The sequence below is a fragment of the Sinohyriopsis cumingii genome, chromosome 1, assembly GCF_028554795.1.
Source record: "Sinohyriopsis cumingii isolate HCF-2022 chromosome 1, ASM2855479v2, whole genome shotgun sequence".
Taxonomy (NCBI): domain Eukaryota; kingdom Metazoa; phylum Mollusca; class Bivalvia; order Unionida; family Unionidae; genus Sinohyriopsis; species Sinohyriopsis cumingii.
The window spans coordinates 45199899-45271987 of record NC_142961.1 but is presented as its reverse complement, the minus strand read 5'-3'; positions in this window follow the sequence as shown (position 1 = coordinate 45271987).

The window sequence follows — 72089 nt, the reverse complement described above, 5'->3', positions numbered from 1 at the left end:
ATTAAAGCTACCAACAATTAGAGATTGTGAAGAAACAAAGTCATATCAGTGATTCAAAAGCCATGGAAAATTACTTTCCCACTGAAATATCAGATAGTATTATGAAAAAGAACCCTAGGAAACTCTGGGAAACCTTCAGAGATTTAAACGGCAAATCTGTCAGTAGCCAGCCATTTAGATGTATTAGTGATGGAAATAGTAACCTTTAGATGTGTTAGTGATGAAAATGGTGATATTCAGACAAACCCTCTTGAAATTGCAAATGCACTCAACGATTATTAATAGAATATAAACAAAAACTTGTGGATCTATCAGCTCATAAAAGATTGTTCAGTGCTGAATTAATTGAGCATATTTCCACAAAACATGGCAAAGAAAAGTACTTCAAAATACCTAAAATTAGTCTTTAATTCATTTTAAATGAATTGCATAAGCATGTTATCAAAACAGCTATGGGTCTAGATGATATAAATGCTAAATTTCTAAACCTCTTATCTTGAGTGATTGCGTCTTCACTTATATCTTCAAAGTATTTCCACAGGTATTTTCCAAAACTGGCAAAAGTAATTCTTGTAATGAATTTAGAAACTACATGCTTTTGAATCTTTTAATTTACTACATTCACACCAGTCAGGCTTTCATGAAGGACATTCATGCCGGACTACACAAACTAGAATGATGCATACTTGGTTAGCTGCAGTTAAGATCACAGTAACCTGGTAGGTAGTGCTTCTTGATGTTACAAAGGCTTTTGACATTGTTAATCACAGTATTCTACTGGAAAAAAAAACATATACACAGCAAGTTTCCATTTTAAATAAACTTTCAAATAAGAAACTCATAAAAACAGGTGTTCCACAAGGATCTGTTCTTGGACCATTACTCTTTCTGTTTTACGTCAGTGATTTACCACATCACATTGAGCTTTTCACCTTGAACATGTTTGCAGATATCAACATTATATAGCATTGGGTCAACAGGTCATGAGGTTAGCACTAAATGAAATAAAAATTTGGTAAAACTAAACAACTGGTGTGAGCACAGTGGTATGAAGATAAATGCAGCCAAATCAAAAGCAATGATCATAGTTAGTCAAGCAAGAGTAAAAGCTGAGAAAAACGATTTCAAATTAATGATAAATGGATATACAACAGTCTGACAATGAAAAACTACTTGGCATCATGACAATACCTTGTGCTGGAAAATGCAATTTTATAGGTCATTACAAAGTAAATTCACTGCTTTATCTCTTAAACAGAATAGAATCTTATCTCCCTCAGAAATATAGATAGGTACTTACAATGTCTATTATCATGCCAAACCTAAAATATTGCAGTTTTTTCTGGGGTAATATTGATACAGATAATCAAGAAAGATTACTGAAATTTCAAAAAAGCTGGAGTTAATCTTGATGATGATTTAGATATTTCATCAATAATTCTTTTAGTGGCATCCATTTCAATAGAGAACTAAGATTTAGAATTCAAGAGTTCTCTTTCAGTGAGTAACTCGTGGATATGGAATTGGTACTAAATGCAGTCGTCATGAAAATCGTGAAGTCATTCAGAATCAGATATGAGTTATTTTTGTTAATGTTGAGCTTAATTCAAAATTGATCAACATTTTAATTTTCTTTGTAACACCATTAACTTTATTTTAGTTGCTCCATCCAAGCCACTGATTATTGAAATCACTGGTTCTGCTGTACTGGGGTCTGACTACGGCCTAAATTGTTTGTCTGTGTCCAACAGTGTACCTCGTGACCATGGCCTGACTATGATGTCAGATTGGAAGGTAAATGACCAGCTTATTGCAACAGGAATGCGATATATTGTCCAGGGAACTGAACTGACCATCACCAGTCTTACAAGACAAGACACCAGTATCAAGCTAACATGTGTTGCATATGAGGATTCACTAATGAAGTCAGTTCCAAGCAATGAACATGTTATTGATGTAAAGTGTAAGTATCAAACATTTGTTTTAGTAATTTTTAAAGATAATACAATTGTAAAATATGATATACTGCTGGTCAGAACTATTGTTTGCATAAGTCTTTCTGACTTGAGTTTATTCATTGGTCTTTACCATATCTGCAGACTAAGAGAAATATGATGTTTTGCAATCATAAAGGCAAGAAAGAAAGGATATGTATGCTTCCCATTGCACTAGTTTTAAAATTAGGGTATTTTTTATTTTTACTCCCAGCAAAGTGCCATGGGGCACTAAGAGCTAGATGAGACATATAGTATGTCTTGGTCATCCACTGCACTCAACTCCATCTCTGGCCATCTTGACTTTGTCATGCTTCTGGACTCTTCTCAACTCTTCATCACTTTAAACAATGTCACCATGCAAAGTCACTCTTGTCATCCATCCATCCCATTTCATCACCCACTAAAGTCTTATGGGGTCAGGCAAGCAACGAAGTGGCAGGTGTGGGTACACTGGTAGCCATAGCCACAAACCTGCACTCAGGCGGCTCCGGCCATTAGGGTTGTTCACCACTGACATGGAGCAGCAGTTGAGTCTGGCAGCCCCTTGAGTTACTGAGCAGCCCTCTTCAGGAATGTTCTGCTCACCTCTTTGGCATGAGGAAGGGGCTAGAAAAGGTGCCCTAAACATTGCCTGCTCTAAACCTCCCTAGTCAGCTTACCTCAGCTAGCAGGAACCCTACTCCAGTGGTCGAAATACAAAGAAGAAAATGAGGATTGTTCCTCTCATACTTGGCACATGAAATGTGCACACCATACTGGACAGAGACGACACAGAAATACCCCATAAGAGAACTGCCCAAATAAGAAAGGAACTCGCCTGATGCAGCTGTTTTCAGCGAGACCCAGCTTGCAGGAGAAGGTGAACTCTGTGAAAGGTTCTCTAGATACACTTTCTATTGGAGTGGCTGAGGAAGTGAAGAGCACTGTGAGGCTGGTGTCGGTTTTGCAGTAAAGACAGCACTGATTGTCAAATTGGCCTGACCTCCCAAGGGAGTAAACGACAGAATCATGACCATGAAACTCCCCCTTTTGTCTGGAAGAAAGCATCTTACCATCATCAGTTGCTATGCTCCAGCCATGACCAACCTTGATGAAGTGAAGGTCAAGTTCTGTGAGGATCTTCACTCCATCATTGTTGATGTTCCAATGGCAGATAAGCTCGTCATTCTTGGTGACTTCAATTCAAGAGTAGGCTGTGTTCACGTTGCCTGGGATGGGGTGCTATGAAATCATGGAGTGGGTCACTGTAAAGGCAATGGTCTCCTTTTCCTCTAGACTTGTGCCAGGCATGAACTGCAGATCACCAATACAGTCTTCTGCCTCCCTACCCATGACATCACCATCAACAGCCAAAAACTAAACAGTGATTCACCTACCTTGGCAGCACACTGTCACAGAGCATCACTAGCAATGATGAGATGAACCTTTCCACAGACTGTATGCCAGTGTCTGGAAAATATTAGAGCAGGCATCAGCATCCAGACCCAACTAATGGTCTACAGGGCAGTTGTGCTCCCCACATTACTTTACACATGCAAAACATGACGGTGTACCAATGCCATGCCAGGAAGCTGAACCACTTTCACACCACAACTCTCAGGAATATCCTCAACATCAAGTGGCAGGACAAGGTTCCAGCCACTGAGGTACTCACCCAAGCAGGTCTCCCCAGCATCCACACAATCCTGATGCAGTCCCAGCTACATTGGGTGGGACATATTGTATGCATGCAAGACCACCGGCTGCCTAAGAGACTCTTTTGTGCCAAACTACAGCAAGGACAGCGATCCCACAGAGGTCACAAGAAACACTTCTGAAAACTGAAAGCTGCATTGAAAGCATTCAACATAAACCCTGATTCCTTTGAGCAAACAGCAGGCAATGGAGTTACTTGGCATTCCTCTCTGCACAAAGGCTCCAAGTTGTGTGAATCTAGCAGGACAGCAGATGCAGAGCTGAAGAGGCAAACCAGAAAAGCGCGTGCCATCAACTCTCTTGGAGATGTCCCTTATGCAAACAAACATTCCCTGCATGGATTGGCCTCATCAGCCACCTGCGCACACATAGAACAGAACCAGCCCCTCCAACCATTGGATGAATAGAGTGGTCCTCGTTGACTCGATGGATGAACAACGTATCTAAATGTACCTAGTGAGACTCTTGACGCTAACTATTCAATGACACTATTGCAGATGCAAAAGTTAATGGATTTTCAGGGGTTTTATGTGACTTTGAAGACGCTAATATATAAGAACTTTTAAATATAGAAATATGATGTAAGAATGATAAAAGTAGTATGGAGACAATCTTAGAGTGTTGCATTATGACATACATATAATTCATATGAAACCAAATACAAAAGGTTTTAACATAGGTCACTTAAATGTACATGGTATAGTGGGAAAAACAGAGTAGATTAAGTTAATGTTGTCTTCCAAGGAAATTAATATACATGTTTTAGGACTCACTGAAACCAAATTAAATGCTAACGACAATGATGATCTTTTTCACTGTCAAGGCTACAATAAACCATTACGTAGGGACAGAGAGACAGCGGGGCGGTCTTGTTGTATACATTAGGGAAGATGTAAATACAGAAAGGTAACTTGACTTGGAGTCACATGAAATTGAGAGTATCTGGGTGGAAATTTGTCAAAATAATGCAAAATCATTCCTAGTTAGTTTCATTTATAGGCCACCTTCCGCCAAAGCAATTTGGAATGATAACTTTTTGAAACAAATGGAAAATGTTCTTGCACAGGAGAAAGAAACATATATACTCGGAGATAGAAATAAGGACCTTCTCAGTACTCAAATAAGGAACAACTGGATGGAATTTATTGTATCATTAGGTCTAGACCAGCAGATAAATGAGCCTACAAGGGTAACAGAAAAATCGAGCACTCTTATTGATCACATTTATACTAACCTACCAGACAATGTGGCTTGTGTTAATGTACCGATTGTTGGTCTTAGTGACCACTATCCTACTTTTTTGACAAGAAAGGTTAAATGCAAGAAAAATAAGAAAAATACACACAAAACGATCACTTACAGATCATTCAAAATTTTTAATGAAGAACAATTTCTCAATGACCTATATAAAGTTCCATGGAATATGATCCAAAATTTGGATGACATAGATGAAATTTTGAGGGTGTGGACTAACTTATTCATGAATGTAGTCTCTAAGCATGCACCACTGAAATTGCATAGAGTAATGACTGAAATTCAACCTAATTGGCTTACTAGTGAAATCCTAGATGCTATGAAAACACGAGATCTATTCAAGGCTATGGGAAACCATGCACAGTATAAAGTATGGAGAAATAAAATAACAAGCATAATTAAAAAATCTAAAAAAAAAACTTCTTATCAATCACTGTTTGAAAACAAAAAGAGCAACACAAACTCCGTTTGGAAAGTATTTAATGAACTCAATGGAGGAACACAAAGATCAGACAATTAAAATTCACTCACTTCTGGTAAATGACACCAATGTCACTGATGACAGTGACATTGCAAAATGTTTTCAGTGATTTTATTCACCAACTTTACCACAAAATTAAAAGAACCAGTGATAGAAAACAACTTTAATGAACTAAAAATGTTATGCAGCAGGAGGTATGTTTCTCTATCCCACCAGTATCAAACTACGTTGTTAAAAAATATCTAAGTGAACTTGATGCCAAGAAAGCTATAGGACTTGATCAGATTGGTCCACAACTCATTAAATCATCTGCCTCTGCTATTTTTGATAGCATAACATTCATAATCATTTTAAGTATTGCAACCTCATCTGTCCCCATAATATGGAAAACTACAAAAGTAACTCCTATTCACAAATCTGGTTCTAAGGATGATGCTGATAACTAACGACCAAGTACTACCAAACTTGTCAAAATTGATTGAAAAACATGTCTTGATTGAAAAACTTGTCCATGATTCATTCATGTCATATTTAACCAAACACTTGCTGTTACACCCTAATCAATCAGACTTTAGACAGAAACATTCATGTGAGACTGCCTTGATCTCCCTAACTGATAAATAGCTTCAAGCACTTGACCAAGGTAGGATAATAGGATCTGTATTTGTAGATTTCAGGAAAGCTTTTGATATGGTGGATCATGAAATCCTTTTGAAGAAACTGAAAATCTACTAGTATGATGAAAGCACAGTTAGATGGTTTACGTCATACTTAAGTGAGAGAACACAACATGTTTATATAAATAATGTTCTGTCTGAACCTGGAACAATTAGATATGGAGTACCACAAGGGTCAATTCTAGGTCCATTACTGTTTATTCTATTTTTGTAATGACCTACCAATTTTACTAAGTGACTCAATATCATCTACAGATCTCTATGCAGATGACACAACATTGTCAGACTGTCGCATAATGAAAACCGAGTGGGTTTTGGACTAAATGAATAAGACAAATACAATGTGTGAAAGATGGAAATTTATGAAATGAATTAATAAAGAAAAATATATGGTATATAAATACAATGATTCTCTCACGTTCTCAACATACGATTGACTTAATCACTCTAAACAAACTTTCACACATTGAAAATAAACCAAAAATATGAATTCAATATGAAATATGGATCCAAGAAACCTCAAGGACTGCAGATACGTTCAAATAATATTTTACACTACAAGAGAGATTCACATAATCTCAAGTATGGACTCGAGTAAGATTCAAAATAATTGTAAGGTATTTAAATGTGTTTCAGATAATGTTATAAACTATAAGAGAGATTCACATCATCTCTTGGAACACAACTAAGATTCAAAATAACCTTATGAACATAAAAATTAACCCAATTGAAAAACCAATTGGACCAAACATATGCTTCAAGACCCTTGTACAGTTGTATGATTCCTTGGGTTGGCCCACACTCTTATCGGCTGTTCGCACCCTTCATGGATTCACCACATGTACAGTAATGTGTATACACATGTACAGACAGCATACAGCACCCTCTAATTAGCAAGGTCTACATCCGTGGCCCCACCACATGTACAGATATACGTACATACATCCATACGTATTTACAGCATGCAGCCCTAAATACTCTGGAAACTCCAGACTGTTCTAAGCAGCTCTAATCAGCTCTAGTCATAGTCACAGTCAGCTACAATAAAACCAAACTGGTCATAATAATAGTTTCTGTAAAATCTCTGTGTGTGATGTGATTTTGATTTTTAACGTAGCTTTAACAATTTTTCAGTCATATCGCTACGATGTCTGCAATGTGGCAGTTTATAGTGATGTCTAGCACTGGAGCATCATGCCGCAGACATTTAGCATGATGACCACCCATTCACATTATCCTGACACCAGGCCGACCAGTCCTAACACTAACCTCTTAATGCTGAACGCCAAGCGAGGCAGCTGTTAGTACCATTTTTGTAAGTCTTTGGTATGACTCGGCCGGGGATCGAACCCACTATCTCCCGCATCCGAGGTGGACACTCTAACCACTAGGCCACCAGAGCAGTTGTAAAATCTCTAGATATATGCTAATACATCAACCTGTAATAGTGACTTGTAATTCAAAGTTCAAATCTGCGTTGTAATAAATGCATTATTACACAATAAGACATTACAAACCGAATAAGCTTCGCATATCCAATGAAATACAAATTTAACACTTACCCCTGTGGCTGGAGAACAATGGAGAGCGTACACTCCTTGACGAGATCCAAACCTACCAGCGTGTCTGTTATAAATTGATCTTCCTTAAATCCATTGGATAGTGAGTAATAGTAAGGGTAAAATACTTGTGCATATCATGCTTTTAATGTGTCTCGTCGCAAGTAATTTCCAGCTTGGTACATGTTAGGACAGTCGCTTACCTGGAAAAACACTTATTCACCCTAGATAACGTTGTACACCTGTACAACAAAAAAAATATTGAAATAGTTCTAAGGCAAAACCAAGGTTGTTTTTTTTGCCTAATTCTGTGACACAGACATCAAAAACACAAAGCATGAATTCGAAATGTCTTTACGGATGCTGTAAACAAACTGAAAAACTGTTGTACATGCAATGGCATGGTGGTAAATACTGGTAAAACTAAGATATTACTTATCTCAACATGGCAACAAAGGACAAATCTTGATACTGGTGGACTCTGTCTGATATGGCAGGATAAAAATTTGCAAATGGTCTGTCATGATAGACTACTTAGTGTTTTGGTAGATAATAACCTATCATGGACTGAACATATCAAACATATCAGTAAAAATGTCAATTCAGGTTTATGGCTTCTCAGTAGGATAAGACATTTTCTCCCTGAAAGGCACAGAAAACTATTTTATAACAGTTACATACGACCCTATTTAGACTACTGTAATACAGTATGGGGTAAATCAAATGATAAAAACATAGCAAGCTGACACATCTTCAAAAAAGAGCATTAGAGCTAATATCAATGCAGAAAGAAAGCAAGGAAAATTTAGCTGTTAAGTTAAAATTATTACTTATTAAAGACCAAATCCGTTTGAGAAAAGCCAAATGAATGTACAGGATATCCAATAATAGTGCTCCTGAATATTTACAATCACTATTCCAATATAGGCTACCTGGCAATATACTCCCCACCTGCGATCTATGTCTACCAAACAGTATAAAATTTCTAAACCAAATAAGGAATTATTTTAAAAAAGTTTCCAATACTCTGGAACTTTGCCCTGGAATAGTATTCCAGTTGAGATTGGAAATGCCCGCACTGTTTCCTTCTTCCAAACCCAATATATCCAGTGGCTTCAGAGATGCAGCTAAAATAAATAAATTCCTTAGTGTTGTAACTTGTAAACAATTTATGTACAGATGCCTACTTGACCTGTGTCGCAGTAACCATTTTCTGAGAATAATCTACAGTGCTAACAAATCTGATAGCCCATTGCTCAGGGCCCCTCTAAATTTAGATCAGATCCGTCCTGTATTCTAAGTGAGTTACCTGTCAGGCTTGTCAAAACAAAAAAAAATTGCCAGAGAAAACTTTGATTCAACTGATCAAATATGTAAATGTATTTTCAGGATGGTGATATACCTGCCATAACAATCTAAATCATGGGGGCTCATATCATTGCTAACAGTAATAAATAAATAAGCTACACAAGTCAGGGAACTGAAAACTATCTCTTGCAATAAATAATCATCCATTAGAAAATGTCAGTTTGAAACATGAAAGGCTTGTAGGTGTGTCCGCAGATAATAATTTATCATGAAATGACCATATTGATAAGCTTTGTAAAACACTGTCATCCAAAATTGCCCTTACTCAGCAGAATCAAGAAATATTTACCTATGTTAACTTGACATTTATACTACAAGTCATATATTCTTCCAACAATGGATTATTGTTCAAATGTATGGAGAAACTGTGCTAAATCTGAGCTTGACAGAATTTATGAACTTCAGAAACGAGCAGCACGCATAAAATTCTAGATGCATCTATTGATCATCCCTCAAAAGCATTATTTACAGAACTCAAAATATATGACAGGATAGATTTTCACAATACAGTTCTTTTATATAAATGTCTACATGGAACTACACCAGAGTATCTTCAGGACTTACTCAGGCCTTTTTCAACACAATACCAGTTGAGATCAATATCACATGGAAACCTTCTAGCACTAAAACAAAGAACATCAATTTAAAAAGAGCTTCAAATACTCTGGTACCGTTCTGTGGAACAAACTTCCACTACATGTAAAATCTGCTGAAAATATTAGAGCTTGTAAAAAGAGATATCATGAGCATGTATGTGCTTCTAATAGAAATTTAATTTAGTATTTTATTACTAAACATGTTTTGTCTAAAGCGCTCTCCGTTACGGATCACTGCCATCTCACCTCTGTCTGTGTGGGTTCGAGTCTCGGATTCGGCTAATGTGGGTATGTGAGAAAGCTTGCCAGTAGCTTCTCGTGGGTCGGTGGTTCTTTCGGGTTCTTCCTCCACCATTAATACTGGCCGCCATGTATTGCCTATCGTGTGCTGAAAAATGGCGTTAAACCTACAATAACAATAACAATAACTAAACATGTTAAAATAAACAGTAATTATTGCTATCTTCATATAATGTACATTGTTATACACTCCTTAAGAAGGCCTCAAGGAAGAATAGTCCTTGACTAATGAGTCACCCTCTATAATAAAGCATTATTATTATTTTTAATGCTCTACATGAAATTGAGATCTGATTTTAATCAGATTGAAACATGGCATGGCATGCTAAAATTTTGTATTCTCAAAGCCCCTGACATGGTACTATTTCAAGAAAACACAATTTTCAGTAATCTTCAAATTTGTATATATAAAAAAATGTTAGTATATGCCCATTACATTTAGCATGTATAAACGGTAAACAGTCCTGATTGGGGCAGATGTAAAACTATCCCTTGGGCAGTTTAAATAGCAGTAATTAATGACAAAGAGGTCAGTTATAAACCACCATTTCACCTATTACATGTATTTAATTGGCTGACAATAACTAGTGTTTGAAGGTTGCAGTGTGTGAGTCCATTGTGCAAATTTGCACAAGGTAGGATCAGGAAGTGGAACAATTCCTTATAGGTAAATATATTTTCTGATGAGTATCTGATAAAGTCAGGTGTTCCACAAGGATCAGTTCTTGGACCATTACTCCGCTGTACATCAATGATTTACCAAATCACTTTGAGCTATCCACCACCAACATGTCTGCAGATGACATGACATTATATAACATTGGATCAACAGGCCATGATATTAGCACTAAATTAAATAAAGATTTAGTAAAAATATATAACTGGTGTGAACACAATGATATGAAGATAAATGCAACCATATCAAAAGCCATGATCATAGGTAGTCAAGCAAGACTAAAAGCTGAGAAAAATTATTTCAGAGTAATGATAAAAGGAATGGATATACAACAGTCTTAAAATGAAAAAATGCTTGGCATCATGATAGACAATATCTTGTGCTTGAAAATACAAGTTGAAAAGGGCAATTAAAAAAGTTAATTCACTGCTTTATCTATTGGACATAATAAAACCTTATCTCCCTCAAGAACAGAAAAAGATATTCTACAATGCATATATCATGCCTCACCTAGAACATTGTTATTCTGCCTGGGTTAATAGTGGTATAGAAAATCAGGAAAGATTACTGAAATTTCAAAAGAGAGCAGCTCGAGTTATTCTTGATGCTGATTTATATACACCATCAACAAATCTTTTTAAAACCCCAGAGGGTAGCTAGGTCTTTAAGTTTGTTCTTGCAGTCGAAATAAGTGAGTTTTTGGAGCACTCTTGAATGTGATCACTGCGTCTTTGTGTCTAAGTTCAGTGGACAATTCATTCCATGTTGCTGGGCCCTGGTATGCAAAAGAACGCTGTCCATATGACTTTGTTTTCATAGTGGGACTAATGAGTATACGATTGTCAGAAGAGGAGCGTAAGTATCTTGCTGGTGTGTACACATGAGTGAGGTCGCATAGGTATGTTGGACTAGAGTCTGACAGTGAAATGTAGCACAGAGAACAAATTTTGTGTTTGATTCTGGATCGAATGGATAGCCAGTGTAGGGTACAGAGCAGCGGGGAGGAGGTGTGCTCTGATCGTGGTACTTTAAGTATGATCCGAGCAGCTGTGTTTTGAACTTTTTGAAGTTTCTGGAGCAGATATTGATATGAACCAGACAGAATTGAGTTGTATTGTACATATTTTATTGTAGCAGCAGATCAATTGTCAAGTTTTTAACAGCATTTCTTGTCTAAAGACACCTCATCTTGTAACAATTGTGCATTATATATATATTTGTACAAATGTCATTGTAGACGGCATCATGGAAGATTGGTCAGTTGACCAAACAAACTTCTTTTAATAAAGCCATTATTATTATATTATTCTATTTTTGACAAGTTTTTGAAAAGCCGCATGTTTTTACTGCATTTATAAAAAGCAAAGCATGATCATTTCATTTGTTAGAATAATGTTCAAGTGTAATTCATTTTTTAAGTCGATTTAGGTTAGCTATTAATTAGTACACCCCAACATAAATGTCCTGATATAAAAATGGGGTCGCAAGGATTAGAAGAAACTAACTTAGCTGTCAGAAAAGCCCAAGGAAAATAAGTTTGAGAACTCTTGATTGATGGAGCTTTACTTTGTGAAGTACGCCAGTGTAGTGATGAACACTAACGACACTTGCATTACCTTCAAACCCCATTTGAACCCTGCTGAATTTATATTTGAATTGTTGTTATTGTGTGACAATATTAAAAAGCAGGAAATTTTGGCATGTGGAATTTGGAGTCTGGGTTTGTGAGTTTATTTAGGGCACCAGCCCAGGTCCTGTGTCTAAAAAATTATTTCTTTGAGCACTGTTCTATCTTAATGGAAATTTCCATCAAACTGTAAACAAAATTTGTGTCTAGAAAATTGTAAGGTCAAAATCAAGGCTGCATATACAGCTTAAAACCAAGTAAACATGTTTACAAAAAATGACATTATTCATGTAGGCCCAAACACCTACCATCAGTTATGGACAAAGGTAAGACACACAATACAAAGTAAATATGCATAATAAAGACACCACGATCAACCACTAACCAAAGCTACAGTCATATAATTAGTATATGTAGCACTGTTCAAATCAACTTATTTCATGTATTCACCACGTATAAAATGTTTACAAATAGAGAGGAAGCCATATTTGTATTCTACTTTCCCTCTATCTCTTACACTTTTATGCATCATGATTGTGGAAAAATCTACTGTAATGAACCAGACTAAGTGGTGCTGATGTGATCTCCTTTATGGCCACCTTGGCAGACATATTTAAAGTCTTGTTACTGTAACAGAATTGAAACCGAGTGGGTTTTGGATTAAATGAATAACATAAACACACTGTGTGTGAATGACGAGACTTGTGTATTGTATGAAAAGATGATGGCGCAAAACAAAAAATGACACAATCTATGTAATATCCTACTCTCGCACGCACCCTACACACATTCAAAAAAGAAAGAAATAACTATACATGTATATAATGATAATGACGACACAGTGCCGAAATTACCAATGATAATGATGATGATGGTTCATATAACCAATATGCTATATAAAATGAAACAAAACAAAATATCATTGTTCCAACCCACGCCGGTTGCACTCTGGTTCAACTTCCCACTTTGAATGAAAAAACCGACAAAATATCACAGTTCCACTTTGGCTCAACTTCCAGATTAATACTAGCTCAACTTCACCCTCCACCAATTTCAGTCTGGTGCCACAACACCATTACATTATATCAATGTCCATAATGGTTTATACAAATAAAACAAAATAGATTAAACTTGCACTCTACATGTGACTTTCTACTCTGAGTCCTACACGTGAAAAGGAATAAATTCTAACAGTGAATTGTCTGTTAAGCATGGTTATTTTTATCTATCAAAGCTTTATCAAATTTATGATAATAATAAAATAAGTATGTCACAAACACACTGAAAAGCATAAATGTACAAGGGAATTAAAATTATTTTAACAGTTGTCACTTATCCCTATGGCTGTAGTTTTGTAGTTCCAAACCGATACTCCATGACAAGATCCAAGCGATAATGTACTGCTTGTAATAAAACCTTACTATTTATACTATAAAAAATCAAGATGTTCAAGACCTAGGGGTGATGTACCCATGTACGTCGAGAAACATGGGCATCATGCTATGAGCGACCTACAATGAGATGTACTCATTCAGTAAATGTATGCCAAGGTAATAAAAACAAGCTACTCTAGTTAACAAAATCAAATGTACATTGTCATCATTTTGTGCAAAACCAAATTATTTTCTTGCCTTATTCCATGACAGTTACTCATTACTCACCAATCCCTTAGTTATTAAATTAGTTTTGCAGAAGACAAAGGTAAGGCTTTCAGATATAACATGCAATAAAATAAATGAATTAATCAATGAGAAACATGAAATTTGTATTTGTATTTAAAATCTATAAACCGAGTATTAGATGAACATTAATTGTGTAAAATTAAGACACCTTTTTGTGCACCTAAAGAAGTTTGGAGAAGATGCCTCATGTCTAATACTTGTGTTTTAATATAGAAATCTGCTAAGGATATGATACATATAATGTTTTTGTTTTGTTTTAGTTTGCGGGCTGATGATTTGTTTCATGCTTTTAGATGGCCCAGACAATGTTCAGCTCAACCCCTCTAATGGGATTATCACTGGGATAGAAAACCGCTCAGTCATTATACAGTGTACTGCAGACTGTAACCCTACCTGTAGTTTCCAGTGGAGGAGAGGGTCACTTCCTGGATATCTCAAACCCAACCAGACCTTGATGCTAGACAGTGTTGGCAAGAGTGATGCAGACAACTATACATGTACTGTTTTCAACAATATAACTGGTAGATCTCATAGTCTTCAAACAACATTGGTAGCCATTTGTAAGTAAACATGAATCTTTCAGACAGCTGTTCTGTAGTTTTTGCTATAATGTTACTTGTAGTACAGCTCATGCAGTTTTTCTAAACCCCACAAGTCTCATTGGGGGACTTAGTCTCTGTCACTTTAACTCTGCTGAAATGCTCCAAGTTGGAGGGATAAATGTCTACAAATCACTATCACATTTCTGTAAGTCCACCATGGAGGGGCTGGTTAACATTACTGTTTGACATTTGAGTAGTGCATGCCAAGCTTTCTTGGACCAGATCATGGATATCATTGTTCACGATTAGAGAGATTGGCACCAAAATGAAGGAAATTAACTACAATGAATAATAATTAATAAACTTTATTAATTTTCTTAATGTTTATTTCTTAATTTCAAAACAGATAATATAAGAACCTTCTCAAGAATCATTGTATGTGCCTCAAAATCTTGTGACACACTGGTGTCTCAGACACTCCAACTTTCTTTTTCAACATATGTTGTCTTTCAGGTTTGTAGAGAAGTTCTATTTGCAGCAATACATAGATTATTTGAGGGTCAGAATTCAAGATTGTCACATTTTTGGATTTATCTTACATGATATTGATTATTTATTGAGTATTTCCACATACATTTCCACAGTGGTCCATCTAAATCTTCCTAAGATCTGCAATTTCAGGAAGCAGGTAAGCAAGGGGTTTCAAGGTCTGGTCTTGAAATGGAAATTCAGCTATCATTTTTGCTGTAATGTCTTCATAGAATGACATCACACTCCTAAGAAGCAGCTCAGCTCATATGCAGTATGTTGCATACTTTTAAAGTCATTTTTAACACCCACAATAATTGTTCAAACGTGTGCAAGGTGTTCAGTACACAAGGCTTTCTCCCTTCCAGTACACTTCACACATTTAAATTTCTGTATCCAAGCACTGTTGAAGTTGCAAACAGAATGTTTGTTTTTTCTGATGGCATATTTTCATTAGAATCCATTAACATACATTTTAGCATGGTACCAAACTTATTGAATTTCCAGATAGATCAAGTACTGTTCGATATATGTCTGGTTGCCTGCAGTCTGTTTAACATTATACATTACATACAAAGATAATTTCACAAAACTTGTATATTTAGTACATGCATATTTAGGAAAGGCTGATTGACTTCTTTGCAATAATTTAACACTTTTGCTCTATTCAAAGAAATGTGAACAAATTTATGTTCTTTATGTTGACATGGAGGTATACATTGGCATTGGAAAGTCTGAATAATATCATGACTTTATGCACATAACTGTACTTATAGTATTGATAAACAAATATGAACATTAATAATAATAATAATAATAATGGTTTTATCTGGTTTTGGAACAAGTATGCATGGTGGACTCCATTCACTTTTACTGGACACCATAACATCATTCTCAAGCAAAGATTGAATTTCTTTTTTCAAGTATTCATATTTAAATAATAACTGTTTAAGTTCATTTATTTCTTGCTCTTGCAAATGTGAAAATTTCTGGTCCAGATCTTTCATAATTTCTGAATTCCAAAGATTCGTCACTCCATTGTCAGTAGAATCTGATATTCCTTCTCTTAAATCTTAATTGAGTGGGACAGGTGCAACTGAATTAATTGCATGTTTAACCTGGCTATCTCTTTCAATATTCTCTTTTAGCATGTTTATATGACAGAGTTGTTTTTGTTTACACCTCCCAGGAGTATTTATGATGTAATTTAAATCATGTCATTTCCTATCAAATGTCTAGAGACCATAATACTTGGCCTGAAGAGGATTTTGTGGTATTAGCAAGACAGCCAGGACTCTTATCACCAGGCTGAAAACTCTTTTCCTTCGAGTTCTTATCATATTTTAACTTCATTTTGGATTGAGTAGAGTGCAGATTTGCTCTTGCGACCTCACAAGCTTCTGACAACTTGTATTGAAAATTAGAAACATAATCAAGAAGATTAATTTCAGAATCTTCATTAGAAAGAAGTTTTTATTTTAACAACTTCAATGGTCCACGTAGGTGTGTCCGACAACCAGTTCAAAGGGACTGAAACCTAATGATTCTTGAACTGATTCCTTAACAGCAAACAATAGTATATTAATGCCTTCATCCTAATCTTTTTCAGTATCAAAACAATATGATCAAATCATATTTTTCAAAGTTGATGGAATTTTTCTAATGCACCTTGGCTCTCAGGGTGAGGCAGAAGATTTGAATTGTTGAATGCCTGATTCATACATAACTTACTGGAAAATTCCAGACATGAACTTTGAGCCTTGATCAGACTGGACAGATTTGGGAACGCCAAATTGAGTAAAAAACTTTATCAAAGCTTTTACTGTTTTATTTTATATTCCTCAAGGGAATTGCCTCTGGGAACCTTGTTAACACACACATAATGGTCAACAGGTATTGGTTACCTGACTTGGTCTTAGGTAAGGGACCATGACAATCTACCATAATTCTTCTGAAAGGTTCATCAAAGGCAGGAATAGATTGTAGATGAGCCTTGGGTATTTTCTGATTTGGTTTTCAAGCCATTTGACAGGTATGACAAGATCTACAGTATTTACCAACATCACTTTTGATTTTTGGCCAATAGAAGTGAGTTAAGATCTTGTGATAGGTCTTACTAATCCCTAAATGACCAGACAAAGGAGTTTCATGGGCCAGACTAAGAATTTCTCCTCTGTAAGGTTTTGGAACTACAGCTTAATAGTTCACTGATCATTCATCATCAGCAGGTACCTCGGGAGGTCTCCATTTTCTCATAAGAATTCCATTTTTAATGAAATAACAGACAGGAACTTCAGTGGCTTCAGTTTCACTAATGGCCCTTTGAAACAAACAGGAGATCTCAGGATCTTTTTCCTGTTCGATGACAAATGATTGTCATTTCTCACCTTGATTAGAATAAAGGGAATGAGTTGTTAAAAGATGATCACTGTGATCAATACCCTCTGATTGAGCCAAACAAGGAGTGAAAGTGACCTCATCAAAAGCCTGACCAATACATGTGTCTGCTAAAGGAATAATTTCCTTATCAACAAGAGCTTTCTTTGCCATAGCTCTGGTAACAACTGTACAAGCTGTAAATAATCAGGAAATTCTTTTTCAATTAGATCAACTTTCTGATCCATGCAAGGCTTGTCAGTTAAAAGTGGATTAACCACAACCTTGTCTCCAGGTAGGTTGTTGCCTAGTAATACATGAATGCCCTCAACGGGTAAAACAGAGACTGTTCAGACTGTCATGGGTCTTGAAACTAAGTCTGATGACAAATTTACACAATGGAGAGGAACATCAACAAAGACGCACTCTACTTCCTGAATAAGAACACTCTCATTAGAAGAAGACTTCTCAGAAAAAGGCAAAGTGCCTGACAATAAAATACTCTGAGAAGCTCCTGTGTCCCTTACAATTTTAATAGGGATATGATTGGCTGAATCACCCAAGAGTGATATAGAACTCTTCTATATGAATGGTTCATAATTCTCCATAATAAAACCAGACTGGGGTTTATTAGACCCAACAAGTGTATTGCTTTCATTACATGACCATGACCTTGGCCTCTTAGAAATAAGAGCAATTGGAATAGGTCTGTCTTGATTATGAAGCCTATTTTTCAATTTGTAGCAATCAGAAATAACGTGCCCTTTTTTCTTGCAATAGGTACACACAGGAAGAAACAAGGATCTTGAATCAAGCTTCTCTGAAGTTTGATTTTTAGAAGTTGTGCCAGATTGAGGTTTAGAAGGGCTTGTATTAGGCTGAAATACTTTTCTGCCAAAGGACTGTTGAGTAGAAGTCTTATTTACGAAAGAAATTTTATGAGTTCAAGAATACTCATCAGTAGCATGAGCAGCGTTTTCCAAGATAAGACTTAATGTCACTATGGAAACAGTTTTTGAACTCTTCAACCAATATAAGTTGTTTAAGACTTAACTAATCTTGTTCAACTTTCTTGGCTAAGCACCATCTATCAAATAACTGGTCTTTTTCTCTAGCAAATTTGACAGAGTTTGTCCAGCTTCTTTTCTATAGTTTCTGAATTTTTGCCGATAAGCTTCACGGACTAACTCATAACCCATTAAGATGCATTCTTTGACCATATCATAGTCACCACTTTGTTGAACTGACAGTGAATGGTAAATATCACTAGCTTTTGCAGTGAGTACACATTGTAATAATTGAGTCCATTATGTTCCCTTGGCCATTTCAGTTTTTCAGCAAACTTTTCAAAATAAGGAAAATATTTGTCTACATTTCTTTTTCTAAAAATAGGCACTAATCTAATATTCTTTGCAACATCGAAACTTAAATTTGTATTTGAAGTATGAATGTGCTTTCCATTTGCCAGTTCCATTTCTTTCATTTTCCATCAATATTCCCTTTCTTCTCTCTCTCCTTATGTATTTGTTTTTCTGGTAACTGTATTTGCAACTGTTCTTTTTGTAATTCCATTTGTCTTTCTTTCTCTCTTTCTTCCATTTGTAAATGCATTTGTTTTTCTTTCTTTTCTGTCTCTCTCTCCTTTTTTTCATATTGTATCTGCATTTGTTTTTCTTGTAATTGCATTTGTTCTTTTTCTTTCTCCAATTTCATGTGTTCTTTCTCTTTCTCCAATTTCATTAGTTCCTTTTCTTTTTCCAATTGCAACTGCATTTGCTTTTGGTTTTCTTCTTTATCTTTCTGAAGCACCAGCTTCTTCAACTCCAATTACATCTTGTATTTTAATTATAATTCCTTCATTTTTGTGTCAGAGTCTGATACAGACTTACTGACTGAAACCAAAGCACTTTTATCCAAAACATTCTTTTCTACCAAATACTGAACCAAAATATTTCTTATTTCCTGTTTCGTTAAGGAAGCCTTTACTTCAGAAAGATCGTAGTTTCTAGCATGTTGAATCAATTCATCTTTTTGGAAAAGACCTTGTTGTTTCTGGGTAGGATTTGAAAGAAAGATTTCCACATTTGATGCTATTTAAAAAAAAGCTTGTCGATCTCACTAAAGATATTAAAAAATTTCAAAAACAAGGGGAATTCAAATTTAAAATAAACACAAAGTTTTCTAAAATATTTCAGCCAAATTCAAAAATTTTGGATGAGCTACCCAATCCTATGTTACATGTTTAGGCTGGAATAAACAGTAACACAGAAAGGGTGAAAACAACAAGCTTTCTAAAATTTAACAAATAATTTATTTTTCTGGAAAATTCTGTAAAAATGAAAAAAATGAGTAGAACTTATGGTTTCAAGAATCAAATCCAAAAAAATCTTACGAATAATCCACAGGTTATTTTGCAAGAGTCCTAGTAACAAATGTTCTAATAATTTCAAGTTTGAATCGTGATGGAAAATCCAAGATGGATGACGATGACATATGCTGTAGTCATTACTGTGCTTATCTACAGTTCCTTGTTGAAATACAGATAATGGCACTCCAGTGTTGGAAATCCAAGTTAAATTTGTAAGCAATGTCTTTCCAAAAGTTCTGTGTAAACACTCCTCAGAATATTTCCAAAGAAAAAATAATTAATCCTTTTGAAATCCAACTGATCTGAAGAAAATTATAGCTCAAGATCTGGCTACAGCAAAATAACTTGACATCAGTAAAAAAAGAAAACCCAAATCTCTCTAAAACAAAGGTTGTATTTTATTATAAGACACAGTTTCAAAATTCCCCCAAGATGCAAAATCAGAAGGGGGGGGGCACATGATCATGTTTATATCATGTACACAGAATATGGCCTTGATTAAACCAATAATTTTCTCGAAGAAATAAAATAAAAAGAAAGTTGTTTACATTTTAAACACAAGGACCCATCATGACCTTGACAACAACCAGTCATTTTAAAATAAAATAGAACTGTGTTTACTAATTTTGAATCAAGGTCAGCATCCAGGCCAACACCTGGTTTTTATCAAAAGAATGATTCAGGTCAACCAATTTTCTGGAAAAAACATTTCCATTGAATACATTCACATTACAATATCATGTAAGAAAAATAAATAAAAATTAATTTAAAACTAACAAACAAACAATTTAATTAAAATAAATATATATTAAATCATATATACATAACAAAGTAAGGATGGGTGTGAAAAGTGCTTCTTAAATCGTTGTTTTGTTGATTCCTTTCAAAACAACAAGTATATTTTAAACTGATTAAAAAACTATGTAAAATATTGTCTTTTGCTTTTGTTCTTTTTATTCTTGTTTTGGTTTTAAATTTTCTTTTTTCTTCACACATTGTTATTAATGGTATTGTCTTTGTTTTACTGGTTTTTTGGGGGGTTGCATATATATTTGTTAACTTTGATGATGTTAGATATTTCCTTGGAGATGGCGGTGTTGCTGGTGTGATGGTGGTATGTGATGGTGACAAAGAAAGTAAATTTCCTTAATATCTTTGGTTCCTGGCAAAGATGCATAATAATGGTTTATAATGGGACCACCTTAAAATGCATGAGTGGGACCACCTTGTAATGATATATAGTGAAACCACCTTATGATGTTTTTCAGTGGGACTGCTTTATAATGTTAGACCACCTTATCATGCTGCATAGAATGATGTTCTTATAATGCTAAATGGTTGTATCACCTTGTAATATATTAGAACTACCTTGCTTAATTCTGATAAAGTACTGTGAATTAATTTACTTTCTTGCTTTGAGTTTTGATGGTTTTATACAAACTTATTTTCTAATTGGTCAATAAATTCTTGGACTGTTCTTTGGATTTTTGAATTTGTGCTTTTGAGCAAGCTTGAAAACCGTGAACCTTGGTACAACAATAAATATTGTGAAATCACAGTATAAAAAATAATTTATGCCTTCATGTATATTAATTTGCTTGTTTTTAATTGTTGTTTAATTGTTGTTTTTTCCAGATGGACCATTCAGTGGTCAGGTAACAGTATCTACTTCCCAGTCTAATCAAATTGTTGAAGATAACACCATGTTGAACATCACATGCTCAGCTGACTGCTACCCTCCATGTAGCTTCACATGGACTGGTCCACAAGACTTTTCTCAGTCTGGTGCTCAGCTGTCACGCATTGTGGACAAGAACAATGGAGGGAATTACATTTGTACTGCATCTAATCAATTGAACTTGGGGAAATCAGCAACAGCTAGTGTTACAGTCACTGTGATGCGTGAGTATTCTAGTAACACTGGTCATTAATTTGCAGAACTTATGTGGTAGCTAAAATCATCAGTTTGTTGGAATACCTTTTAGTACATAAATTGAAAAAGTTAAATATTTTGTTATTGCTAATCCTCCTAAATGGAATGCCCTATCATCATTGGGTTTTCATTGAAAATCATCTTATGGTGCTGAGATGGTCATCTTGAAAGTCTTGTCACTTCTCCTTCTTGATGGGAAGTCATAGGAAAATAAGGGTTTCAACTAGAAGACTTCTTACTATGTCTAGTTGGTATTAAATGAAAATTTTGCCATTTATACATCAAATTTGGCTACAATAGCAGCCATTATGAAAATCTTGTTATCACAACTAAACCTAAATTGAAAATCATATCATAGGTGTTCACCTGTATACTAATTATGATATTTTGTTGGTTTAACAGGATTGAAGCCAGCTGGATTTGGATCTAGTGAAAACATTAAATATAATGATGTGAATGAACTGTTTATTTATAATGCATATGAATGATCAATGAATCTGACACCTTACTTGTGTGCATAAAGTCTAACACTGGATGTAACAAAATGATGCACAGAAAGTTGAACAGTGGATATGAGAAATGACGTCATTCCCAATGAAATAAACACTAATGATCCTGTATATTAGCAGATAGGATCTGTCTATGGAACAATCACCAAGTACAATTAATATATGCAGTTATAACTTTGGTTGACATGTGGGTCTGTAGCCATCATATGATTAAAGCATGAATTTATAAACAAATAATATGTGGTTCATCAACAAGTGTAATGGGTGTATAGTTGAATTTCACTTTTATAGTGACATTACATTTAATTTTCACACATATTGTGATACTGAATTAGATTTTCACACCTGTAGTGATATTGAATTAAATTGATGTAAAATGGAACATATCATGTTATCTTGGCATCCAGACAATGATATTGAACTATTTCCAATTCCATAGCCCCTGCATAGTGAAGGAGGAATGGCCTCATGAATTCTGCTTCTTTTGGCCTGCTAAAGGATTCCTTGAAAGCCTCCTTGTCTTAAACGCCTGCTGGTCCTAAACCTTTGGCTATTCGTGCTGAGAAAACAGACCCATCCTTCATTCCAAAACTTCCAATGACCAAAACATCCTCAAGAGTGCAGAAATTTTGTCAATATCAAATTGTCCACGGACAAGTAAATTAAAAAGTTTGCTTGTCCATATAAAAGTCCCACTTGTCCCAAGTTTCACAGTTAAAAATAACTGGAAGACAGGTTAAAATGTATACTTTTATTAAACTGCACCATTTAAAGCTTGCAGTATGATCTGTGATGTGTCAGATATACTGGATAATAATAATAATAATAATCATAATAATAATAATACTTTATTTATAGAGGGTGAGTCATTAGTCAAGGACTATTCTTCTTAAGGCCCTCTTAAGGTGAGTATAACAATGTGCATTATTTGAAAGATAACAATAATTACTGTTTATTTTAACATGTTTAGTATTAAAATACTAAATTCCATTATCTATTAAAAACACATACATGATCATGATATCTCTTCCTTAATAGTGTAATATTTTCAGCAGATTTTACATGTAGTGGAAGCTTGTTCCACATAACTGTACCAGAGAATTGGAAGCTCTTTTTACATTGCTCTGTTCTTGGCTTTGGTGCTAAAAGGTTTCCATTTGATATTGATCTCAACTGGTATTGTGTTGAAAAAAGGCCTGAATAAGTTCAATACAAAAACTGCCTTGCAAAAATCTATCCTTTCATATAGCAACAGGGAGGGTGAATCCTACAAATTTTAGAAGGTTCCAAATCGTAAACTAAGGCCTTCATAGAAACGAAGAAAACAATCTTCAAAAAAATCAAGTCACAATAACTAACTGGGAAGGGAACCCCTGACGTTGTTAGTGCTGTGTTGAGTCGATTTTTGAAGATATTTTTCTTCGTTTTGATGAAGGCCTTAGTTTACGTGACAAACCCAACTTGTTGTCTCGCCCACCCTGCTGCTATTAATTAAATCATCGCTATATCAATAATGGCAAATATCGGAGAAGCTCATTCCGCTAGACTACCTCAAGAGCGACTAGAAGCAATCAAAAATTTTCTTCCTTTTCGTGATTCTGTAAGACAAAAACTTCAAGAATGTCAGCAAGCACAGGTTGAATTTGCTACAGGTACAGAACAGTTATTTAAACCCGTAGCAACAGCTACTGAAAAAGTTGCAGTGACTACTGAAAGAGCTATATGTGGACATATTAAGGATGAGGAGGAGAGGAAGAAGGGTATTCTTCCTGTATTAAAACAAACCACTGAGCAGACTGAAACAATAGCGAGAACTAAAAAAACAAAAAGATTTTATGAGAACTTCCAACTGATATAGCTGCAGTTCAACTTCCACCCGTCATCGAAGAAATACTTGAAGGTATTGGTAAAATTCGTACAGAATTTGCCAACGTGAAAAAAGAACTTGCATCTAAACCAGTAAAAGAAAATATTGGACTGATTGCAACATTTAGGGAGGATTTTGTCAAAGGTATTAGAAATACTAAAAAAGAAAATTTATCTGAAAAAATATTAATTAGTATATTTAATAAATCAAGTATCTTAAAACCCGGTTTTGAAAAAGTAAATCATGATAATCTTATTAAATGGATATATTGCATATATAAAAACAAAAAACAGGCCAGAGATGATGATTTAGATAACAGAGGTCTTTTTTAAGAAATACAGAGACTTGTGAGAGAGAGAGAGAGTGTGAAACAAATAGAACAACAACAACTCTCCCAGCAGGAACCTTCATATCAACTTCCTCCACCTCTGCAACAGATAGAACAACAATCTTCTTCACCGCAGCAAAAACATTCTGCCCTGCAGCGATTATATACCAGACAACATACTACATTAAGGGAGTCAATGGAGAAGTTTAAAAGAGAAAGGGAACAGATGTTGGCAGGAAAGGATGATGATGATCCTCCGAGTGCTGTAGGAAGTGGTTTCCTGACTACATCAGGAGGAAATAATTTTGCTTGTCCTGATAATATCCTCAATGACATGTCACTGTTAGAAGTTCCCATAGGGCAAAAACGAGCTGGGAATACCTCACCAGAAATAATTAATGAAGCAGCTGATATCTGTCGATAATTATTTCAAGACGGTATCATGGACATTTATGTTTACCGAGAACTTATTGATGAGATTGTTGGTGACTATTACAGTGACTAGTTGTCAGATAAATGAATAATTAAATAAAAATGATCATACAGAATTCTCATCATAGACCAGTTATGGTCAGGGTGGTAAATTCACGATTACCATTATGCAGAATGATTTACGGAAATGGATTCGGTGAGGTTGTTCGGGGTTTACTCAAGAGGATGGCCCCTAAAGCAATGCCAATTGCAAAACAATTATTGATGAAAGCAATGGATATTATTCATGATAAAGCTCCTGGTGCTATTGGTAACATTGCCAGTAAAGCATTCTTGGCAATCAAGGACAGACTAGCACGATTAATACGTAAACCACCACCACCAGTGAAATTACCCGGTACTGAAGTTATACCCGCAAATGTCAGTAAAGTAATAAATCAAGCCGCAAATCAAAACCTAGCAACGCTGATAAATCAAGGGGCTGAACAAATAAATACAAGTCTGATATTAGGAAGTGGTCTTCGTTTTAGATGATAACAAATTATAATAAAATGTTCAAATGTGAATCCGACCCAGCGTTTGACATGAATTAACCAGTTCTTAAAAATGAATCAGTGCCTGATTTTCAGTATTATTCTTATGACACACAAGATCCAAATTAGCGAGGACGAATTGAATTATGGGTTCAAGATACAAGTAGATATTTCTTACCCGCTGAAGCATTTATTGAAGTAGCAGGTGAAATTATAAAAACAGATGATACAGCATATGGAGATGGTGTTAAAGTCGGTTATGTCAATAACGGAATTATGGCCTTGTTTGAAAATGCGCATATATGGTTGACAGAAATAAAATTGAGTCAGTTGAACACAATGTTGATGTGGCTACAACAATAATAGGTTTGGCAAGATATTCCAATGATTATACAAGATCAACTGGTCCATCAGTGATGTTTGCTAAGGACACTTCTGATTTTCCTAACAATGATCAGTTCGACCAAGAAATAATGCCAACAATGCTGATGCTGATGTATGGCCGATGGTCCATGGTGCTAATACAGAATTTAATTTAGGATTTGCAATGCATAAATTAATGTTGAGTGGTGATCGTAGAAATTTTTCTTGTACAGTTCCGCTGTCGCATATATTTGGATTTTGTAGGGAGGTTAGAAAAGTAATTTTTGGAGCAAAACACACAGTTGTGCTTTTTAGAAAATCTGATGATACTGATGCTTTATGGCGACCCATAGGTGACGCTGGTGAAGTAGTGCTGACAAAACTTTCATTGTGGATGCCGGTAATGACTCCGGAAATTGCTGAAGAACAGCGACTACTTTCTTTTATGAATCAGATTGGTAAATTGTTGTTATTATGGCTTACAGTAACCACAGATAATGCTCAAAGTAATATTAATGTTTTATTTACATGGTATATACCATCACAGGAGGGGTTTCTGCACAGCGACATATTTTCATTGCTCTTCAAGTTGTTACACGAATAAACTCACAAACACAGAGTCATATGATATTCGACAAACTTGGTGTCTCTGAAATTTCCTTAAGAATAAATGGACATCAAGAACCATCTGAGAATATACTGTTAGATTTTACTAATAATCATGTTGCACGTGTAAATCATCGTTTGACGAAATATCTGGCGTGTGATATAAATATCGATACTAGCTTGCAAATATCACAATTGGATTTTATGACATATTATCCAATCTATTACTTTTTCACTTGAACATCATGATTTAACTAGACAATCTGTCGTTGATGTACACTTTCGAGCTCACATGACAAGAGGAGCTATAGCTGATTACAGAACAATTGCTGTTATACTCAGCAATAAAGCAATGCTACTTGAGGGTGTTGGTGGCGAATAAGAGTTACTGATGCACCAGTGGAAAACATGTAGACAATTAGACCAACTGTGTTTATTATAAAAGTGTCATATAGTCATGTTAATGTCACTCTGACTCCTGGTCAGGCAAAAAAATTAATCAAAAAGCAAGAGCGCAACTGGGGTAATGATAACACTAGCATGGGATCGAATTGCTAATGGTGGTCCAAACAAGTTGTCGTTGACTAAAACTCAACTAAAACATTTCAATAAAGCGATGCAAGCAAAAAACGGAATTCAACTTGATTTCACTCTAAGAGCTATCAGCGACATAATTAAAACGCAGTGGTATATTTCCACTTCTCACAGCAATACCAGCGCTGATAGCTGCTGCTGCCCCAGCTGTCACAAAAGCAGCCGCGTTAGGTGCCGTTGGAACAGCTGCAGGAATAGCATTAAAGAAAGCAACTGGGCGGGGATATAAAAAAAAAAGGAGCAGGTCTAAGACTTCCAGGAACTCTGCCCTCATGGTATGGATACAGCCTAAGACTTCCAGGAACTCCACCCTCATGGTATCCCAAACGCCATTGAAAACACAGTGTTACGCCGATGTTAGATTTTGATTTGCTCGATGCCGCTAAACAATTAAATATAAAACAATTTCAGAGGTGTTTTTATGAGAGATCAGTTACTGTGTGAACCGAATAATCCAGAAACTGGAATTATTAATCTCGATAGCAGCAATGGTCCAGGAACTCACTGGGTTGCTTACGCGATATATCCACATGGAATTGTTTATTTCGATTTTTATGGGTTAGCACCGCCAGTTGAATTCCTAGAATACGTACATAGAGTACGAAGTACTCCTGCTCCCATTCCAGTCTGGTGTTCAATGCTACCAACACAAACATTAACCGATCCACCAATATGTGGCCGTGAAGTAATTAATGTAATTAATGACGCGTTATCAATATCAACCAAAACACCTCACAAAGTCATGCACGAGTATACCATGGATCAATGAAATAATCCCTAAAGAAAAATGGTTGATGTTTATGGAAGAACTCTCAGCACGAGTAAAAGTAAAAACCGCGATGATGTGGATTTATCAAAATATGCGACCAAAGATGAAATTTACAATCTTTTAACCCTCTCCAGAATAGACCCAGATGAGGTTGTTTTTTTTCAAGACCAATACGGAAAACTAAAAACCAGTGATATCAGATGGCATGACAAAGTTCGCAGTATTCTTGGAGCTACCCCGGGTAATATTCCCGTGTTCACTGACAGCGGAAAAATCAGAGACCCAAGTATGTCAGTTGCCGGCATCAAAGATGAAATTGCAAAAAATGTTGCTAATCGCTTAAAAAATACCGGTGACACAATGACAGGTGAACTCAACATGAATGGAAATAAAATAGTGGTGTTAGCGGATCCAACATCCGATGAAGATGCCGCAATGAAAAGGTATGTTGACGCTGGCTACAACCTCGTTGACTTTAAATTATCAATGCTGCGGGATGAATATGACGTTCACTTAAATGCGTTTACAAATCTCCGTAGAAACTTTAGAAAAATTAATGAAACCACAGAATAATTCTTTGGTACCCCATTGACCGTTGACGCAAAACTTTCTGATATCAAAACTAACATTGACACAATCAAGAAAACACAAGAAGATATCGTAAGTGGAATTCCTGAAATCGTTAATAAAATTAATCTGATTGAAATCCCACCTGGAGTTACCCCCGGGCATATTACCAATATCGTATACACGGTGTCATCTGGATTCGCAACATGGTCAAAACAAAATAATACTATCAACTATACCGTAACTATCACTGGTGTGTATAGACTGTCTGTGTTCAGTGCTGCAAAATTTGAGACATTTACAACGTATCCCTGGTGACATTCCACCAACAAGTTTTCCGTGGTTGTGACTATCATATTAAATAGTGGAACCGAAGAAACGTTTATACTGGAAGCAGCCGACAAGAAATTAACCACAATATCTTACTGGTGGTGTTTGGAATGTGTAGCTGAAACGCCTCAATTGTTTACTGTGTAAAATATAATAATGTCAACGACAACATCGATCAGAGTTAAAAACCATCATCAACAAATACACAACAAAAGTTGAAAAATATAAGCAACGAACAGTTATTCATTTTTATCTGGAGACTGTCACTATTCCTGTTGTTTGGATCCAAGTTTTAGCCCTACTCAACTGATACAAGTTCAGCCCTTTAGCCAGAACCTCAGTGAAGCTGCTCTCATATATGCCATGTTTTCTGGTTTCTCTAGCTTCACTATACAGGGTTAGCTAGTTGCATCTCCCTACAGTGGACCTGGATTATCTCAGATCAGATGGTTATGTGGTCCTAATCACGTGACCAGGCCTCATAACTAAAGACCGGTTACAAAAGTGATTGATCTCCTCTACTGATACCTCATATGAGGCAGAGACACAAGTCCTGGTCCATGCTCTTCAGCATTCCTTGAAAGATGAGGAAAAGTCATGGAACCTCTTCTGATTGATGTCAATAATGGGGATATAACCTCTAAGTCTTAGTGACAAGGCAGAAGTGGGTGAAGTACTTGGCATATATTTAGTTGTGTGAAGACCAGATATGTCTCATAAAAAATTCAGCACATGAGATTCAACTCGAATCAGTGAGACTTCCTTCAGAATACTGAGAAGGTTAGCATTATTTTTTTTCTCATTTTCATGTTACATAAAAGTTTTTGGATAAACATGTATGAACTGAAGAAAGCTGGCCCACACTGTGAGAATAGGCTTGACCAGTAGTTAAAATTGTTCAGTTACTTCAAAAAAATCCTGAAATTTAAGATAAAAGACGAAATACATTTATTGGCTATTTATTTAAGTAACTTAGACTACCAGTGATAGTATATTTGATCTTTTCTGATGGATGTTTGCTTCTAATTCCTGATATCTACCTCTTTTCAGATGGTCCAGGAAAAAGCATTAATCTGGGATCTGATCCTCCAGCCATCATTGTTAACCTTCACCAAAGAGCTCAAGATATTACCTGCAAAGCCACCTGTAATCCCACATGTGACTATCGCTGGTATCACAACAGGACCTTGTACAGCAGTGGTGCTACCTTATCTCTTGGTGTAGTAGAAAATAAGACTTCAGGAGGAAACTACACCTGCCAAGCCTATAATAAAGTCCTTGGTTTAGATCGGTCTTCCAGCATATCAGTCAACATAAATATATATTGTAAGTTAATAAACAGTTTCAATTTAGGCTCTTCTCCCCATTAGGTTAGTTGAGGTTATACCATGGCCTTTGTCTGCATATACCAATGAAAAGTATAATTCTAACAGATTTTAATCAAACTTTGCCATTGGTCTTCCAGTACATCAATCAACATAAATGTTTATTGTAAGTTGATGGAAAGTTTCATTTTTGGCTCTTCTGATCATTAGGTTAGTTGAGGCTATGCCATGGCCTTTGGCTCTTATGTCAACACATGCCTATGAACAGTATAATTCTAACACTGCTCAGATTTTAATCAAACATGGCCTATGGAATTTTATCCAAAATATCTTGGACATGTTCATTAACCCCAAGTTTTTAAAAATCCTGCACCAGAGATATATTTTGAACACAAGAACGTGTACAGTCATATATTACTAAAACTTAATCTCTCATTGACATAACAGAGGTGTTGGATAGCCATTGTGCAGCATTGAGATCTAGGTCTAAGGTCCTAAACTAAGTAGCAGGAAAAGCAAACAACAACAGGTTTTGTAATATTCAACAAATAATATGCATCCTATTAATACAAAGTGAACATTTAAAAAGAACTTACATTATTATGAATTAAATCCCTAATAGTCTTAAAAGTTGTATCACAAGTTCAGAAGCATAGGGCGTTCTGAATGAATTCCATTATTGGATGTGCTTATGTGCTATTAGTCTTAGATGAGCTGGCGTGCCAACAGTCTTGATGTATCACAGTGATATAATCCAGAATGTCCTTGAATTTATAATCCCCAAATTATGATTTGGTCCAAATATCATAGAGCACTTTGTAATTATGATGAATAAGTTTTAAATAAATTCCTTTCAAATTATATCTTGACACAACTAAATCTTTTTTTACTTCAAATTTATATATTAAAGATCTATGACACAATTATATGACCATTTTCCCATCCTTTTCGTAAACATGTTCTCTTCTAGAACAGTTCATGACTAGACCTCACAAATCAATTAGCAACTTACACAGGTAGCCTTCTAGAATGTTATAAAGCCAAATATCCATGTCATGTCTGTATTTGGTCATCAAAACTTCTGGTTGAGGATACATGTCAGTATTTTCTTCCATGTGAAGTGTTCTTGAATGCCCTAAGGAAAACTTGTTTGCAACAATGCTGAAATTGGCAAAGATAACAAGGTTGGATTTGTTAGAAACATCATGGTGTTTTTCAACAAGTATAGGTTACTGCATTTGTATAGGAAAATAAGAACAAGTTTTTCGAATGGAAATACTGCATGACCTTGGGACAAAATGAGTTCATATTTTCCCATACAGATGCAGTGACCTTTTTATTATATACTAATTTTTAAAAATTCTACCTAATGCTTAATTATATTAACAAAATACACTACACAAAACAAAGTAACTGAATGTATGCCACATACCAAACTAAATACACAAGCACATATTCATCATTACACAACAACAACATTATTACTGCGCACATAACTCTGTCCAGATAAATTTGAACTTAGTCGCACGCTCAACATAACTTTCAAAATTCACAATTCCACTCTAATACATATTTGGAGTTTGCAAAGATGTTTGTAAAGATTATTTCAAGGCAGAACTCACAGTCACATTGATTTGTAAAAGCCACAACAACAATGATTCAATTTTTTTGTGATGTTATTTCCCTGTCAAAGGTAACATTTTCATCCAAACTTATGCTTAGGTGCCTTCATTGCCTTCAGTGACTCCTTTATGCCCATAGATGAACATTTGATGGCATTTATCAGGCCTTGAGGAACATGTACACTTTAATCCATAGCAGTGACCACAGATTCAACAACAAGCTCTGTTTGAGGAGAATTATCATGGCAAGTAAGCACCCAATAAAGTATAAGCATACTATGGCAGCTGTTTGTGGCATTTCAAGACATGTCTAATTAATATTTTCACCACTGGCATTGACTGAGGTCTCCTAAGGTTAAACAGTCACCAGTACCCAAATAATGACATTTTGCTTGACTTAAGAAAAAAAATCAAGCTGCTCTGCTGTTAGAATACTTGGACCAAGACCAAAACATTGACACAGGCTTGCAGATTTCACAACAAGACTTTACTGTGGCCCCTTTGCCTTAGCATCTAGACCAGGATAAGCAGTCCATGATAGGCATATACTTAATCTGCCTGCTCTCCCAGCAAAGCAGAGGAAATAACTGATGGCATGGCGAATGGCTGACTTGTTTTCAGTGCAGGAGGGGATGACATTAAGACACTGAAACCTCACATATTAAAGTTACATGTGGCAGGATCGTACTTGTTCATTGTAACCACAACCAGATGCAGGTGGGGTACAGTGAGAATATTTATAAATTCATATCGGGTAATTGTTTTCCAGTAGCATGTCGTTTTGACCACAATATTTCAATAACTTTCACACTCATTTAGTATCATGGTCATTGGTCACTAGCAATGATATTTAGTTCAAATTATTCAACATCAATCCAGATGGGTGCTTAAATGTCTTTGGCGTTTGTGTTTAAGATTAGATTTAACATTACATATAAGTGTTGGATTCTGACTGCTGTGATGTGGTTGCAGAATTTTGTTTATGGAGTTGTAGATTGGATGACCAGTGCATAGCTGCCAACCCTCAAGATTTTGGCATGAATTTCACGACTTTTTCAGCGAATCACAAATTCATGTCACAAGCAAAAAATTCGCGAATTCTCCAATTCTCAGTTATTTTAAATCTTTAATAAAATAACTGATTTCTCATTAAGCGCTAGTCGTGATATTGGCAGTTGCCGAAACAGTCTGGTACCGCTGGTCGCGATATTAGTAGAACTATATCAGATTGGTACAGTTGGCCCAGTATCAAGTATTTTAGCCTATTTTAATCTATATGTAGAAGAGTAGTTTTACAAATGCTTTTAAGAGCAACTAGGGCCTAACCTGAGTTTTGCTCAGCGCATGCGTCACCAATACAGATTTGAATTACCGTTCAGCATTGCATGTAAGATCTTGAAAATGGCTTTACCACCAAGGAAAAGAAATGTATTGCTCAAAACGTGAAGTTTAATTTGGAATATTCTAAAAATTGGTTATGCATTCTGCCATTAAACATCGTGCTTTTTGCATACAGTGTGCCACAAATTTTAGTATTGGGCATGGTGGCAGAGACGGTGTGAGGAAGAACATCAGTTGCAAAAAAACACGTAGAAGTTGGGGAAAATTAAGAATTCGCAGTATCAGCTCTGGAATATTTTAAGCAATTGATGGAAGACCTGCAAGCTAGCAATGCTGAAGCATTATTTGTGAGTTTTCTTGTTGAACACAATCTACCTTTATCAGCTGAAGACCATGCTAAACATTTGTTCCGACAAATGTTCCTGGACTCAAAGATCGCTTCCAAATTTTCCTGTGAAAGAACCAAAAGTGCTGCAGCTCTGTGCATTCGTTACAGCAACAGAGACAGTGAAAGAGTATTTTCTCTTGTGAAAAAATAAGACAGACTTTAGGGCCTCCTTAGGTGCAGAAAATTTGTTAGCAATTTTAGTCACTAAGATCAACTAGCAGGCAAGAAGTGTGAACTGTTTTGAAAACAAATTTATGATCAAGCAGTTGAGGAAGTTCAAGTATGCCACAGAGTCATGTCTTGATAAATAACCACAAGAACAAGTGAAGTTACCATAATAAATAGAAATGCAGATATTTTTCTGCATATATGTAGTGTTTTAGTTTTATATTGCGATCTTGATATAGTGTAGTATTGACGGTCAGATCGATGGAGTTATTGTCATGGTATTTTTCACTAATTCATGTCCAAATTCACTAATTTTTATCCCTATTTTCACTAATTGTGAGCCTGGAAGGTTGGCAGCTATGCCAGTGATGCCAACATCAAGACTAGATTTGTTCAGCTTGTCCATGAATATCTGTTTCAAAATTACAACTTTAAAAGAACCATAAATACTCTAAGATTATAATCTTGTATAAGGCCAAGTAGAAATCAACTATTGGAACCACCCTGATGTTCCAATACCAACTTGAAGCCAGCTTTGAGTGATTGCATTAACACATGAAAATAATGTGGTAATTGACTGCAACACCAGGATTGTCTCACAATTAGTTCACTGACAAATCCAACCCAATTGCAAAAAGACTAGACCTGAGCCTGAATAAGAGACGTCATATCTTATCCCTTTTCAGAATTTTGTTTATTTGGGGAGTAATTTTCTAACCAGTCAAGGACCAGACCATGTTCCCAACAGAATCTCACATGCTTTCTCACTTGGCAAGACTGAATGTGAGGATATTGTTGTTTGTTTGTGCCTGCCTGTCTCACCTGTTGATGCTAGTTGAAGCAGCAGTTCCTTTAGGGAGGCTTCATATGCATTCCTTCCAGTTCATGCTTCTAGTGAACTGGAGACAAAATGGGACATCATATCTATCCCAATCCCCTCATCATCTGATTTGGTGGAAAACTCTGGGACAGGATTCAGACAGAAGTTCTGATTAATGCTTCAGAACATCACTTCTTCCAAACTGATACTTCAGATTCAGACTGAGGGAGTTATCTAAATCCAAATTGCACTCATGTGGTATTGGGAATAAACTTCCATCTACGTCAACAGTCTATACATTTGGGCTGTTCTAGAACTTCAGGGATCGATTGGCCATCTAAGGCATTATCCCCTCATAGTTGCTGCAGACAATATGTCAGTCATAGTGTACCTCCAATGTCAAGATTGGGTTGGTGGGCCTTTCATGCCCCTTCTCACTCTCTGGAATTTTGGAACATTGTGCAGTAGACAGTTTCAGGGCACATTACTCTAAGAGTCTGCCACATTCCCAGCAAAGGGAATGTTCTGGCTGAGAAATTGTCCAGACGGTGAGCAACTCTAATGGAATATCTCAGCACCAGTCAATAGCAAAGACACTTTTTCATCTGTGGGGAAGGCCATTGTTAGATCTGTGCACAAAGAAGCTGAACAATGTGCTTTCTCCAGTTCCAGACCTGAAGGCATAGGCAGAAGATGCTTTTGGTCAGATGTGGATTGATTATGCCTTTCTATTTCCTCCTTAAGACCCATCCCTTATATTCTTCAAAGTCAGGACTTCATGTGTTTGCTGGTCCTAATATCCCCTCCATGGCCCCACATATAATGGTTTAATGATCTCAGCATGTTGGTTGATGATCTCAGAAGAGTGATCAGCACCTTTTTATATCCGTCACCTTTATGGCTGCTCATACCAAACAATCTATCTGCCAAGAACAGTTTTCAGAAAGGCTTGTGAAATACATCATTTATGTTATTATACTAGGTCTTAAAATATGTAACAGAAAGAAGTGAAGTTAACAATTTAAGTAAAATAGCAACCAGTTTATATCTCTGCAACACAAAGTGAAAATTAAAGAGGCACCTAGTTTCCTGAATTAAGTCCCAAATAATCTAAAATGTCCTTTCACAAGTCCAACAATGTAGAATGTGCTGACTGAATTATAATAATCTTGAATGTCCTGATGTACCACAGCAATGCAATCCAAAATGTCTTTGAGTTCATAATAATTCCAAAGTAATGCATATCGAAAGTCAATGAGCACTTAGTAATTCCAGTGAATAATTTAAATAAATAATTCCTCTCGAACTATATATAAACACAGCTGTAAATTTTGATCATAAAGGATTCCCAATGTGTGGTGTATAATAGGAGTGAATTATTTGTTTATCAAAACACCATTTAAACACATTTTCACTTGACTTGGATATGAAACTCCAATCTAAAAGTAAACAAGTCTGTGCCTAGAATGTTCTAAACCAAAAATGCTATGTAAACAGTTTATTTACAACTTATATTCATAGACAAAAGTTAGCTATATAATGATCCCGCTTAAAAATGATCTTTATCTTAAGTACAAACTACAATCATGAACAAAAATTGACAGCACAATTTCAGTATACTTAGCACTTAGGCTAGAAGTCAATTTACCTATGGTCTCAACCCAGATCTTTCAGAACTGACTAGGTTGTTTGAGTTCAGAGACAAGTCCTTCACCTATTTATTGCTATGGTGGAGCCTCTGTGATATTTGGCTGCTACCTGAACAGCCTTATGAACCTTTGAGTGAAACTTCTTTTAAAAGCAGTTTTCCTCTCTCTTGCATCACCAAGAACAAGGAGTAATGTTCATGCTTTGTCTGAGGGTTAGGGTTAGGGTTGGAAAATGGTCCCTATATGATTAAATGTTAATGATTCCATAGAATTCCTGGACCAGCAGGAGTACCAAAACCGGTAATTGTGAAATCCTTGAATTCTGAGGCCAAAATAGCCATCATGAAGGACAAAAGGAAACTGAAAAAGAAATATTACATAAGAATGACTGAAGATGTCTCCCAACTAAACATGGATCTCATTAACAAGCTCTCTAATAATTCAAAAATAGAATATGCCTGGTACTTTAATTGCGGGGTCTATGCCGAGACAAAGTCAGGGAGAAGACTCAGATTTGACCTTTTTGATGACAATGATGCAGTGATTAATTCCAACTCATACATCATGCATGATTAAACAGTATCATTAGACTTTTTGCTCTTCTCCAGGTATCAACATTTCAAAGAATTGTGATCTTTGTATATTTTTCTGTATTTTGTGATGGTTGTGCTTTGATTTTTATATGCCTTTTCTATACCTTGTGCAAACAACACTTCATAAGTATTATAAATATCAAGGTATGTTTTAAAATATCAAAATACAAACTATTATTATAAATGAAACAAATACATAATTAATAATAAATTGTAACATATTCAAACAAGATATGCTTTATTAAGCCAGCACTGAGGTTTCAGATTTATTTTTTTACATATTTTTCAAATATTTGTTCTCATTTTTTCATTCATTTAGTTAAGCAAAATGCTTGCTTGTGTTTTTATTCCAAATTCTTATTTATCCAGCACCTTCATATTTGGGGGGAAGTGGGGGGAGGTAGATAATTGCTTTAACAACTACTCTTGGTACAAGTAAAGGTCTTCATTAGTCCACTAAATCTTTGCTAGTCTTGGTGATTTAACGTGTAACTAGAAAATAGGAGTAGTAGTTCACCTGTGACTGAGTAACATGACTATTATTACTAAGTACATGTATTTGATTGCCTTAATGTCACTCTATCTACTCATATATATATATATATATGGATTGGCATTAAGGCAGATAATCTTCCTTACAGTTATTTTTGTATCTGTATCGGTATGCTTTGGGATACAAAAGGTTCTACCGTGACTCATACTCACATTGTTTTATAGTATATGTTTGAATCCAACAATAATGTGTATGGTATGTTAATGGTCATACATACTGGGATTCTCACCTTTCAGATTATCATAGCAAATCGTTATACTTCTTTAGGTTTACTTTATTTTATTGTATATTTGTGTGTGTGTGTGTGTGTGTGTGTATTTTGAATACTGTAGTGAGTACCTGTCTAGAGAGTTCTCGGCATTTATTAAATCATTGATGTTTTTTGTAATCTAAATGTAATGTTCTTAATCTATGTGTGGTATTTTACACCACTTAACCTTTTGTTCACAAAATGTGGTGCAGATTTAGCATGATGAAGTTTTACTTTTATAGTGAAAATGGATAGCACAAACATACAAATGCTATTTGCCAACTGTTGGGAACATGGAAACTGAAAAGTGTAAGGATGTTTTTGGTTATCTTAGAAACATCATTGTAATATATATTGATTGCAAGAGGCACTTTTTACGTAGGATAGAGTTTTAGAGCACAGTGGGGTTATGTATGCATTGTAAATTGTTACAGATCAACTCTAGGAGTTTGTATTCTTTTCAATAACTACTTTGAGTATGACATAAAAGAACGCAAAAAGGATACTGATGGTAATTTGATTGCATTAGATATTCTAATTGGTGAAATGAACTTCATTTTAATATATATGGGCCAAATAATGATTGACCAGAAGTTTACAATAATATAAATGATATTATATATGAATATGAAAATGAGTCAATTAGTATGTATGGGGACTTTAACTTGGTACAAGATCCAGAATTAGATTCTTATAATTATAGAAATGTAAATAAACCTAATGCTATCAATGCATTAGTATGCTTAAAAGAAACTTTTGGTCTCGTGGATTCATTTAGAGAGTTAAATGCATGATTAAAGAGATATATATAGAGAAGATAAAGTCCTCCAAAACAAGCAAGATTGGATTTCTTTCTTGTGTCAGAATCTCTTATGCCAAGTGTAGGAAAAGTGACGATTGAACCCAAGTTATAGGTCTGATCACTCCATGGTAAAATGATTTTGAATTCAAATAATTTCATCAGAGTTAAAGCTTTGTGAAATTTAATAACAATTTACTGTTGATTAAAACTATATTGATGAAATAAAAAATTGCATATAAAGAATAAAATTACAATATGCTGCAACTGATTGTAATGGAAATATTGACAATGTGTTGAATTCCGATCTAAGTCCGACTATATCAGATTCATTATTTCTAGATATTTTGCTGATGGAAATGCATGGAAAACCTATTTCATATGCTTCATATAAATATAAATGTAAATTAAAACAGGAAATAAAACTTTTGCAGCAAAGTCCATAGAGAATAGTTCCATGGGAACTTATGATTCAGAAATATTTCCATACAGAAATTTCTCATGGATTTCATATGGGATATTTATGGAATCTGTATGGAAGAGATATGGACTGAAAAACTTAAGGAATCAGACAGTTTATTTCATATCAGTTCCATAAGTACTTCACAGCAAGTGAAAATTCCATATGGAATAACGTTGCAACTTTAATGCATAATCACTTTTTAACATATAGAAAGCAGGCTCATGTATTATAGCATCATAGAAAATACTCTCTGAAGAATTAATAACCTAATCTATATGATTTAAATAGAAATATTGGTGGAAGTTAGAGTTCATGTATATGTCAGTGTAGCTGATGTGGAAGGATGAATATATACTCATATAAATTTGAAGAAACACATGTATGTCAGTTTTCTTTAATTTATTTCCACATCTGTTTAAAAACAAAGACATGACCAAAAAAGTAGAGAAAATGTAAACATGATCAGAAAATTAATATCTGGTAGTACAAGCATAGATGAACTTTTGGACTTAGAAAATTTGGTGCAAGGTGGATTTTGGGCTTGATTTGATGTTTATTCTGAAAAGTTATTTTGTTGGCTTCCTATTAAAATATGCTCTACAAAAATCATACCATAGTGAAAATGTGACTTAAATTTCAGCAAAATCAAACCAAAGTGAAAATGTGACTTAAATTTCAGCAAAATCAATGAACATTTTTTGACATTCACTCAAATGTTCTTTTTCACTGAAATTATGGTATTTTAGGAGATTTTACCAAAATTTATGAAAATATCAGTGAAATTTTGTGATTGAAATTTCACTGAGAGTTTGTTAAAAATTCTTAAAATATAATGATATTTTGTGATTGTAATATCACTGACATTTTAGTAAAAAAATATCAGCAAGATATGATACAATTTATTTTATGTTTCTTGTACAGTTTGAATGATTTTCAGCAGCATTTTTATAATCCATGTTTCTGATAGTTGTAATTGTATTGTTTATTTTGGGAACAAGTATTGGGTTGTTTAAAACAGTAAAAGCCCGAGATCAGATGGTTTCACAGCTGAATTTTTAAAAATCTTTTGGATTGACTTTGGGGAATTTGTGGTGAGAACAATCAGTGAAGCAAATGAAACTGGATCATTTTCAGCTGTTTTGACACAAGTTATTTTAACTCGTATACCAAAGGGGATAAACCTAAGTAATACCTGAGGTACTGGCATCCACTTTCTCTACTTAATGTTGTATACAAACTAGCATCAGGATGTATTGCCAAAACAATTAAGTGTGTACTGAATGAAATAGCGTCTGAGGATCAAACTGGTTTTGTAAAAGGAAGATACATTCATTTTGTGAAATTACAAGAATTGTATATAATATTATGTACATTACAGAAGATTTACAAATTATGACTGTATTACTATTAATTGATTTTGAAAAAGCATTTGTTTCTATTTCATGGAAATTTATTCATAATGTTCTTACTTCTTTCAATTTTGGACCAAGTATAAGGCACTGGACTAAAACTTGTTATTGCAATATCTCATCGGCAGTTTCCCAAAATGGCTTTCTTTCAGAATTGTTCAAATTTCCAGAGGTTGTCAGCAGGGTGATCCAGTATCCCCATATCTCTTCTTATTATGTGCAGAAATATAGTATATACTATTAAAGAATAATAAAAAAATGAAAGGTATTATTTACTGCCACAGTTTGCCGATGACACTACTTTAATTCTTGATGGCTCTTTTGAATCCTTGGAATCCTGTTGAAGTATTGAACTTCTTTGCAAGGATTTCAGGACTGAAACTGAACATTGCCAAATCAAAAGCAGTTTGGATAAGAAGTAACAAGTACAGTGCAGAAATGATTCATCACAGGTTAAGCTTACAGTGGTTGACTGAATTTACATCACAGGTCATCAAGTTTTATGGTGGATTTGGATAAAATGGTAAAAGTGAATTCTGAAAATAAAACAGAAATGATTAAAACTTGTTTAAAACATTCGGAAAAGTGATCCTTAACACAAATTGGTAAAATGACATATTCTATATTGGCGATATGCTTACAGATCAGGGAACTATGATTGACTTTGAGAGCCTTAAAGCTAGATATGGTCTCAATATGAATTTCCTTGCCTTGCAAGGGATAATTCAGTGTGTTAAGTCCTTGTGCAAAAAGTTACAGTTAGGTAAATCGATACTGGTCAGACCATTTATCCCTTCCCATTCAGAATTGGTATTTCATAACAATAAAGGACGTAAAGACTATTGCAATTTACTTTTTATAAAGGGTGATAAACCAATTAGTAAAAATAAATGGAATGAAGTTTTCAATCAGAATGTGGATTTATGTCCTGACATATATGCTAAAGTTTTTAAAATAACAGGAAACTCAAAATTACAATGGTTTCAATTTCATGTTACTCATATAATTTTTCCAGTGAATTCCTTTCTGTATAAAATAAAAATGTCCAGTACTGATAAATGTACTTTGTGTAAAAATGCCCTAGAAAAAATACTTCCTTTGTTTGGAAATGTAATGTGATAATGAAGCTGTGGAATGAAGTGATCCTTTGGATTTAGAATAAATTGAATATAGATACTGTGCCAAGTGCAAAAACTGTTATATTGGGAGGTACAAGTAGAGATGGAATATTGGAACAGTCTTTTTAGTTTTGCTTTCTTTTAGCCAAATACTATATATATATATATATATATATATATATATATATATATATATATATATATATATATATATATATATATATATATATATATAATGAAAGGGGATATGCCTAGATTGCATGGTTTGAAAGTTTTTCTTTAAAACCACTATAATCTGGAAAAATTTATTGCAATAAAATCTGAAAGGAAAGAAACATTTATGTTGATTTGGGAACTGTGGAAACCATTATTCTACAGTAACTAGAATGATGTTTTTAATTCAGATACACATTTAATAGCATCATGTTATAGCGTACAGTGTGTCACCTTGATGTTGTATATTTATAATTGTTAAATAAAAAATTGTGTAATACATGAATGTGTGCACATGTGCTTGCATGTGTGTATATGTTTATTATAGTTTTTTCTTCTACACTATATTTATTGACCCTAGGCTATGTCAGTTGTAAGGTGAAATTGGGATGGTTCCACAACCTAATGGTCAACATATGACCGAGACAATAAAATGAGAAAAAAAAAGACACCCCCCAAAAAAAACTTCCACTTGACTGACAAATTCAGCAATGCAGTAAGATGTAAGTCTAGCCTATAAGCAGTGCTGCTATTAAGGGGGGGGGAGGACTAATTTTAATTATGTAATCCTTTTATCTGCCTTTACTACCTCCATTCCATGCTTTCTGATTTCATTTGCTGTCCAAGTTGAAGAAGGAAGATATTCTGATTGTCAGAAGTGGACTAAAGTATCAAACTGATCTTGTTGTTTTATGTTTTTTGGTGTTTGTTTTTTTTCTAGACTAAGTTTCTAATTGGATTTGAGAATATCCTTGAACTGATGACTTACTCTGGGAAAAGTTGTAGCATTGTTGTGATAGCAGATAATAATGTACAGTTCAAATTAGTTTTACACCTCTCTCCCCCCAAAAAACAATTATATTTTTGAGGTAGTTGGGAAATTTCCAGATTTAAGATTTAAATTAAATAATTTAAGGAATAGATGGGTTAATAATTTCAGATAAACAAAGCAGAAACTGTTTTAAGGACAAAAGTTGAGGCAAAAAATAATTTTTATCAAGAGGTACAAAAATATAATAAATTATGGAGCAATGCAGTGTCATCTACAAGAGAAACGGTATAATTTTGCATAATGTTTTTCATTCATAAGATTGTTAAAGCAATTCAGACACTTCTTACATTTTTCTTTTTCTTTTTATTAATGCTATAATTTCTAAACAGCTCATGGAATTTTCACTGTAAAAGAAAGATTTTAGGAGATGACTTGGAAATGACGCCTATAATCAAAGAGTCAACAAACTTGTTGCTTGTAGCTAAGAATATCTGTCCAAATTTTATTTTGTCTACAGTTCCTTGTAAATAAGTCATTCTGGAGAGCACAAAACAAACATCAACAGACCCACAGCTACATAAGTCTGTAAAATATCGTAATTAATTAAGAAAATCTAAACATGTTGGCCTTGGGCAATAGAGGAAATACGGCTAGCCTACAAGCATTACAAGTTTGGTGTTTTCTGTTTTTTTCAAATAATTCTGACCTGTAGTCAGCAATGGCCGCCATTACTTAAATTTGAAAAACCTTTAAAGTGACTTTTCATCTGAAAAATTGTGCAGATACATAGGCTGTCATTTCATACATATTCACTGGCAAATACATGTTTTGATAAAATGTTATAGAAAGCATCCCAGTTTGAATCCTTTCACATTATATAAATGAAACCTGTCTACCATCAGATCTGTCTATAAATGAAAAAACTTTCAGACTTATCTAGAAATGAATGCATACAAGAATTTGAGTCACTATTGTTAGAAAGATTCCTAAGTGTGTGTAAATTTATTATTTGACAAGTGATGTTGATGTGCTGGGAAAAATAGATGTAGGTATGAAACTTCGGAAAACCACGAATCATTTATGAAAACGCATACAGTCGACACCATTGTCTGCAGATAATATCCTAGACATCAAGATTTTTTCACTACTTTTTGTTGCTTTTGGCTGTTAGGTAAGTGATCTCAGTCCCACTTGGGCATCATGTTAAATGTAAAATTCATTCAGATTAAAGGCAGTTAGGAATTAACAATGATATTAAATATAGAAAAGCCGAATAAACAATTACTCGCATCATATGCAGTGTACAACCTCTCCCCACCAACACCACGCATACTGCAACCATGAAAGCTCCTATTTGATTGACGTACCACCACCACTATATACAATTGCAGCAGGTTTGGCTGTGATTTGTGGACATTTTAACCCAGTCATTAACAGACAAAATCCACAAAAAGCAAGTAGACATTACTTCCTGATATTCCTATTTTGTTATTCTCTCAGATTGAAATTCCTTTTAGGTGACACTATCTCATACCTTTGTGTGTTATTAGACCTTTTGATAAATACGCAGTATGTGTGCTATTACCAATGAGTCACTATAGTGTAGTAAATACATATACTGTATATGTATGAAAATACTTTCAGATGGAGCTGGAATAGTGAGCCTGTCAGTGCAAGATAGTAACAATGTCAGTGAAAATTCATCAGCCATTTTCCAATGTCAAGTTGACAGCAACCCACTACCTACCATACCATGGAGGAATGAAGGCACCAATACTGTTCTTAAGACTGAGTCTGGAGTTGTACAAAGTCAGTTTAGGATTGAGTCTGCCCAGTGTCAGGATACCAACAACTATACTTGTTCTAATGGAATCTGGACACAAGCCAATGAGACATTACAATTTTTTGTCAAATGTAAGTAGAATGATGGCATGGTAAAGAAATATCTTTGTTTTGCTTGCATTAGTATATGTTAAGAAATAGGTATAACCTTCTTGTTGGAGATATTTTTAATGTCAGCATCCTTTAGGATTTATAACATAAATAGCCATCCTTCAGATTTTACATTATAGTTCTTGTCAACATTCTTCAGATTTATAGTTCTTGTAAGCATGACTGCTACTGTTGCAAATATTGAAACCAGAGTAATAGATTATAGTAGTGCTCCTGGATTTGTATATGATTCCACCTTTTCCCCAAGATCCACCCACCTCACTGAGTAGATCCCAACCAAAAGTTAGCAATAAGGAAGACTTATAATCTGATACAACATCCAGTGTTGATCCATTCCTTTATTTTCATTTTTGATTAGATCATTCTTTTCCTTCCTGTGAGAAATCCCATTATCTGAATTCAAAGACTTGGAATCCGATCTTCTTAGCCAGGTCAGAATGGGTCCAGCTGGGGGCTGGGTAATTTTGTTATTTTTGAATGTGCGCTAAGAATTTGAATAACATGAAATGCATGTGACACCACACCTACTGCTGGTAGTGAAAAGGTCTGAAATGTAATCAACCAGTAGACTTCATCATTCCAGGCTCGTTACATGATCATGTCATATACCGCTCCGGTCGCCTAGTGGTTAGAGCGTCCGCCTCGGATGCGGGAGGTCGTGGGTTCAATCCCCGACCGAGTCAAACCAAGGACTTACAAAAATGGTACTAACAGCTGCCTTGCTTGGCGCTTAGCATTAAGATGTTAGTGTTAGGAGTGGTTGGCCTGATGTCAGAATAAAGTGACTGGGTGGGACATCATGCCACATGTCTGCGGCATGATGCCCCAGTGCTAGACATCACTATAAAACTGCCACGTTGCAGACATCGTTGTGATATGACTTTAAAATTGTTAAATCTACGTTAAAAATCCAAAATCACATCACATGATTATGTCATAGACTAAGCCAGCATTAAAGGTCACACACTGAGAGGTCAATAAAGGTATGAAATATTATGATTAAACGAGTATGGAATTAACACGGATTATTCTAATTACATATGCAAGAAGCAGTAAGAATAGGAGAGTTCTTCAACAGTGCTTGTTACAAAAAATGGGAATTTTATCTCAAAATATATACAAATACATTTTTTTGTTTAAAATTGGCTCCAGATATTAGTAAATTGAGCCCTAAACAAAAACTGTATTAAATGTGGCGTACAATATGTAGGTGAGACACAAAGGGAATTTGAAGTGAGAATAAAAAGACATTAGACAAAGTGATCAGTTGTACAAATGATTAAAACAGAACAATTCCCTCTGATGAGTTTCAAGAGCAACAAAACCAGTCAGCTACCGGGGCTGACTAGACCAAACCAGCAGATGGGAGGAAACGCCTCCGCATCCATTCATTCATTTTCTATACATTTATATCTATTGGAAGTAAAGGTGACCTTTTGCAGGAAACCAATCTCATAGATCCCAAAATCACTGAGGGTCCGATGAGTCTATATGACAGTGCATCAGCACTCTTGTCCAGCTCTTCTACTCATACAGATGTTAGAAGAAATGAGATCATGAACAGAAAGACAAAACTGGAGAACTTTTTTTGATATACCAATTACATACTCAACAATCGGTAGAAATTAACACATGTGTTTAAATGGGAGGCCAGGCATATGTAACCCAGGCGACACTTATACCACAAATAGTTTTGAGGGGTAGACATAGTGATTTCAAAGACATCAAAATGGTGTAATAAAATGAAATGCCTTTCATGAAATAAAGTTATTTGACCTACCTTCAGCAAAGAAAGTAAAAAAGTAAATCGTAAAAAATATGGTAACACTTGGGACACAGCAAAACGTAAGAATAAGGATAATTGACAGAAAGAAAAGAAAACACTAAATAACACAATAGCATGACATGTTTTTTTATACTTTCACTGTTTTAAAAAACTAATATCCTCACCCATTTATTCTTGGGGCACGAGTTATGATATAAAAATAATAATAATAATAATGAGGACTTTGTATAGTGCCTAATCTTTAGAAGCTCTAAGCGCTTTACAACATTAGACAACACCTATAAGATAAAAAACATATAATGATATGATTGCAAAAACAAATATCATGAAATTAGAAAGCAAAAAAATGTTGAGAATACTTAAGGTAGGAAACATTATTAGGTCTTTAAGTTTGTTCTTGTAGTCAGAATAAGCGAGTTTTGAGAGCACTCTTGAATGGGATCACTGTGTCTTTGTGTCTGAGTTCAGTGGGCAATTCATTCCATGTTGCTGGGCCCTGATATGCAAAAGAATGCTGTCCATATGACTTTGTTTTCATAGTGGGAATAATGAGTATACGATTGTCAGAAGAGGAACATAACTATCTTGCTGGTGTGTACACATGGGTGAGGTTGGATAGGTATGTTGGATTCGAGTCCGACAGTGAAACTTAGCACAGAGAACAAATTTTGTGTTTGATTCTGGATCGAATGGATAGCCAGTGTAGGGTACAGAGGAGCGGGGAGGTGTGCTCTGATCGTGGTACTCTAAGTATGATCCGAGCAGCTGTGTTTTGAACTTTTTGAAGTTTCTGGAGCAGATATTGAGATGACCCAGACAGAATTAAGTTACAGTAGTCCAGTCTTGAAAGTACTAATGAACACACAAGTGTTTTAGTGACATCTACTGAAAGATATTTGCAAATTGAGCTGATGCGTCTCAGCTCAAGATATGCAGCCTTGCATATGTTCATGACATGTTGGTGCAATGTGAGAGTACTGTCCAGAGTAACATCCAGGTTTCACACTGATTGTGTGAATTTAATGTTGGTGTTGCTGATATTTATAAGGTTTAGTGGCTAGCTGGACTGTCATTCATTTTCATATGGTTACCACTAGTTGTTCTAGTTGGTCAGTGGATAATTATTAAAATATCTGATATGTCTCCAGGAGACACGAGAGTAGAGTCCATGATTTTCATTGGAAATGCAATATTTCCAAAAGTACAAGTTTCAATATTTTGTGTGATTGTTAAATTTAAAAACATTTTTGATTGTAAATACTTTCAGCAATACATTTTAAGAAATTCAACTAACTTTTCAGTTATTTGCATGGTTATTGTCATGTAAACATCTTTTTAAAAAACACCACCAGCCAGGTTGGGTCACATCAGAAATTTTAGATGCAGTGAAGTAGAGAGACCATTTAAAATCTATTGGAAATCAAGATGAGTAGAGTACTGAGAACATTAAATTTAATAAATCCAGACTCCCTCCGAAAAAAAAAACTCACTGCAGAATAGCACTGGATGAAAATAGAAATACTCCTGACACCATTTGGAGAGTTTTAACTGAGTTTGATGGTGGAGACTATAAGAGTTTAACTGAAATTTCATCTTTCAGTAATTCATCATCATAATATCTGCATTTATGCAGACAGTCAAAGTGATATTGTAAATAATTTTATTGACTTTTTGCTCAAACTGCTGCAATTTTTGAAGAATCTAGAATCTCCGCAGATTATCTGGAACTAAAAAGATTTTCTCAAAACTCCCAAATGATACAAAGCGGCAGAGAGGGCGAACGGCCTCTAATTGACTCACTCTCAAATCATAAAAATAAGCCTTCCTGAAATTCGTTTAAAAAAGTGGCAATGATTTGATTCCAGTATGGTTATTTAATATTTACACCCATGTTGGCAAGTAGCAAAAACAGACATTGCTGATACAATCGCTAGTTACAGTATGGCCATCCTACTTGAAGGTTTACCACACACATGAACATGTGATCAAGTTATAATTTAAATGTGCCACTAGAATTTGATCAATCAGAAATTGATAAATTAACACATTTCCAAATTTGCATGGGTGAATCTGTTTTATCTGACTGACTATTTTCTTATGTGATTCTTTGAATTTTCCTATTTTTGGACAGATTATTTCCAGATTATTAAGGCAGGTTTTGTAGTAATTTTACACTTTTAAACAGAAACCAGATTCATGAGGTTCCTTTGTATATGTTTTGTTTGATGCTAATGTATGTGCTATGAGCTTGAAGCGTCATACTTTACTGTTAAGACAAAAATTTATATTTTGTATACAACAGCAGTCAGGGAACATTGTTTCCTGATGTTAGTTGTTTCTTGTAGCTAATTGAATTAGCTTATCTAAAGGAATTCATTATGATTCATTTTATTATTATATGACAGGTCATCCACGAACAGATCCTGAAGTGCCTCCAGATTCCAAGGTTTACAGAAAACTCCACGAAGCTACATTTTTGCGGTACACAGTAATATCATACCCACTTCCAAAGTTTACATGGATGTTCCTTGGAAATGGCAGTGAGAGCAAAAATTTGCCTGGCTCTGCAAGACCTTATGTCAATGGACGACAGTCAGATCTCCAATTTACCAGTGTCAACATTAATGACTGGGTATTATTCTGTCGTGGCTGATAGCTCATTGCCTCTTTCTGCCAAAGAAGTTTTTGAAATTATACCAGCAGGTAAATGGTGAACCATGAGTACTTTAATACGATATATTACTTTTATTACATACAAGTTTTGAGGTATCGGACTCAGCCAACATGAGAAAGTTTGCCAGTAGCTTCCCATGGGCTAGTGGTTTTTCCGGAAAGTATTATCTGCTTTCGGAACAAGTATGCATGGTGAACTCTAGTCACTTTTACTTGGCTCTTTAAAATCATTCTCCAGCAAACACTATTTCTTTCTTCACGCATTCATGTTTGAGAGGGTTCATCCTGTATAGGTGTTGTTTCACAGGTGTGGAATTTTCAATTTCGGTGTCATGGTAGATTTTGTTTGTTTTTGTAGGATCATCTGGAAATAAGTGCTCATATTCAGGTAATAATTGCTTATGTTCATTCTTTTCTTGCTGTTGCAAATGTGAAAGTTTCGTGTATAAATAATTCATAATTTCTGAATTCGAAGATTTGTTACAACAAAATCAGTAGAGTCTGATTGCATTCCTTTGCTTAAGTCCTCACTGAGTGGGACAGGTACAACTAAATTAATTGCATATTTAGCCTGGCTATCTCTCTGAATGTACTCCTTTAACATGTTTGTGTGGCAAAGTTGTTTTTGTCTTTGCCTCCCAGGAGTATTTATGATATGATTTAAATCGCTTCATTTCTTTTCAACTGTGTAAGAACCATAATACTTGGCTTGAAGAGGATTTTGCGATATGGGCAAGAAAGCCAGAACTCTATCACCGGGCTGAAAACTCCTTTCGTTTTGTATTTTTATCATACCTTAATTTCATTTGACTGTGTAGAGTGCAGACTCACTCTTACAACCTCACAAGCATTTGACAACTTATACTTAAAATTGGAAACATAATTGAGAAGACTGATTTCTGCATCATCTTTATAAAGAAGTTTCTCTTTTAACAACTTAAGTGGTCCATGCACAGTATGTCCAAAAACTAGTTCAAAGGGACTGAATCCTAAATATTCTAGAACTGATTCCCTGAGAGCAAACAACAGTAAATGAATGCTTTCATCCCAATCTTTTCCTGTATCAAAACAATATGTCCAAATCATATTTGTCAAAGTTTGATCAAATCTTTCTAAAGTCCCTTGACTCTCAGGATGATATGCAGAAGGCATGAATTGTTTGATGCCCAGTTCGTGCATAACTTGCTGGAAAATTCCAGACATAAATTTTGATCCCTGATCAGACTAAACAGATTTGGGAAGGCCGAAATTAGTTTTAAAAAAACTTTATCAAAGCTTGTGCTATTGTTTTAGTTTTAATATTCCTCCAAGGAATTGCCTCTGGGAATCTTGTTGATGCACACCTTATGGTCAACAAGTATTGGTAAAATGATTTATCTTAGGTAAGGGACCAACAAACTCTATCAGTATTCTACTAAATAGTTCATCAAATGCAGGAATACGTTGTAAATGAGCCTTAGGGTTTTTCTGATTGGGTTTTCTTACCATTTGACATGTATGACAAGATCTGCAATATTTACCAACATCACTTTTAATTTTGGCCAATACAAGTGATTTAAGGTATTATGATAAGTCTTATTAATCCCTAAATGACCTGCCAAAGGAGTTTCATGGGCCAGACTGAGTATTTCCTGTCTGTAAGATTTTGGAACTACACTTTGATAGTTCTCTGACCACTCGTCACCAGCAGGCACCTCAGGTGGTCGCCATTTTCTCATATGAATCCCATTTTTAACAAGATAACAAACAGGTACTTATGTGGCTTCAGTTTCACTATTGGCCCTTTGAAACAAACAGGAGATCTCAGGATCTTTTTCTTGTTTGATAACAAGTGATTGTCGTTTGTCACCCTGATTAAAATAAAGAGAATGAGTAGTTAAAAGAAGGACACTGTGATCAATATCCTCTGATTGATCCAAACAAGGAGTGAAAGTGACCTCATCAAAAGCCTGACCAATACATGTGTCAGCTAAAGGAATACTTTCCTGATCAACATCATTCTCAAGAGCTTTCATAGCCATAGCTCTAGTAACTGCACAAGCTGGGTATAAATCAGGGAATGTTTTTCAATATGATCGACTGTCTGATCCAAACAAGGCTTGTCAGTTACAAGTGGATTAACCACTACCTTATCTGCAGCTAGGTCATTGTCTAGTAATAAATGAATGCCCTCAGTGGGTAAAAAATACACTATTTGGACTGTGATGGGTCCTGAGACTAAGTCTGGTGACAAATGTACACAATGGAGAGGAACATTAACAAAACCAAACTCTACTCCCTGAATAAAAGCACTCTCATTAGAAGAAGACTTCTCAAAAAAATGCAAAGTGCCTGATAATAAAAGATTCTGAGAAGCTTCTGTATCCCTTAAACTTTTAATAGGGATAGGATTGACTGAATCACCCATGAGTGATATTGAACCCTTTGACATGAATGGTTCATAATTCTCCATAACAAAATTAGACGGGTTTATCAGACCCAACAAATGTATTGCTTTCAGTACATGCCCATGACGATGACCTCGTAGAAATAAGAGCATTTGCAATAGGTCTGCCTTGATTCTAATGCTATTTTTCAGTTTGTAGCAATCAGTAATAATGTGTCCTTTTTCTTTCAATAGGTACACATGAGGAGAGATAATGACTTTTGATTAATCAGAAACAATTTCGAAAAGTTGAAATTGAAATTTGGAAATGCTCATATTAGGCTGAAATAGGTTTTACCAGACGACAGCTGAGTGGAAGATTTACTGACAAAATAAACTTTATGAGCTAAGGAATATTTGTCAGCAGTACAAGCAGCATTTTCTAACGTTTCAATCTTATGCTTATCAAGATAATTCTTAATGTCACTATGGATGTAATTCTTGAGCTCTTCAAGTAATACGAGTTGTCTGAGATTTTTGTAATCTTGATCAACTTTCTTGGCTAAGCACCACCTATCAAATAACTGCTCTTTTCTTGCAAATTCAGCATGAGCTGCATTTTTATAGTTCCTGAATTTTTGCTGATGATCCTCAGGGACTAACTCATAACCTTTTAAAATGCATTCCTTAACCAGATCATAGTCATCACTTTGCTGTACTGACAGGGAAGCAAAGATGTATCAGGCTTTGCCAAAATGTATACTATGTAATAATGGAGTCCAATGCTCTCTTTCAAAATGAGGAAAATATGTATCTACTTCTTTTTCTTTAAAAGTGGGCACTAACCTAATATTCTTAGTAACATCAAAACTTGAATTTGTATGTAAAGTGGTGACTAACTTTTCACTTGCCAGCTCTAATTCTTTTAATATAAATTGATATTCCCTTTCTTCTTCCCTCTTTTTCTCTGCAATTCTCTCTTCCTTTTCTTTTTGCATTTGCATTTGTTTCTCCTCTTTCTGTAACTTCATTTGTTTCTCTCTCTCCTCTTTCTGAGAATTGCATTTACATTTGTTTTCCATCTCTCATCTTTCTCTAATTGTATGTGAATTTGTTTTTCTTCTTTCTGTAACTGCATTTGTCTCTCTCTCTCTTCTTTCTGCATCTGCATTTTCCTCTCTTTCCTCTTTATGGAACTACATTTGTCTTTCTTGAAGCTCAAGCTTTCTTAACTACAAATTCCCTCTTTATTTTAATTTTAATTCCTTTATTCTTATGTTAGAGTCTGATACAGTCTTACGAATCAAATCCAAATCACTTTTATCCAAAACAGTCTTTTCCACCAACTATTGGACCAAAATATTTTTTATTTCTTGCTTCGTTAAAGAAGCTTTTGCAACAAAAAGATCATATTTTCTGGCAATATGAAGTAATTCATCATTTTTCAAGAAGTCTAACTGTTCCTGGTTAGAATTTGAAATGAAGATCTCCACTTTAAATGACATTGTAAAAATCTTTATGATGTCTGGATAATGGAAATGGAAATGGTGCAGAGTTAACATCCATTGTGTCCACCACATTAGCTAATTTGAAATTTTGTTATTGCTGAAGAATAACAGAGATGGTTTAAATTATCCACATATAAAAGAAAGAAATGGTATTATCTGGAATTCCTGGAAATTATCGTAATCCAATAGAGAGCATCAGTCCCTCCAAGGGACTTGCTCATGGTTTTGTTATTTTTTTAAAAACAAATTTAAGTTACATAATTTAGGACTAGCTTTATTAAAGAAAATGTTGACATCTTCAAACAGGATGGCACCATAATAAATATGGTTGCTTTAATTGGTATATACTAGGACTAAGTCAGTTGGTTTACCTTAAAACTGTCTTTCTATCTTACCATACAATAATATATCAGTATGAACACCTTTAAATCCATTCATCATGCAGTGGGTCTATATTATGATTCTGCCAATGGAGGGAACTATGGATGTGTACTGCACTGTAAGTAAGGCTGTCGTATGGATAATGTTGTACATAAAAACACCAATATAAAGTATTTAATGCCATTTCACCCCCCCCCCCCATTGGAATCAGCCATGCACTGCTATAATGTGAAGTAGTTTCATTGTGATGAGAGCCAGTTTAATGTGATTGATAACAGTATTGGTGTTAAACTGGGTGCCACAATATTTATAACTCTTTACTTTGTGGCAGTTTATGTGAACAAGTATTCAAGCAGGGATTCTTTTCAACAGATGTTCCTGAAGTTCCATCAAACATTACAGTCACAGAAGTTATAGAAAACAGCATAACAGTACAGCGGTTGGCAGGATATAATGGTGGTACCAAGCAGACATTTTATGTTTTTGTATCAACGGGTGACTTCACAAGGAATTTCACTGCATCAGATCCTGGATATGGAAATATTGGGACATTTGTGATCAAGGGTCTATCAACCAGTACAAAATACAGGATTTACATGTCAGCCAGCAACTCAGTTGGCTCAAGCAGTATGACAGAGGCCATCTTTGTTATCACTCTGGAAGGTAATGTTTGGAATTTTTTAATGACAAAGAATGTTGAGTAGTCTTCATTAAAGTTAGATGGTTGAAATTTTATATGCATGCTAAATACTGATACACAACACTGAATAATTTTGTCTTGTACACCAAGATCTGTTACTTTGTAATTCTCATTTGAATATATGCAACATGTAAAATATAATTATACCATAAAGATTTTGAAGATATCATGAGCTTTAAAAAATGAGAATTTTCTGAATATACATGAAGATGAACAGGTGGAAATTTATATTTGTATACTTGCTACCTAGTGATTTTTGATCAACCAAATTTAGGACATTGACCTGTAGATATAAATGAAGTTGTACAGGTTAAATATTTGATTTCTTAATGATACATATAATGTTCTAATTTAGACCATTTTTGGATAAATTGTGTTAAGTTGGTGAATCCAATAGGTTTCAGCACGTTCTGTGCATTGGTGTTGTTTATGTTTATGTGTGTGTGTATGTGTGTGTGTGTGTGTGTGTGTATATATATATATATATATATATATATATATATATATATATATATATATATATATATATATATATATATATGCAGTAAAGTGGGCTGCTAATTTGCATGTATATTGCATCTGGAGCGGATTTCTTTTACAATGAAAGACAAGCCAAATGTAGAATATTTTGACCCAGTGATTGACACCTTGTGATGCTGAAGTTGTGAATACTATTCCCACCATGTACTTCTTATCATATGTCCACATCCACACTTCTACCAATGGAATAATGAATATTATGTTTGTCCACAAACATTTGGATTATAATTAAGGATTAAAGGTCCAGACCACTGTAAATTTTCAGATGTCAGATACAGAGCTAGTACATACCATTGCAACTATCCACATGCTATCCAATTGCTTCACACTGTCCACAGCAGGCAATGCATATGTGCATATGGATTTTGTAAGCTTTTCAATGCTATTGTAAAGTTTTAGGTTTCTATCCCCTTGCATTTTATTTACCTAACTAATGATATTGACAAATCTGATGGTGATGAGCTAAGTTTGAAAACTAAATTGTATTATTCTCATTATTAACATTGTGTAGGAAGGATTCACCATGATCTTGATTCCCAAACTATCTTGACAGGTATTAGATCTATGGCTCCAAGTTGATTCTGTCTGAGTCTGAATACCATTTTGTTATATTTTATGCACTTCACTTGTCAGGTAGATAGTGCACTTGCTTGAAAGTTCTAAATTCTAAAGTTTAATATGTAAACTGTTGCTGTTGTTTAGCTTACTCTTATGTGTATGGAAAATACTTGCACCATATGATGAGAATTCGTCTTCCCATAAGAAGACTGGAAACTTCTAGAACAGTCCTAGTCCATCTTTTAATTACCTTGCCTATGCACACTGTCCTTCATTTTTTTTTTCCTTCAGTTGCAGACATTACTGCTGCTTTAGCTTACGTAGAAGAGAAATTCCCTTTACTTCATGTAATAATGTCTTTATTTGTGTTTTTTCTTCATGTCCAGTGTTTTTATCTGAAGGAATTATCCTTGATGAAGCATTTTTTTTCTGTTTGAATTTGTCTTTCTAGAGACAGTAATTTGCAGTTTTTTCAAGTTATGTTTTTGCATTTAGGGTCTGATTAAACAGGAGTGTTAACATAGCTATTATTGTTTGAAATTATTTTGTAGCTTGGACAGGCATTTAATTACCCATATCCTTATTGAAATTGTATTGTGGACTCATCTTCATTCTTTTGTTTATTACAGAAATGTGTAATCATAAGTCGCATTGCTTTTAATGTGACGTGCAATTTTTATCTCAGAAAAGCATGTCAGACACGAGTTTGTTTCCATTTATGGTGTGTGTTATTATTGTTATTATTCTTACCAAGCTGGGAATTTGTATATTTTATGTTGTCTCCAGTTCATGAATAAGCCTGGTTAATGTCATATTTGAATTATCTTCAATATTAGTTGGTCGTTTTATTTCTTTAATCTTCAGTACTCAGCTTAGCATTGCTTACCCTTTTTGGCATTAGAACATCAGTGATAATGCATTAATTCTTTGAGACAGTACATGTTGTTATTAAATTAGCATACACTTAGGTCACACAAATACATTGTTTTTACTTACTTGGAAGTTTTTTGAAAAGGAAATCTTTTTTTCAGCATTCTCTTGCAGCAATGTTAAGGCAGGGCGTGAGTAGGTATGCCCTGCAGGAAAGCACACTGGGACACCCATCCTGCTTGCCTATCTTTTGTGAGTGTGAGAGGACAAACGGTTGTCCCTTTTGCAGCCTATGGTTAGACAAGGTCTGGGACATGCTTATAATGGGAGGAATAAAATTCCTTCCTGGTGTTCTCAGAATTTGTGGGGTTTTCTGCCTCAGAGTTAATTGGGTGTCCAAAGATTAACAAAGTCTCTTCAAAGACTCTCTCTTAGGGTTAGTGGGTCCCCTCTCTGGGAAGGTAAATAATAATAATAATAATAATAATAATAATAATAATAATAATAATAATAATAATAATAATATGATTTATTTATAGAGGGTGACTCATTAATCAAGGACTATTATCCCTTGAGGCCCTCTTAAGGAGAGTATAACAATGCACATCATATGAAGATAGCAATAATTAGTGTTTATTTTAACATGTTTAGTATTAAAATACTAAATTACATCATCAGTTAGAAACACATACATGCTCATGATGTCTTTTCTTAAATGCTTTAATATTTTCAGCAGATTTTACATGTAGTAGAAGCTTATTCCACAGAACTGTACCAGAGTATTGAAAACTCTTTTTAAATGGCTCTGTTCTTGGTTTTGGTACTAGAAGGTTTCTGTGTGATATTGATCTCAACTGGTATTGTGTTGAAAAAGGCCTGAATAAGTCCTGAAGATACTCTGGTGCAGTTCCATGTAGACATTTATATAAAAAACTGCCTTGTGAAAATCTATCCTGTCATATATTGTGAACCATCTGAGTTCAGTAAAGAATGCTTTTGAGGGATAATAAATAGATGCATCTAAAATTACATGTCCTGCTTGTTTCTGAAGTTCATAAATCCTGTCATAAATTGTTGGAAGAGTATGTAAGAGTATATGACTTGTAGTATAGACTTCATGTTTCCATAAGTAAATATTTATTGATTCTGCAGAGTAGGGCAATTTTGGATGACATTGTTTTACAAAGCTTTTCAGTATGGTCATTCCATAATAAATTATTATCTATGGACACGCCTACAAGCTTTTCATGTTTGACATTTTTCTAATGGATGATTATTTATTGCAAGAGATAGTTTTGGGTTCCCTGACTTGTGTAGCCTTTGTGATGTCCCCCAAATCATACATATTGCTTTACCTTCATTAATTACCATCCTATTTTGTTGTGCCCAGTTTTGGACTCAAATAAGGTGTGAGTTTCATCTCATTCAGATAACTTCAGTATCAGAACTAGATGTGTACAAGGTTGCATTGTCTGCAAACTAATATGCATTTTGTGGATTCATTATTTAATGGTAGATCATTGATATAGATAAGGGAGAGGAGAGGGCCTCAAACTAAGCCTCGAGGGACCCCTGAATGAATAGTGCGAGTTTTAGAGCTAATATTGTCAATGCTTACTTGTTGAGACCTTTGGTTTAAGTATGATCTAAAACACTTTAAAGAAGTATTATCAAATCTTAACAGTTCAACTTTTGCAACAGAATTTCATGATTAGCAAGATCAGAGGCTTTCTTGAAGTCAGGGAAAAAATCCCAGTCATATGTCCATTATCCATTTCCTTCAGCCAAAGATCAATTAATTTTGTAAGTTCTGTTTGGCATAAGTGGTACTTTATATATCCTAATTGTACTTTATGAAATAGAGAGTAAGTTTCAAAATATTTATAAATCTGAATGGCTAAATGCTTTTCAAATAGTTTTGATAATACAGGTAGAATTGATATTGATCTGTAATTCCATGGATCCTCCTCTTCTCCTTTCTTAAAGATAGGTGTAACCGTTGCACATTTCAGTCTTGGTGGAAAGTTACCACTCATTATACTTAAGTTTATGATATGCATTAATGACTTCATTATTACTGGTGCAGCAATTTTAAGAATTCGTGGACCAATACTATCCAGCCAGAGGATTTATTAATATTCACCTTAATTAGCATATCAAAAACATCAGCTTCACTAACATTAGCTATTGAAAAATAATTATCAGCAGGAATTTAGCTCTTATAAATAATAGAAAAGCATCAAGTTCAATTGGATGTTAGTCTGTTCTGAATACTGTTATTGGAGATGCTTATGAAGACATTTTTGAACATTTCCACAATGTCTTGTACAGATGTTGTTATTATGATTTATTATTATGATTATATAGTGCTGAAAGAGTGAATTTATTATTGCATTGTGATTTGAAATATAGAGATTGTGACTTATCCTGAAATCTGTATGTAGTTGTTAATGTTGTTTCAAGAGTGATCGCTGGTCACGTGGTAGCCAGTACACTGTCATCAAGTTCAATCTTATACATCATTAAATACTCCTTCATTTTTCTGCAATCTTATTTCTTCACTCCCAGAATATATTTATGACTCCTAAATTCCATCTAAATCAGCATTTCAGTAGTTCTAAGTTTGATGACTTCATCAGCTGACACATCAAAATAGTAGATGACTGGTTCTACACACTAAATTTGTAAATTTTCACAACTTTGCTATTAACTGTCACTTGTTCATTGTAAATGGTGGCCTTTGTTTATACATGTATGAGAATTTTTTAAGTTTAATATTGAGTCTTTTATTTTTATGCTAGTTAATGTATTTTCAGTGTTGTTATTATTCGCTGGTAATTGTTCATAATTCACCCATGCCTAGCAGTCTTGATTATGACTTAAAAGGCTTTTACGTTTGTTGGACAACAAATGTTTATATATTTACTACTGATTAAGTATAAACTGACAAATGATGCTAATTAAATTACATGATAACCTGCAGTATGTATCACTTGTGAGCTGGGGCAAAGAGTATGTATTTGACACAATCTGATCTGTTTGTTCTTCTGGGCATGCAGTGATTGGTCAGAATTATGTCACATGACTATAGTCCAAAAAGTATAAATAGGAGCATAATTGTTAGGTCAGCAGATAGCTGTCCACAGTCATAATGGCTATAGATACAGATCTGCACCAATTACTGTCTTGAGGTAGATATAATTACAAATTTACTAAATCACATTAAGAAGCTAATAGTTATAAAAATGACACAAGTCAATACATTTTTATTTAATGCAAAAGTAATATTTTACCATACTAAAGCATCTATCTCCCACCATACTAAAAATGTAAGACTTAATTACAAAATACTTGCAATGTAATACTTAATCATATATTCATGTTTTAGTTGTATTTTCCTTTGATTAAGCATTTTATTTACATAATTTCATACAGTCCAACATAAAAACTTATTGAATTGAAGCATTTCTTTAAACTAGATCATTATGCTTATATAAGTTAGCACATACTCCTTCCTAATCATTGCATTGTGATATGGAGACAGTGCATCAAGAAGTGCTGGAAGTCTACAGTGCATCTCCAGCCAGTCTTTTTTATAAATTTTTATGAATGTAGTGCAGTCTTCTCAAGTGCATGTGCTTTTACCTTCAGATTGATTGCCAACATGACACATGCTTTATTGGGCACTGAGAGAATTTAATCTTTTATCTGTAGGTATATTTGAACCTGATCTACAGTTAACTGGAACACTTTATCAAAGATTCATCTTTGTTTTACAGCCCTAGATCTTTGGTCTGAGATTGCTAGCACTTGGATCTTGTCATGTTTTTTGGTTCTTACCTGGAGGTCTCAGCTAATAAACTTGCTGCAGTCACAGTTGGTGTGCAGATTAGGGAAGGAGCCTCAAGCTCCATTGGTATCAGCAGTTTTGTAAAGAGTTGGCTCATGTTAGCTGTAATAAAGGTGGGGTCAATGCCTTTTCATAGCAGTGACACACCATATGTAATTTTTTATTTGCTTCATGTGTTGTGCTTGCCACTACATTGGACAACTCTGGATACATACCTGCCTTTGGAATATCAGTGACTAAATCAAACAACTTCATGTTTATATATCTGTCATAAGTCAGAGTGAATTATGCTTTCAGTTAGTTTGTCCATTTCTCTGTTACACTTTATTTGTTTACCAGCAGCAGTTACCAAATTGTAAATGGCTTGTTTTGGGGTAAGGAAAAAAACTAGCGAATTCTGACTCTAAGGCTCAAAGGTCAAGGTCACTGTGACTGAATAAAGGAAAATGATACTGGTACAAATAACTCCACCACCAGCCAATAAACAAACTTCATAAGTTGCTTCAGCTTGGAACAAGGAGGAAATTTCAGTTTCAGAAACAAAATGTCAAATGTGAAGGTCATTGTGGCTCAAAGAAGAGAAATGGTTTCTACAAAATAACTTGAGTACTGCACCAAATACAGTTACCAAACTGTTTGCATGGCTTGCACTTGGTGCAAATTGTGGATCGAAAGGTCAAATGTTAAGGTCACTTGGATTGGAAGAGGAAAAATCCTTTCGACATAATAACTAGAGTTCTCCATCATTTATGGTTATCACACTTTCTGGATGTCTTGCATTTTTTTGTTAGGAAGAACCCTACTGATTTTGGAGCTTAAAGAGCTAAGGTCATAGTTACTGACTGAACGAATAAAAATGATTTCTGCACAGTAATGTTTGGTCTACATAACATACCTCAAACTAAACTGTGTGGATGGCTTGCATGTAGGGTAAGGAAAAGGGCTATTAATTTGGGGAGCAGCAGATGGGGTGAACAGATTCTAATTGATTCGCTCTCTATTTCAAAATAATAAGCCTTCCTGGAAATCGCAAAAAGGGTTCAAAATCAACGTCCTTCTTGAAAATCGTAAAGAAAAAAGGATTTACAGTAATCGAGTGCCGAGTAGACTTCACCCCCTCTGCTGCTATTATCCAAAAATTTTATCCAGACCGATTCGATATCGTGACCGTGGGCCATGTAAGTTTATTGTTATAAATCCATGCGGGGATAACTGAGCCTGTCTAAATAAATTATTGAACTTAATTATATCCATATCACCGCTACACTAAGTCTGATGAATATTTCGTAACGTTTGAGTGTCAACTCCGTTAAACACAGCAAGAATATTACAATTATCTCTGATCACTTTTGGTATTTGTGAATATCGCTGGGTTACATGTATCACGCCTGTGTTTTTATGCCTGCCTCTAGAAAATATTCTAGCTGGATTTGATTGCTTATCCAGCATTACATCATCGTACACAACTAAATTATTAATAAATCCATCAAGGTCATCTACAGATGGCGCTTCATCGATATCACTAATAAACTCCATAACATCATCACCGCACTCATCCAACAGTAGTTAAGTGGGGCACTATACGTACAATGGAAATTAGCATTACGGAGACCCCTGGGTGAATATACGTACAATGGAAATTTAACATGGCGAAAAATCGTGGGTTAATAAAGGTACAAGGGGAATTAACATGGGAAAAAAATGTGGGCCGTTATACGTACAAGGGGAATTTAACATGGGAATAGAGTTTGGGGGTTGTTTAGGGACAAAGGGGAATTGAATATGGGATTTTTTTTTTTAAATTTTGTTTTAAAAAAGGGGTAGGCAATGGAAAGGCTATCTCTTTTCGAGAAATATGGCTGGCCCTGAAAAGGGCCTTTGGGTTTTCTTCTTCTTCTTCTTCTTCTTCTGCTTCTAATTTCTTCTTTTCTTCCACCAACTTCTTATTTTCTCTCCTACACTCTTTCTCTTCTTTTCTTTCTTTTTTTTCTCCTCCTCTTCTTTCTTCTTGTCTTCCTCCTCTTCTTTCTTCCTCTTCTCATTTTCTTCTTCTTTTTCAATTTTTTCGTTCCATTTGCTTATTATTATCCTTTCCTCTTCATCCTCCTTCTCCTCCTTTATCTCTTTCATTACACCAATAATCTTGTCCTTTACCTGTTTTAAGTTATTAATTTCCATCTTTACACGATGGGGACTATAGGAATAATGGTCTTCAACCAGTCTTATTAACATCTGCTCCATCATTCCTAAGTTGTCTAAAACGTCTTGTAATGTTTGTATTTTGTCCATTTGGTTAGAAGCCATCTTCTTTTTTTATTCTTTGCAGAAAGGTTTGAACGACGAGTACTGTGGGTTCTTATACTTAAAGCGCGTACGTGAAGGAAAACATCCCCTTAAAACGTAAAATTGGTCTTACCTAGATCATGACCAAACAACACCAGTTCTGTTATGTTATCGACCAGCAGATACGCGACGGCAAAATATTGACGTTGATATACCAGGACACTTGACAGAGTCAAAGAAACAAATTTTGTTTGTGTTGAATGATATTGTTGCAGTTGATGTTGATGTTGTTGAAGATGCTCTAAGTGCTAATAAATCCCCGTGGACGCTAGGATACGCAATGACGATTCATTCATCTCAGGGATTAACTCTTACTGTTGTTGGATCGTAAATGATCACATCGAATGGTCAAACTTAATTTATCTTGCAGTGTCTCGAGTCAGAAGAATATCTCAATTGAGACGAATCGTCATGGACTCGTCAGTGATCAATGATGATATTGACGAATGTCAAAATGATAGTGTAAGAAATAAATTATCTGGTTATAAACAAAGTGACAAAAAAAACGCGATTTTGATCTTGATATATTAACACACTGAAACAAAAAAGGAATAATCATTGTGTAAGTTGTAATTGTATAATATTATGTCGGTGTCTGAAAAATGATCCAAGACTACTTACCGTAGACAGAAAAAATAACAATCTTGGTCATACACGAGAAAATACTATTTTGACCTGTCTTGAATGTAACCGACGTAGATGCACTGGTGTTAGTTGAGTGATCGCGGCGGTAATTGAGTGTCCTCGGGAATTACTTTTAATTGTTCACGTACAAATCCACGTTAAGGAGCAGTTGAATCTAATCGGTAGATTGCAGGTCTACCAGTGGATCTTGTCACGGTGGATATCTTGTGCGTCGTGATGCTCCAAATAGGATCAGTCTCTTTTTTTCACCGCCTTCAAGTTCACCCGGCTCATATAAATATCTCACAGTGGTATTACCTAATACTGGCTGTGCTGAAAGATCACGTCGTTGTGTAGGTATATGCGCGCTTGTAATTGCATTAATGGGTTTCATGTTCATTGTTTGAGTGATCTCATCTTGGTAATCTTGCAACCCATTCACGAGATCTCGTATTCTGAATAAATTCCTTCGCATATTCATATCCAAATGACCGCTCAGCGAGTGTTCGATTAAATCGTTCAACGATGGCCTCATCACGATGAATTGCAGTATGTCCTCTTAGTATTTTGGTATATGTTGTTTCATCAACGATGATACTGGACCAAGACATTCCTTACCAGGATCAACCTGTAGCAGCTGTGGCCATCGCAGACTACGTTGTGGTCCGGATCCTCGTTGATAAATTCGTTCAAACGCATCGGCTACTTCGGCAGTTGCCTTAGTCAATAATTCGTTCGGCTTATTTATATATACTTACAACGTCAACAACGGTTAGCGCGTATTTGTACGTTTTTCTACGTACAGTATGATGTGGTAAAAACAGAATATCAGCTTGATGAACTTCATTAGGGACGCTGACATCGAAATACGCGTACTGAATTTGTTTCGGTGGTGGTAGGTAAATTTGCCATACTGCCTGTTTGGATAACCATTTTTTATCAGTAACACGTGTAACTTTTGTTGCCTCGGCGAGTTTACTAATCGCTGCGTTACCTTTCCAGCATCCAATTGGGAATAATAAATCGATTCCATTTATACATTACCAGCCCCTAGCGCTAATTTACCCTTCATTGCGGATCTTTCTAACCAATTAGCTAGTGATTCTTTGATATTTTTATTTTTTATAGAATTTAACGCATGAATTAATTCACATCTGCAATATGCCTATGTTGTAGATCATTGCTTTTATACGCAACATCATGAGCATGACATGCTTTATGAATACCGTTTATTGGTTCCTCGCCTGATTTTGGTTGATCCTGATTATCAAGCCTGATATCGAGTCGTGTACCAGGACCGCAATAATTATATCCTGGTAGGTGTTTTTCTCCTGGGTATTTAGCCCACGGAGTTTCCGGTAATTTTCCTAATTTTGCTGCAATATCATTTCCTCGTTGTTTTTTTTTTTTTTTTTTTTTTTTTTGTTCTTTTAACGCTGACTTTGTCTCTGAATTATCACCGGGAATAAATTTAAATTTCTTTGTACCACACCGCGTACACGTAGCCGTAACCGCTGATCTGTTATTTTTTGTGGTAATAGTTGTTAGTGTATCCGTCGGGATACGCGTCCTGCACTTCACACAATATAAATCCATGGATATTTTATGCAGCATGGATATAATTGATTTTTCTGCGACAAGAAAACGAGAACCTGTCAACCACCATCCTGCGTTACCAAATTCCATCGGAATGGCAATGATAGGACCATCTGGAAGTGGAAAGACACAGTAGTTTCTTAATCTTATAATGAGATGGTTAAACTGGGATAAATTGTATTTGGTAGCCCCGTCCCATGGAAGACATAAAAATGCTGATGTCATTTATGTTACTCAACGATACACACAAATACCAAAAGTGATTAGAGATAACTGTGCTATTTTAATTGTGTTTAATGGAGTTGATACACACACGATGAGAAATATTCAACAAACTTGGTGCAGCAGTGACATGGATATAATTAAATTCAGAAATTTCTTTTCACGAGCGCAAGCTACTCCGCATGGATTTATAACAATAGCAATACATAATCCTAGAACAAGATATCGAATCGGACTTGATAAAATATTTGGATAAATTAATAGCAGCAGAGATGGCGGGACCTCAAGTTGGTTCGTTTTTCGTAATGTACTCGCCATCGACAAGTTTTCAGTTGGAGAAATAACGTGGACTAACCCAGCGGAAAACTCTTGGAGGGACTCTTTGAGGGACTCTTTGAAAGCGCCTCTGTAGTTAGTTATTTTGATTTTTAAAGTTATCAATCCTTTTTTTAGGGAGGCTTATTTCGGTTTTTGGACGCTTCCAAAGTCGGTCTGTTCGCCCTCTCTGCTGCTTCGATTGGTAATATGTTGGTTGTCTTGGAAAAACAATCCATTCGAAATCGTAACAAAATCTACAGACGTTACTGTCCACCTACTAACTCTCCAGGTCCATGCAGATATTATTTTTTTTTCCCCGAGTGGTTGTAAGGGTCCTGGATTGAAATCATTTTCTGAGAAAACAGTGATAGTGTTTTGTCGAATTACGATGGCTGGTTTTAATCCAGTCGTGCGTGTGACTTCAATGTTCAATACTGCTATGACCAATGGAAGTTGTCCTACCCATTCCTAAGACCTTCCCAGCCTCATGAACAATTTATGTGTGTACCGATGACTGAATAATCATTGTGCAAGAGTGCTATTAAATCGCTACACAATAGCTAGATCACGATGAATGTTGACATGTCCGACACGTACTCACACATAGTGCTTGGTCATCGGCAAAGGAACAGATCCAATAAATTCGTTGCCAGGATGCACTTTTAGCAATTGTGGCCATGTGAACAATCTTAAAATGTAAATACGTTTGAGTGCTCCTGCTACACTTGCAGAAAGATTGCAGAACCTTTGATGGCAACTGTTCCGCTTCTTTGTTTCAGCTGACCACATTGACAATGATTTACTCGCATTGCATATACATAATTTACATTGTGGATCAAGGATAAGATTATGCAAGAAAGAACAAATCAGCCTGATAGACCTCATCAGGTATTTGGACATCTAACCGTCCATGTGAAATCTTTCTTGGTACCAGTAAGTAAAATTGTACAGCTATGTTTGGCCAACCATGTTCGATAGATTCTTAGAGTGACCTTTGCAGCACAGACTAATTGTTTTACACTTCTTATGCGCCATCGAGGACTTTATTATAGTTTGGAAAAGGTTTTGATTTTTGTGTCCATTGTATGTGTGTTTGTTCATGTCAGAATAAGTTTGCTTTCAATGAGTTGATTAAATCCACCTCCACGTGCAATCTTGGCTTTCATTCCTCCATGAATGGCCCATCTTGCAATACGCTCTCCCAGTGTTTGATTAATCGCATTCGAATCACGGATAATGTCCACGTCGCCGCGCAAAGTGAGGTGAGGTGATACCATTTGATGTTTTTTTTGCAAGGCCATGTCATTAAGATGCAGTATAAAGGCGGTTGATGGCTGATTCACTAGGCTTTAGTTGGTTATTATAATCATGTCGTATATATATATATATATATAGAGAGAGAGAGAGAGAGAGAGAGAGAGAGAGAGGGAGAGAGAGAGAGAGAGAGAGAGAGAGATAGAGAGCCGTGTATGGCTGCCGCACACCTTGCTTTCCATATTCTGTATTCAGGCTACTATACTTCGCCAAGAGCTGGCTTGGGTGAGTTTGGGATTTTTGTTGTTTCCTTCGTTGACTTGGCGTTTGGTCTTTTCTTTGTGTCTGGTTTCTACTTTAGGTATTTTTATTTGGATTTGGTTTTTGTTGTCCATCTTTTTGTTTGAATTTGGTATTTGGATTTGGTTTTGTTTCGGGTGTTTGTGTTTAGTGCCTATGTTTAGTTTTTGTTTTGGATTTGTTTGTTTTTTTTTGTGGCAAGATAATAGTTCATCGAAAACGTGCTGGAAGTCGGTAAGAAATATTGCAGCCCCAAATTTGGGCAGTTTTCGCCAAAACATGCTCTCTGGTAACGTCACACTCCCGCTCTGAAAGCTACATGTGATCAACAGGAAACAGTCACTTATGAGTTAAATTGTCAGTGGGGAGGGCGGAAGGGGCGCGGACGGGTGGAAATCTTTCCAAAGAGGCCAGTACCGACTGACGGATGTGCAAGGGATACCGTTTAGTACCTCCCTTGCCTCATTACTAGTAAAGGAGATGCAAAGCGACCAGTCTGCTTTAGTGGTCAGAGCAATTTTGTAATTGTACCACCTTACGGATCAAATCAATGCCTGTTTAAATTATTAGATACCAACGCCAACTCAACGAAACCCACCCGTTAATCAAAACACTAGTAGTCAGTTGCTTTGCACGGCTACTGTGAAACTCGATTTCAAACGTTCAAAAGGAAATTACCGAAATACCTGAATGGACCTACATCCAAACAATTAATCAGAGATGGATGTCTACTTGGGAGAAGCAGATAAAATCAAGTATTTCATTTGATCCCCTCTTGTACAAATTAAAACGGCCATCACGCTACAGTCCTGAAAGACCAAGTACCTACATTCTTAGAAGTCCTGTATGGTATTATTTTAATGCTTGAAATATGGTGCAAACGATATCCCATGTGTTAAACGAACGGTTTTGCAAAGCCATGGTGAAAGCGCACAAACTTGTTAAGGTTGATTACCGTCCCATTCCTCGTCGCCTGATACTCCATTTTAAAGATTTAAAATACTGGCCAAATATCAATAACACGAGGCATTCATCTATCATTTTTAAATACTCTATATAATTACATGTATTACTAACTAAGGTCTTACAAATGTAATAGGAAACAGTGAGAAGCAACAAGCTTTGTATAATTCAAGAGAATATATATTTCCCAAGAATACAAAGTGCAAATGTTCAAACAGAAACTTATATTATTTTCAAAACGGATCCCAAATAATCTTATAATCATAGATACAAGACCTAATAATACAAGTTCTGAATAAACTTTAGCGGAAATCCAAACTAAATCTAACGCTAAAGGTGTTGATGTGTCTGTGGTGGCCCGCATTGTGGAGTTGTAATGTCAAACTTGTTCAAACACAGTACTATAATTCCAAGGGTTTGATTTCACTATAAATCCCAGTGAATGCCCCTGTTCAAAATTTTTATTTTGTAAGCGTTCTAGATTTCCATTGTAAAAGCACTTGACTTAAGAATTTGAAGAAATAAATTTCAACCCAAATGAATTACTCGACACAACAATAATACAATCGTTTCTACTAGATCTTAAAGCACGAATGAATATTCTTTTCCAGCAACAAGATTATATAGTACAATGCATGGCCTTAGGTCACAATTAGCATTTTCTAATTAAAAAAAAAACTATCACCTAATAGCAAATTTCAGTCTGGAAGGTTATATATGTCTCCTAGATAAAAGTTAAGTTGTAATTAGAGAGTCTGTTACTACAATTATAATATGTAACATGGAGTTTGTTAGATACGTCTGAGCAATCGAAATAACCTAGACCCAGACCCAAATAAACACTTCTCTAAATAATAATCATAGTATTAAAGCCACACACATTGAACATATTTAGCTATGAATTAGTTGTTTACATATTAAAGCAAATCAATAATATGTGTCAAGTAGAAAATACATTTTAATTTGGACACGGTTTACAATAGCAATAGTGAAATAAAAATTTAAAAATCATAATAAACAAGCAATACAAATTAAATATACATTAGAAGCTAATTAATGAATTTGTTGTTTGTTTATTCAGATGTTGTAGAATACGACGTAGCTGGAAATACAGCATCTTCGTTACTGAGAGTCATTACTTTCAAACTGGATTCTGCCGTCTCTGCTAAGGAGGAAGATGAAAACACCTATCACGTTTACCATTATTAAGTACATCCTCACAATTTACCTGTCAGGAAATCTGATATTGACAGTGTCAACATTAGTATAAAAGATGTATAAATGAGTCACTTGACGACAAGGACATGGTTTAAGAGATATGTTCAAATCTTCTTTTTGTACGATAGGTCCCGTCTTAAAACCGATGGTGGCCTAAGACTTGTCGACTTTGAAAGGTGGTGCTTTGAAACAAGAACAAAAAAGAATTTCACCAAAATGTCAGTATCGAGAAATAAACTCCCACGGATATTTTCGTGAGAACGGGTAAAATTTTATTATTTCAAGTTGAAAAAAGTCTTTTTAGCTCCCAGAGAGATCATTACACATTCGCTGCAGGCTTCTTGCCAAACATTTCTTCCTCTTCAACGCCACAGTAAGGACACAGTAGAAAGTCATGTCGACATCCCTTCGGAACTTGTAAACACGTTGCAAGAAAAAACAAAGGAAAGACAAAGATCGGCCGGAGAATTAAACATAATTGATTACCAGCATGAAAGTATTCGCCCAGATTTTTGAAAATGTTTCAGATGCGATCTCTTTGCCATGCTGCCTACCATGATGATGATGAGAGAATCCGAGTGGGTAGAATATGATCCCGTCTCGTCTTTACTACGCTGGCCCATATTGAATTTGAAATCAAAGGACAGACCGAAGATTTGATCGGCTTGAATATCAATCACTTGCACTTGAAAGTCTAGGTTCTCAAAACCGATAACACCTCTCCAGGTGGTGATGCCAGAGTAGCTATCTTCAACACTTTCTTGCATTCGTTGTTCAGAAAAGTTTACTTCTGCTTGAATAGCAAACTAGACAACAGGATCGTGAATAATTACCCTTACCAAGCGCAACTACTCAATCTCTTGACGCACGGAAAAGAAGCCAAGAACACACATCTGAATGCTTCCTATGTATGGAGACCTGACACGTTCACCGACGCAGCTCTAACAGAAGCTAACGATGACTACACTGCGTGACTTAGCGACCTTCGATACAAGATCTAACATCTCTTCTCGTATGATCTACCCAAATATTTAATCACCGGCATCCTTAGCAGTTCAACAGTGAATTTAGCCGTTGATAAAAATTGTTCCAAATTTCAACACTTTAACGCCTCTAGGACAGATGCAAGTCGAGATGACTAGACCATTTATTGAAGACCTATCGATCCTTACTTTGCCCAGACGAATTTCTTGAGATTTTATCTGTCCAAACCTGAAGCGACAGAACATCTATGTACCAACAGCAGGTTAGGTTTTATGAGCTTTTGATTTCAATTCTGACTAAGGCAGCGATGAGATAGATTTCCACTCTAAAAAATCAGACCAGCTTAGTGCAGAACCTAATTTTGCTACATTTCTAGAAACACGGCACATGTAATCTTGTATGCATGAATTCGACAATACTCTGTAAGCCACTAGCTGGTCGAAAAGTGATTCTAGATTATTAGAAACTGTGAAAGAATAAGAAACATTTCTGAAATACGGACCCCGGTTGGAGACTGGGGACGGAGATGTTTTTTGAGCCAGAAGAAATAAGAAAGAAACAAAAGGATAGCAGAGAGCAATGATACAGTCATGGTGTTTAGATGGTAAGAACCAGAAGAACGTATAGCATTCTGTTTTGCTAAGCACCTGGCTGAAACGTCTACAGCTTTGACTCATAAACATTTCCTCGGAAAAAACTGAAATGACAACTCGATGACATTTGGGGTCTCCCGTTGGAAGAGAAAGTGTTGAATCAGTGGTATAAAGACTTGCATGACCATTCCTCCCTTCCATTGACTTGTCTGGAAATCTGACGCATCTGACGAAGTATAAAGTCACTTACTTGAAATACATTTTCAAGGAGATAGTCAGGTGTGAATTGATAAAGACATTTGGATATCTGGGATCTTCATTACATCCTGACGCTCAGCTCTTTCACGGATTATTGGAATCATGTAATGTGTGCAAACGATGAACTTACTCATCGCAAACCTAATGAGATTCAAGCTGTTGTCATCAATACCGAAAGTAGTCCTCAAATAGGAGCCCAATGGGTAGCCTTCTACTTTTCCAACTATTTCAGTGTGGACTATTTTGATCCTATGGATCGCAGCCTTTGGAAAGCGGCATCATTGACTTTGTGAAGAAACATGCCGTATCGAAAAATTCGACAAAATGACATTGTCATGAACATACTGTATGGTGTTTGAACAAAATGGTATGTATTTTCTTTATCAAGACATTCTTGGATAACCCTTATAACACTTAATGGCTACTTTTTTAGAAACGATGATAACGTAGGGAGATGGTTTTGTGAACATTATGATTATCTTTGCTCTTTGGCAAGGAAACTTAGAGTGCATCGATGGCAAAATGACATACATCGGTGAAAGTCGAGTTTGACTCCACAAGCTTGTCAGCCATGGAAATATGTACCTGTTTACAATTGTTGACTTCTTAATTTGTATGTTTGTGTTTGAGAAGATTCTTGTTGTTTGAAGATATGAGCCTGTATGCACGGAACTGGGGTGACGTCATGATGATAATGTCCAATCACACCTGAGGTCTCATATTGCAAATCAGATACAACTATATATGAGTGTGTGTTACTTTCGGATCCAGTGAACGGACAATGTTGATTGGGAACTAATTGCTCCTCGACTAAATTAATTAATGCACACCTTGTGTGCATAAATGTGTACGGGAGTGTGGCTTGTCTTTTCCTCCAGTACGATCAATTCGTTAACCTAAATGAAATCGTGGATATAAAAATGTTTTATATGTCCTTATGGCGCAGACAACATAAACTCAAGGTTGTATCGCATCGTACCAGTCGTATGTCATTCATCATTCATTCCATTCATACTGTCAGCACCCATACGTCGCGCCATGAAGATCAGAGAGCTGGCTGTGGTAGAGGAGTTCCACGTGCTGCCACTTGCAGCTATGACCAACCCTCTGCTCCATCCCACATATTAGCCAAATAGCCCACTTCCCACCTAAGTCTTGTAATTTCCAGGGATAGGTTTATACCTCTGAATCAGAAATACCGACGCAGCAAATGAACGTCCACAAGCATAGCATTACAGGGAAAAGCAGAACAGAATGGAAATTCATTTATCCTACCTGGTATAGCAGGAAAACAGAAGTGGCAGCCACGTGAGGATTATAGAGAGGGAAACAGCTGGTACATCATAATTATCGAACTTGCAAATTGTGACCAAAATAGGGCAGCAACCTGGCAAAAAATACTGTTCGTGTGTATCCAGTCATTTTCCTTGGATTGCGACACACATAGGTCTGGAAGAGAACAGTCCGCCTAAAGACTTAACATGGATTAGCGTGGAAATCCATCTAACTTATATGGGTGAAAAGCCATTCTGCCAAGAAGGGAACGCCACCTGGAGATTATTGGGAAAACCAGCTGGCATACCAGAAAAGAAGCTAAGACCAACGTTTCCAGGAAGAGACTGATCACATTTGTCTGATCACATTATATGGGTTTTTTCTTTCGGTGTACATAAACCCCTTTTTGACAAATGTATAATTATAATGCAAATACAATCTACTGGAAACCACCTCAACAAAAAGCCATATATTCGCAAATACAGCGATTGGTGTAATTTTTGACAATCGAAGTGCATTTTGCACAAAAAGTTCCAACTTTAAATAGTTAATTAATTGAAATTTGAAACTGAATGATTAGCCTTAATTAAACATGTGACTAACACATTAATTGTTTATAGTGAGTGCTCAATTAGTAAAACTTGGCTAGATTTGATCAAACAGTACGTTCAGGCTTTTGGAAAAGTTCCGTCTCACTAAAGTTCCTGTCGATGGTTGGAATCTCTTGCCAAGCATCCTACCTCCTTTTCCTTGCTAGGACATGCAATGACGAGTGTATAGGTTGATTGCCACTTGTCGAGTGACATAAATATACATCCCATTTCATTTTAGATGTTTTCATATCGCCAATATCTCCTTTCCATTAATCGGTTGTGTGTGGAACATAAAAAAGTTCTCAATGAAATTTATAATGTATT